The sequence below is a fragment of the Lepidochelys kempii genome, chromosome 17 (assembly GCF_965140265.1).
Source record: "Lepidochelys kempii isolate rLepKem1 chromosome 17, rLepKem1.hap2, whole genome shotgun sequence".
In the NCBI taxonomy this organism is placed as follows: Eukaryota; Metazoa; Chordata; order Testudines; family Cheloniidae; genus Lepidochelys; species Lepidochelys kempii.
Window position 1 is genome coordinate 21761925 of NC_133272.1, and position 69873 is coordinate 21831797.

At 54.3% G+C, this 69873-nt stretch overlaps 2 protein-coding genes and 1 long non-coding RNA gene across 3 annotated transcripts; 2 read left to right on the forward strand and 1 right to left on the reverse strand.

Moving 5' to 3' along the window:
• Positions 1-10825: 10825 nt before the first annotated feature.
• On the forward strand, positions 10826-14712 carry LOC140899712 (uncharacterized). Its single transcript, XM_073315628.1, has 3 exons — positions 10826-11035; positions 11854-12566; positions 13339-14712. The coding sequence occupies exons 2-3, from the start codon at positions 12497-12499 to the stop codon at positions 14217-14219; spliced, it is 951 nt and encodes a 316-aa protein (XP_073171729.1). The 5' UTR covers positions 10826-11035; positions 11854-12496; the 3' UTR covers positions 14220-14712.
• Positions 14713-16826: 2114 nt separating this feature from the next.
• Positions 16827-20278, forward strand: LOC140899682 (uncharacterized). The gene is made up of 3 exons (XR_012155421.1): positions 16827-17762; positions 18127-18238; positions 19180-20278. It is a non-coding gene; the product is annotated as an uncharacterized lncRNA (long non-coding RNA).
• A 24754-nt stretch (positions 20279-45032) lies between these two features.
• LOC140899559 (C-C motif chemokine 3-like) lies at positions 45033-46997 on the reverse strand. The gene is made up of 3 exons (XM_073315274.1): positions 46848-46997; positions 46373-46487; positions 45033-45323 (listed from the first exon to the last, which is right to left on the reverse strand). The coding sequence occupies exons 1-3, from the start codon at positions 46918-46920 to the stop codon at positions 45236-45238; spliced, it is 276 nt and encodes a 91-aa protein (XP_073171375.1). The 5' UTR covers positions 46921-46997; the 3' UTR covers positions 45033-45235.
• Between the last annotated feature and the right edge of the window lie 22876 nt (positions 46998-69873).

Consider the following 69873-nt stretch of genomic DNA (forward strand, 5'->3'; position numbering starts at 1 on the left):
AGAAGGAGCTGGCTGATTCACTCTCTCTACCGCAGGTGACCTTAGGCAAGTCACATAGGACATGACAACTCTGCAAACCAATATGCACAGTTGGCCCCTGCCAGCTGACGTGGGCTCGTGGGGCTTGGGTTTAATTGCGGGGTCCTAGCCCCACATGTCTACACTGCAGTTAAACAGCCCCTTAGCCTGAGCCCCGTGAGCCCAAGTCAGCCAGCAGGGGCCAGTCACAGGTGTCTAACTGCAGAGTAGACATACCCTCAGCTGCTCTGTGCCTCAGTTTCCCATCTGTAAAGTGGAGATAATGGCACAGCCATGCTTCAGGAAGGGGGAAATTCATTAATGACAGAGAATTGCTGTGGTGATGGGGCCCACAGACGGAGATAAGAGGTTGCGCGGATAGTCTATACGGTTACAGGAACGGGGGCTGCTGCTCCATCTGGCGCTCAGCATCCCAGCACATACGGCCAGTCCCTACTGCTGCTCAGAGACCCTGCAGTACACACCACAGCGAGGCCAGCGAAGGATGGGGAGTATTGTTACATATGTGCACACAAGGCTGGAAATGAGCACAGCCCTCTGCCAGACACAGCCCCTGCCCCAGAGCGCTCAGATTATAAAGTCCCCGGCCAGTTCCCAGGGACGTCAGTGGGCGTCTTGCCGCTGACTCGACTGGGGTTAGAGCGGGCTCTCCCAGCGCATCAGGCCTAGCAGCGTCATGTTCCCTCATTCCTAGGAGGGCAGGTTTGCCGGATCAGCACAGATCTGCTCTGCGGCTAGTCTGGCATCCCAGCTCCTGCTATACACAGCACCCCACTGGCTCATGCTGCCTTCTCCGACAGCACCGCAGGCCAGTGGTCTCACCAGCCCACTATTATCCCTCCTCAGACTCCAGAGACAGCTGCAGGCCCCAGGGGAGATCGGGGCCCCGTTGTGCCAGGTGCTGCACATAGAATCATAGACTATCAGGGGTGGAAGGGACCTCAGGAGGTCGTCTCGTCCCACCCCACTCAAAGCAGGACCAATCCCCAACTAAATCATCCCAGCCAGGGCTTTGTCAAGCCTGACACATGGGGAGAGGCAGCCCCTGCTCTGGAGAGCTTCACTCTAAGTGGTCAGACAAGGAGTAAGGGAAAAGGACGTGTTGTTAATGCCATTTCACAGAGGGGACCTGAAGCCCAGAGAGACTAAGGGACTGGCCCAAGGTCATGCAGGGAGTCACTGGCAGAGCAGGGAATTCACCCACATTGCAGGGCTCCCTCTCCAAAACTGCTGTCTCCAGCTCCTGCTGTACCGGAACAGACAAAGTGCCCGGATAGGTCCATATCTCCCTGCTACCAAGCCCACTGATACTAGCCCAGATGCCTGCTAAGTTACAGCAGCCTCCTGGCTTGCCCTATGGGTCACAGCACTGCTCAGAATCTGCCCCATGACATGCCTGTCCCACCCCAATCTTCCCCCAGCAAACCCCCTACAGGCAAAAGAACATAAAAATGGCCACACTGGGTCAGACCAAAGGTCCATCTAGCCAAGTATCCTGTCTTCCGACAGTGGCCAATATCAGGTGCCCCAGAGGGAATGAACAGAACAGGTCATCAGCAAGCAATCCATCCCCTGTCACCCATTCCCAGCTTCTGGCAAACAGAGGCTAGGGACACATCCCTGCCCATCCTGGCTAATAGCCATTCATGGACCTATCCTCCAGGAATTTATCTAGTTCTTTTTTTGAACCCTATTATAGTCTTGTTCTTCACAACACCCTCAGAGACAGCTCCATTGCTGGCTGTCCCTGTGCCTGTGTAGAAGGAATCCTATCCGGTTGGATGTGGGGTTTTAGAGCTCCCTTTACACCACTCCAGCCCTCTTGTGCAGTGTGAAGGGGCTGGGGGTCCTTTGTGAGACATCTCAGGCCCTTGGCCTCAATAATTGCTTGCAGCAATGAGTTCCACAGGTTCGTTTTGTGTTGTGTGCCAAGGTGCTTCCTCTTGTCTGGTTTAAATAAGTTGTCTTTTAATGTCCTTGGGGGCCCTCTTGTTCTCGAACTGGGGGAAAGGGGAAATTAGACAGCACTGCCCCTCTCCTTCAGCAGTTTGTACCCAGCCATCCCCTGACGCTTCTCCTTTCCAGACAAAACAGTCCTAGATCTTAACTCTCTTCTGTCAGGGGAGTTCCCCACCCTTACTGGAGCCATGATTCATTTCCCTCCCTCTTCTCTGACCCACTGACATCCTGGCAGCAGATGCACTTGTGCGGGAGTCTCCCTTCCAACTGCTGCTGTGACTCAGAACTCCTTTGCTTGTGACTGTGGTCAGAGCGGGTGGCGAGATCAGGGCGGCCAGCCCCCAGCGTTCCAAACTCAGGAGCCAGCCCCCCAGCATCATGAGATTACCCTATAAACACTGAGATCTTTTTAATTTATAAATGTTGATGTGAGGGTGTGTAGAGATGCCACCCTGAGCAGTAGGGGGTCAATGAAAGCCTGTCCCCCTATCAGCCCCACCCCATTACGCCTGTGCAAGGTGTCAAGTCTGTAGGGAAGGTTTAAAAGAAGGAAAGCCAAGTTCTGCTTCATATGGGGCCACTGGGCAGAGTCCCCTTACCAGCCCACCTATGATGGAGGCATGAGAACCCCTGAGCCAAGGACTGGAAGGCCCACAAAGCCTGAAGCAGGGCCAGAGCTCCAGCGTGGTCCTGCCAGACTACGGGTGTGTTGGACTCAGTTACCCTGCATGGGGCAGGAGTAAAAGTGACCTGGCCAAAGAGCTGAGACACAGGAAGAGACAGATCACTGCAGGACAAGAGTGGCTGTTGGCCGAGGGCCCCAAGGGAGAAAAGATCGCTATGCCACTCCCAGCCAAGAACGGGTGCACCACTGGTGAGGAGGCTCTTCCACAGTTGGGTTCTTTTTCTTTGCCTGCTGATTTCTGGGCATTTTTGGACACAATCAGCTCATGTTCTCGAGGCTGGAAACTTTGTCAGGGAAAGCCGAGGGTCTCAGGCAGTCACTTCATTCTAGCCGCTGGGGCTTTAATAACTGGACCAAAAATCACAAGACACACAATGAAGTGGTGACAACTGGCAACACTGAGTCATCTCCCAGCACAGCGTCATCTCATCACACAAAACTGCGTCATCGCCCAACACTGCATCATCTCCCAACACTGCGTCATCTCATCACCCAACACTGCATCATTGCCCAACACTGTGTCATCTCCCAACACTGCATCATCTCATCACCCAACACTGTGTCATCTCCCAACACTGCGTTATCTCATCACCCAACATTGCATCATTGCCCAACACTGCATCATTTCATTGCCCAATACTGTGTCATCTCATAACACAACATTGCATCATCGCCCAACACTGCATCAGCATCCAACACTGCATCATTTCATCGCCCAACACTGCGTCATCTCCCAACACTGCATCATCTCATCACCCAACACTGCATCATTGCCCAACACTGCATCAGCATCCAACACTGTGTCATTTCATCGCCCAACACTGCGTCATCTCCCAACACTGCATCATCTCATCACCCAACACTGCATCATTGCCCAACACTGCATCAGCATCCAACACTGTGTCATTTCATCGCCCAACACTGCGTCATCTCCCAACACTGCGTCATCTCATCACCCAACATTGCATCATCGCCCAACACTGCATCATTTCATTGACCAACACTGCGTCATCTCCCAGCGCTGCGTCATCTCATCACCCAGCACTGCATCATCTCATTGCCCAACACTGCGCATCGCCCATCGCCCAACACTGCATCATAGCCCAACTCTGCATCATTTCATCTCACAACTCTGTGTCATCTCATTGCCTGACACTGCATCACTCACTCGCTGTCCCCATGGGATGTGAGCCCAGGTGAGCCACTAGTGCAGGGCAAAGTTCCCGTGTATTTACAACGAACGGCAGCAGCACTGCCAGGTGGCTGGGCGGAGCACTGCAGCGATGGGACAGGGACCCACCGAGATGGGGTTTGGGCCTCACCCCAAAGCAGTGCAATCCAATTAGTTTAGTCTGCAGAAGAGAAGAATGAGGGGGGATTTGATAGCTGCTTTCAACTACCTGAGAGGTAGTTCCAGAGAGGATGGTTCTAGACTATTCTCAGTTGTGGAAGAGGACAGGACAAGGAGTAATGGTCTCAAGTTACAGTGGGGGAGGTTTAGGTTGGATACTAGGAAAAACTTTTTCACTAGGAGGGTGGTGAAACACTGGAATGCGTTGCCTAGGGAGGTGGTGGAATCTCCTTCCTTAGATATTTTTAAGGTCAGGCTTGACAAAGCCCTGGCTGGGATGATTTAATTGGGTATGGGTCCTGCTTTTGAGCAGGGGGTTGGATTAGATGACCTCCTGAGGTCCCTTCCAACTCTGATATTCTATGATTCTATGATAATTAGGGGTGCTGGTTACACCAATCTGCACATGTTGCCCTAGCTACCTCCTTCCCCTGCCCCAGGGCGGGGGGTTGCATGAGGAGCAGCAGCCTGGGCTGCGTGCTGCTCCTGTTGGTATTTACCCGCCATGTACCAGCCACATACTCAGTGCAGTGAGTTGGGGCTGAATTCAGTGCAGAAGCCGAGAGGGGGCGTTTGCACTCCTGAGTTCCTGGGCCCAGCTTGCACCTGGCTGCCCAAGCCCTCCCTGGGCCTCCTGGTCTCTGGGGAATAGCTGGGACACAAGATCATCCTGGACCCTTGGACCTCCCACCCAAGGTTGTCTCCTCCAGCAGGGCCTCCTCGGAGTGGGAGGGGGTTCCGAGCCGGCAGAGTGTGGGGGCCTCCGGTGCTGGGGACTTTCCCGTTACTGGTCCACTCCCCCTGTGAGCTGCCACATCAAGCAAACCACACAACCACCATGAGCCTTGCCCCTGCCCCGTGGAGCTCACACAGCACGTCCAGATCACACTGCTTCCCTCATGACACCCGGGGCGACCCCCAACTGGTGCCATCCCGGAGCAGCGCGGAGATCACCACTGTTACTGCACATGCCCCTTGCTGGGGCGGTTTGGCCATGAGGAGCAGCATTCAGAGCTGCAGACAAAGTGTCACCGTGACCAGCCAGCAGTGGGGAGTCCACAGAGGAGGGACAGGCTGTGGGGCATGGTCCTTCTGAAGTCTGAGCACTTCTTGGGGGAAGGCACATTGCAGGCAGAGGCTGTCTGGGCCTTGCGGGAAGCCTGCATTCAGCGCTGAGCCCTGCACTTTGGGAAGGAAATAGGGTTGGTGAGCGTTAGAGAACAGCCTAAAACCTCTCAGGAAAGGACAAGGCCAGGATGTGGCCGGTCTGCAGCAGAGAGCCCAGGGGAATTGCAGGCCAGGGGAATTGCAGCCATCTGCAGTTCTGCAGGGAGGTATTGTGAAAAGGACAGGGGCTGATCCTGCCTCCTGGCCAACTTTTGTAGCAACCAGGCAAGGTACTAACAAACTTCAACAGGACTTTATTTTTAAAGTGGAAACCGCTTTACCAAGCTGCTGCTGCACCCTCGGTAGCTCTCACTCCCCTCCTCAACTTCCCCCGCCCTTTCCTGTTTCCTGTCCTTTCAGACTCCCGACAGCCAGAGCTCCCAGCTCTAATAATTACAAGCAGCATCTAAACACCACACCAGCGAGCACAGGAACAGAGTCCCGGGACTGAAACAGGGAAAATGGAGGTTAAATATCAGGAAAACCTGCAGGACTCCAGGAGCAGAGCAGGGGGGCAGACGAGCACATGGGGGAGGCTGCAGATTCCTGTACCCATTGCCCTGTGCCGTCGCTGGCATTGAGCTGCTCGGGACGAGTGGGGAAGCCAGTGACTCACTTGACTCAATAATTTGTTGTCAGATATCAGCTCTTGTTAAAGATGATTGATGCAGACAAGATGGGGGAAAGTGGAAGAATAGGCGTACTGTCTCTTTAAATCTATGGCAGGGTGCCAGGTATGCGGGGGGGGGGGTCGCTGGGAAGAAACAGAGCAGCTGTAGGGTTAATCCTTCTCCCCTCACTCTAATAAAGTCCCTTGTTCAGCATTAGAAGAAAGCGACACTTCTCCTCTGTCCCACAGGGCTGTGCCCGACGGGAAGGGCCTGTCACCAAACCAAGAGAGATGAGCGACGTCTCAGATCCCCGTGCTGAGATGAGAGCGTCATGTATGTAAATCACGAAAATACACTCAAATCCCACAGGAAGCTCCCCCGCGGCGACCGTCACTGCCAGAGCTCACTGAGCGCTTTCCACTGCCACCCGGGGCAGCTGCAGCCGGGCTGGCTCTGCTCCGTGGACTGTTTGTACAATGCCTGACGGGGGCCAGGCACCCGAGCCTCCCAGAGTGAAGTGCGGACAAACCCCACCCCAAAGATGACATCACAGAGTGAAACCCTGGGAGCAAGACAGACAAGCATGGGTGGCGTGTGAACCTCCCCTTCAGGGATGCTAGGCCCCCAGTCCCACCCCTTCCGCCTGAGGCCCCACTCCACCCTGCCTCTTCTAGCCCACCTCACCCACCAGAGCACTGAGACCCCACTCCTCACCAGTGCGACCAGAGAAGCCCTGGCCGAAGCACTCCAGCTGCCCCTGTCCACCAGCTGGCCCTGGCCACCCTGCACCAGCTGCCCCAAACCCCAACCTCCAGTCCACTGATCCGAGCTGAGCCCCCACCAGCTTATACCCGCCACCCATGCACAGAAATCTACCAGACAGATACACATGGCATCTGCTTTGTCAGGATGAGGACACTGCTCAGAGGCATCTAGAAATCTGGCAGGACACATCAGCTGATGGGTTTAAAAGACACCTTTGATTTTCACAACAGATGCAGGAATTGGCAAGGAGCAGAACCCTCCACCTGCCACGCGCAAGCTGGAACCTTTCCGCTGCAAATGCGCCTGGTGTACGCCAACACCTGAAGATATTCACTCAGTTCAGAGAGAACTAGGATTTTTATTGATCTGTCAAAATTACTCCCAAGCCTCTGAGATGTATGTGAGCCCCTGAGACGACTGCGGGACAAAGCTGCAGGCTGGACATGGGTGCTTCAGCATGATGCAGCCTGCAACGTATCAAGGAGCCGGTGACCAACTATCCTGCCCTGAAATACTAGGATGTGAATGGAGAGACAGCCTGACAGCGGAATGGGGCCTGGGGTCTCGCTTCTGCAACAGGGAGAGATGGTAGCTTTCACACCAAGGTCGCTGTTGCCAACAAAACAAGGAAATACCCAGTGGAAAAGGAATGTCTTGCAATATGTAAGGGGGTGTCAAGTTTCCTCCCCCACTCTGAACTCTAGGGTACAGATGTGGGGACCTGCATGAAAAACCTCCTAAGCTTATCTTTACCAGCTTAGGTCAAAACTTCCCCAAGGTACAAAATATTCCACCCTTTGTCCTTGGATTGGCCACTACCACCACCAAACTAATACTGGTTACTGGGGAAGAGCTGTTTGGACGCGTCTTTCCCCCCCAAAATACTTCCCAAAACCCTGCACCCCACTTCCTGGACAAGGTTTGGTAAAAAGCCTCACCAATTTGCCTAGGTGACTGCAGACCCAGACCCTTGGATCTTAAAAACAATGAACAATCCTCCCAACACTTGCACCCTCCCTTTCCTGGGAAATGTTGGATAAAAAGCCTCACCAATTTGCATAGGTGACCACAGACCCAAACCCTTGGATCTGAGAACAATGAAAAAGCATTCAGTTTTCTTACAAGAAGACTTTTAATAAAAATAGAAGTAAAGAAATCCCCCCTGTAAAATCAGGATGGTAGATACCTTACAGGGTAATTAGATTCAAAAACATAGAGAACCCCTCTAGGCAAAACCTTAAGTTACAAAAAAGATACACAGACAGAAATAGTTATTCTATTCAGCACAATTCTTTTCTCAGCCATTTAAAGAAATCATAATCTAACACATACCTAGCTAGATTACTTACTAAAAGTTCTAAGACTCCATTCCTGGTCTATCCCGGGCAGAAACCAGCATATAGACAGACAGACCAGACCCTTTGTTTCTCTCCCTCCTCTGAGCTTTTGAAAGTATCTTGTCTCCTCATTGGTCATTTTGGTCAGGCGCCAGCGAGGTTACCTTTAGCTTCTTAACCCTTTACAGGTGAGAGGAGCTTTCCCCTGCCAGGAGAGATTTCAAAGGGGTTTACCCTTCCCTTTATATTTATGACGGGGGGGACTGTTGCCCCCTTACTAACATTCAGAGGGGGTGTTTTAGTTGCTAGCTCCCAGTAGTAAAAGGGGAAGAGTCTATGGGAAACCAGGACCCTGAGACTGACAGCCCCCAGGAACAATGGGGAGAGGCCAATGCTCCAGGTCAGCCTGAATGACAGGGCGGGCAGGCTAATCAGGGAGTCAGGAGGCCAGGGAGGTCCCATCCTCCTCCGTGTAAGCTGGATTTGCCTGGGTCAGACAGAGTGGGGCTGAGCTAAGGAGAAAGCAGGGGCCTGAGCTGAGGAGCAGAGTTGGGCCAGATCCAGAGGGACCAGAAAAGCAGCCCAGAGAGAGCAGACCCTGTCCTGGGAGCAGAGCTGCAGAGGCACAGCCCAGGGAGAGCAGACCCTGTCCTGGGAGCAGAGCTGCAGAGGCACAGCCCAGGGAGAGCAGACCCTGTCCTGGGAGCAGAGCTGCAGCCCCAAAGCCAGAGGCACAGCCCAGGGAGAGCAGACCCTGTCCTGGGAGCAGAGCTGCAGCCCCAGAGCCAGAGGCACAGCCCAGGGAGAGCAGACCCTGTCCTGGGAGCAGAGCTGCAGCCCCAAAGCCAGAGGCACAGCCCAGGGAGAGCAGACCCTGTCCTGGGAGCAGAGCTGCAGCCCCAGAGCCAGAGGCACAGCCCAGGGAGAGCAGACCCTGTCCTGGGAGCAGAGCTGCAGCCCCAAAGCCAGAGGCACAGCCCAGGGAGAGCAGACCCTGTCCTGGGAGCAGAGCTGCAGCCCCAAAGCCAGAGGCACAGCCCAGGGAGAGCAGACCTGTCCTGGGAGCAGAGCTGCAGCCCCAAAGCCAGAGGCACAGCCCAGGGAGAGCAGACTTGCCCTGGGAGCAGAGCTGCAGCCCCAAAGCCAGAGGCACAGCCCAGGGAGAGCAGACCTGCCCTGGGAGCAGAGCTGCAGCCCCAAAGCCAGAGGCACAGCCCAGGGAGAGCAGACCTGCCCTGGGAGCAGAGCTGCAGCCCCAAAGCCAGAGGCACAGCCCAGGGAGAGCAGACCCTGTCCTGGGAGCAGAGCTGCAGCCCCAAAGCCAGAGGCACAGCCCAGGGAGAGCAGACTTGCCCTGGGAGCAGAGCTGCAGCGACCAGAGCCAGAGGGGCCAGAGAAGCTGCCCAGGGAGCTGGAGGCAGAGCAGCAGCAGCCGTGCAGAGACCGAGTGGTGGGGCTGGGACTGGAGCTGTCTGGAGCCGGGTGCGGTGAGCAGCTGGGGAGAGCGAGGGGGACCCTGGGCAGCAGGCCCAGCCCAGGGAGACGTCTCAGCCAAGGGGCTCTGCAGGCCAGGCTTGGATCGTAACCCCGACAGGGCGGGGGCGACACTGGGCAGAAGGGTCCTACCACTTAGAGCCTGAGAGCGTGAGGCCACCACCAGAGCGAGTGTCCGACCCGCAGCATCCCTGCAGCACAGCCAGGGCCGGAGTAGGAGGCCTGGGACTCACAAGGAGCAGACAGTGAACTGCCCTGACGTTCCAGAGACGCTGTTTGTGATGTTCCCTGCCACAGAGCGGGGTGATGTGTTTCCTTTCACCTTTCCCATTTTTCCTTATTCTTTTAAAATTAATTGTTGATTAAATAACTTGCATTTGCTTTAACTTGTATGTAATGATCAGGAGTCAGAGAAGTGCCCAGTGCAGAGAGAGTACCCCCGAGTGGGGACACCCTAGCCCCTGTCCTAGGTGACCACAGCAGGGTTGGGGGTCGAGCCCCCCATGAATCCTGGTCCCAGCCTTGTTGGGGTTAAGAGGACTCTGCCAGACAGGAGGGTGCAAGGGGAGTCCTCAAGGGCAGGGAGGCCACTGGGTAAAGGAAGTGGGAGCGAGGACTCAGATCCTTTCACTAGCCCACTTCACCAGGGTAGTGCAGAAGCCAGGAAAGTTCCCCACAATAGTGGGACTATTCCCCCGTTTACAAATAGAATTCAAGGGTGAAACGTTGGACCAATATGTTCAAGATCAGGAAACTGTTTGAGTATGTCAGGTGGGGGTTGCCAGGCCTGGAGCAAAGGTCCCAGCAACACACCTCTGTGCAAACCCCAACCCTCCCTTGTAGGAGGTCAGAGTTGACCACCACCCATAACAACAGCAACCCGGAGCAGACCCAGGCCAGGACCCCCAGTAGAGGTTACACAGCACAGCTTACAGCAAAGCAGCTGTCGTCCCCCCGCCCCCCCCCGGCAAGCCTGGCTCGACACACACAGACTCTCTGCCCCGGGCCAATGCAACCCTCTCCCCCTTGGGTCAGCCCAGCCGGTCTGTGCTCTGGGTGGTGCTGGCAGGCTGGGTGAGCTCAGCGTGGTGGGTCGGCTACTGGTCTCAGCTCCGGTCTGCTGAAGGCTGAGAGTTTACACAAATTCCTTTTTGCCAGCAGCCGGCTCTCCCGCCCTGCCCCAGCTCAGGACTCCTGTCCTGCTGCTGCTTTTGTTTTCCTGCCAAATTTCCCAGGCTGCCCCACACCATTCGTTCAACTCTCCCCCCAACACACCCCCACCCCCCAAGGGCCAGAGTTAATTCTGTGTGTTTGAGTAGCACTCCCCACAGCCAATCAGAGTAGCCTGGCGGGAGGGAGCTGTCTCCCAGCTTCACACCGGAAAGTGACTACACACCAGAGCATTTCTAAAAGCCGCAGCTGGTGGCCCCCAAGGGCCTGCCTGCCGCACATGGGGCTGAGACTGTGATGCTACAGCACTTAGCCGTAAGAAAAGGCCTGGGATGTGCATCACCAGCTTCTTACTCAGAGCATTTACCCCGGCACTTTCTGCTCAGAACCACGTCCATTCCCTGCAGCCTGGCTTGGGGGGAACAGCTGCACTGCACAGCTGGAATGGCGCCCCCTGGTGAGTGCCTGGGGCAAGGCCCCTCCAGGAAGAAGACCTGCCCTTCACCAGATGCAGCTGGGTTGGGATCCCCCCCACAGCTCTTCCCCACAGGAGTGTTAAGCAGGGGCCTTGGAGGGTCTCTGACTTACAACAGGGCTGGATGGGAACTGTAAGGAGAGAATCTCCCCAGAGGAAAAGATTCACTATTAACGTCTCAGAGACTGGGGAGAACTTGGTGCCTCTGCCGGTGATGGGGCTGTCCGTGGGCCAGAGTGCCCAGGGCTGAGGAGCTCAGGGGTGCAGGGGGGGAGGGGCAGGTGTATCGGGGTGTGAGGACCCACTGGTGGACAACACACTTCTGACATCACACTTCTGACCGTGTAACTGCCAACTTCAGTTGGCAGTTACACGGCATTGGCTGGGGTGTGTCCCTTTTACCAGACGGCACCGAGCCTTGGCATGAGTTAAGCCTTGAGAGGCCTTTGCTGATTTGGTGTCTCTTTGGGGGACAGCTAGATCCTGGTGGGGGTCTCAGAGGCCTCCAGGGGGAGGAAGAAAAGCAACCAGGAGCCACCATTAGACACTCCTGACCAGGTACACTTGCCCCCATCTCTTCCTTCCCACGTGGAGCTTGCAGCTCTATTTGTGGGGGTGGGGTGAATGGTGGCACAGCAAGGAGGCCTGCCTGGGGCACGTGGGCAGAGGGGCATGGTGGTTTGGGGAATTAAAACTGGGGCTTTGGGAGGCATCTCAAAGGAGCTCTGTGCTAGGGCTGGGCTGCCTACAGTGTGCTGGGTTGGGACTCACTGTCTGTCTATTTCTGTTTGTCTGTTTAGACTGGCAGCTCATCGGGTCAGGGACCGTCTCTCACTGTGGTGTGGGCAGCGCCCAGCAATGGCCCTGGTCCTGACTGGGCCAAATCAACAGTAATATGAATGGGCCTGCTCTTCAGTCTGTGCCAGCACAAAGCCAGAGGCTAATATGGCTCCACCCTCCCTGATCGGACCCCGGATGGGCCTGCCCGTGGCTCGTGCAGCATAGACCCAGCTGAGTGGTTTGGCTGGGACGTCATTAACTCGGCCCTCCCTGGACGGGACTCGAGGAGGGTCGGCGGGACCCAAGAGCAGGTCGCACGGAACCAAGCGTTATCATCCCAGCTGGCAACGGCCTCACCCAGCTCAGAACTTCTGATCTATTTGGATCCAAACAGCACTGTTTGGACCAGAACATTCCAGGACTATTTAGATCACAACAGTCTGGTGCCACTTGGATCAAACCCTTGGCTCAGGTCAATCGTGATCCTGTCTCTGCTGCCTGCATGGTGAGATTTGGAGATTTAGTTGGAGAATTGGACCAAAACCGCCATCCTTTCCCCAGCAGAGACCCGGACCTTCCAGCTGGTGCTGGGACAGAGAATCCAGGAGGTTTCGAGGACTGTGACAGGCACCAGGCTTGGCCCGAGTCCCCAGAGCCAGGACCATGATGCGTAGCCAGGGGCTTCCTGCTGATGCCCCAGAGGTGAATCCTGGAGCTGCCCAGGAGGGGTCAGGTGAGCAGGACATTCCCTGGGCCCACAGGACACTCGAGGGAGAGGCTGGCAGGGCACATGGGGTCCTAGGTCAAGGATGAACTTGAATTCTCTCTTTGCCTGCCCCAGGGAGGTAAGGGTCTCAAAGGGGGAAGGGGAGAGAGACAGAGACCCCAGGGCACAGTGGAAGAAACAGATTCCCCAAGTGGGGAGAGAGAGAGGCCTCTAAATGGTTAAATGGAAAAGAGGAAGGGGGAAACACAGAGCCCCCCAGGGGTGAAGGAGACACCAGGAAGAGGAGATTTAAGGAGTAGAGATCATATCTGGGGGCACAAAATGGCTCTTCCATGTAGAAACGCCAGTGCAGAGTCCTGGGCCCTTGAAGTATCAAGCCTACGCCAGGGGCCTTGGAGATGGGCACAGCCAGGTCTCAGGCTGCTCCTGGTAACCATGCCAGGGTCATAGATGTGAGGGCTGGGGCAGACCAATGGGCAGAGTGTCCATCCCCTGGGGCCAGGGCAGCATCTGCACTGACAGGACGTTGTCTAGGGCTCTGTCCAGCCTAGTTTCCAGTGTGGCAAGCGAGGGGGCTCTGGCCCTTCCCTGGGGGCAGCATGTCAGACCCCTGACTGGGTGCTCCCCTGATATCTGTACTCAGTGCGTCCCCTTGCCCACCCCCTCCCACTGCCTGCGGGGTGCCCCTTTGGGCCTGGGACACAGGGCTGGGAGCCGGTGGGGGACTCACGGCAGGGGGGCGATGGCCGCCGGAGTTGGGCTGTCATTCTGCTTTCAGAGTCGCAGAGATCAGGGGAGTCGCCCCCTCGTCAGGGGGTCTCTGCTGGGAGCCCCGTTCCCGGGGAAACAGCGGAGGAGGGGGTCTCTGCCTCTGCCGGCCCCAGGAACCCAAGCGAGCAGACCTCCACGGCCACATCCGTCACCAGCCACTCATCCGCCCGCGGCATGGCACCTGCGGCCTCCAACCGCCTGTGTGCGCAGCCCCCGCGTGAGCCACCCGGCGCAGGCGTGACGAGAAAGCGCGCGGCCCGTGCCAGGGAGGCCGAGGGGGAGGGAGAAGAACAGTCCCTTTTCTACATGAGGGTCAGGGCCGTGAACGGCGTCTCGGTGGCCTGGGAGACCGGGGCCGGCTTTGGGGCCATTAGGAAGCGCCCCCGCATCTTTCAGGCCAATTACACCGGAGGAGAAAGCTTTGCCGGGTCGGACCTGAGCAGCTCCCACACCAAGTCCGAGCTGGGGGACGTGGACCCGGAGCCAGAGGGCGGCGCTGGGGGGCCAGCAGAGGAGGCTCCGCAACCGCCGCAGGGCGCGACCCCGGAGTGGCTCCTCACCACCGAGCAGGGCCTGCGGTGCCTGGCCTGCTGCCGAGTGTTCCCCAGCCTGGAGGCCCTGACCCAGCACGTGAAGCAGGGGCTGCGGGAAGGCTTCAGCTGCCGCGTCTACTACCGGGTGCTGGGGCGGCTCCGGGCGGGAGGGACGCCCCGGAGGAGCCGGTGCTGCGGGGGCCGGGGACTCCAGCCACGCGGCCGCGAGTGCAGCGCGTGCGGGGGCGAGATACGGCGCCCACGCAAGGCTGCCAGACAGGCCTGGCCAGGACGCGCCGGGGAGGAGCCCAGCAGCCGCCTGAGACCAGCGACGACTCTGCCAGCACGGCCATGAATACACAGGCTGGGGACTGCAGCCAGGCCGGGGGGTGGGGGGGGGCACGCCTGTCACGGCCTCCGGCTTGCCAGGCAGGCCCGATCTGCACGTGAGGCTGCCAGCAGAGCCCCAGGACAGCAACGCCGGGCCCCACCCCTCCACAGGGCCGTGGCCGAACCGGACCCAGCCACCGGGGACGAGGAAAGAACTGACGGCGTCGGCCAGCCCTCTCCCTGCATGACCCAGCCGAAGGGCGCTTTGGGGATGGAGGGTTGGTAGCAGAGCCGCATCCTTAGAGACGCACGCAGACGCCGGCCCATCGACGGGAAGAAGGTGATGAGAAGACGTCCAGAGACGGACCCACGGGGCGGCTGAGTGCACGGCTCCTGAAGGCTGAGCCGGGGCCTCTGCCGAGCTGGAGCAAGCCCCACTTGCACAGACATCGGCTAAGTGATTTACTTCGGGGGTTCTCGTCTGTGGGGGGGATGCCCTAGGTTCCCGGAGCATCTACGGGGCTTGTGAGCTGGGGCAGGCAGCTAAATGGTCTGGGCAGGGGGCTGGAGGGCAGGAAGGCGGATGTGGGCAAGTGGGGATGGGGGTGCGGGGAAGGGGCTGGATAGGAGGAAGGGGGGTGGGGATGGGGGGCTGGATGGGAGGAAGGGGATGTGGGCGGGGGGCAAGGGCTGGATGGGAGGAAGCAGGTGTGGGCGGGGGGTAGAGGACTGGATGGGAAGAAGCGGATGGTGATGGGGGGGCTGATGGGAGGAAGGGGGATGTGGGAAGGAGCCTGGATGGGAGGAAAGGGGGGGCAGGGGGCTGAATGGTAGGAAGGAGGTGTGGGAGAGTAAGGGCTGGATAGGAGGAAGGGGGCATCGGTGGGGGCAGGGTGCTGGATGGGAGGAAATGTGGGGGGGGGGGCAGAGTGCTAGATGGGAGGAAGGGGGGTGTGGGCAGGGGAAGGGGGCTGGGGTGGGAGGAAGGGGGTGTGGGTGGGGACCAGGGGGCTCAATGGGAGGAAGCAGGTGTGGGTGGGGAGCAAGAATTGGATAGGAGGAAGAGGGTGTCGGGGAGCAGGGGGCTGGATGGGAGGAAGGGGGTGGCACCCAGGGGAAGAGGCTGGATGGGAGGAAGAGGGGTGTGGTAAGGGGCCTAGATGGGAGGAAAGGGGTGGGGGGGCAGGGGACAAGGTGGGAGGAAGGGGTGGGGGGGCAGGGGCAAGGGCTGGATGGGAGGAAGTAGGTGTGGGCAGGGGACTGGGTGGGAGGAACGGGGTGGGGGCAGGGGGCTGAATGGGAGAAAGGAGGTGTGCGGGGGGCAAGGGCTGGATAGGAGGAAGGGGGCGTTGGTAGGGGCAGAGTGCTAGATGGGAGGAAGGGGGGTGTGGGCAGGGGCAGGGGGCTGGGTGGGAGGAAGGGCGTGTGGGCAGGGGCCAGGGGGATGAATGGGAGGAAGAGGGTGTGCGGGGGCAGGAGGGTGGATGGGAGAAAGGGAGTGTGGGCGGGGGGCAGGGGCCTGGATGGGAGGAAGGGGTGGGAACTGAGGGGAGGAGGCTAGATAGGAGGAAGGAAGTGGGGATGGGGGGCTAGATGGGAGGAAGGGGGGTGTGGTAAGGGGTGGATGGGAGGGAGGGGATGGAAGGAAGGTGAGATGGGAGGAAAAGGGTGGGGGGGCAGGGGACTGGGAAGGAGAAGGGGTGTGTGGGCAGGGGCCAGGGCTGGTTGGGAAGAAGAGGGTGTGGGAGGGGAGCAGGTGGATGGGACCTGGATGGGAGGGAGGAGGGTGTAGGTGGGGGAAGGGGGCTGAATGGGAGGAACGGGGTGGGGGGCAGGGGACTGGGTGGGAGGAAGGAGGGGGTGGGCGGTGGGCAGGAGCCTGGATGGGAGGAAGGAGAGTGTAGGTTAGGGCAGGGGACTGGGTGGGAGGAAAGAGGGTGTGGGTGGGGGGCAAGGGCTGGATGGGAGGAAAGGGGTGGGGACTGAGGGGAGGTGGCTAGATGGGAGGAAGGGGGTGTTGCCGGGGGCAGGGTGCTGGATAAGAGGAAGGGGGGTGTGGGCGGGGGCAGAGGCCTGGATGGAAGGAAGGAGTGTGTAGGTGGGGGTTGGGGCTGGATGGGAGGCAGCGGATGGGGATGGGGGCAGGGGGCTGGATAGGAGGAAGGAGGGTGTAGGTGGGGGCAGGGGGCTGGATGGGAGGAATGGGGGTGTGGGTGGGGGGCAAAGGCTGAATGGGAAGAAGGAGGGTGTGGGTGGGAGCAGGGGGCTGGATGGGAGGAAGGGGGTGTGGGCAGGGGCCTGCATAGGATGAAGGAGGGTGTGGGCAGGGGCAGGATGGGACGAAGGTGGTGTGGGTGGGGGGCAAAGGCTGGATGGGAGGAAAGGGGTGTGGGCGGGAGCAGGGGGCTGGATGGGAGGAAGGGGGGTGTGAGCAGGGGGAAGGGGACAGGGGCCTGGATGGGGGGAAAGGGGTTGCGGTTGGAGGGGAGGGGGATGGGAGAAAGGGGGTGTGAGCGGGGGCAGGGGCCTGGATGGGAGGAAGGGGGGTGTGGGCGTGCAGGGGGCTGGGGATGGAGGGGAGGGAGAGGGGAGGAAGGAGGTGTGGGTGGTGGGCAGGGGCATGGATGGGAAGAAATGGAGTGTGGGTGGGGACTGGATGCACCCAGCCTGTCCTCCCCCCACCCCACAAAATTCACCTCAGCCCATAACGCTCCCTCCCTCCTCCTCCCCACCACAAAATCAAACTCCTCGGCCTCCCTCCATGGCCAAATCCCTCCCTCCTCTAGGACCCCATCCGGCCTCACTACCTCCCCCTCCCCCCAGCCCATCAAGCCTCCTCCCCAGTCCCGAAACCCACCTCTCCCACTTCACTGTCCCACAGAGTCCAGCCCCCGTCCTGCTCTCACCCCAAAATGCTTCTGCCCTTCCCCCCCACCACAACGCCCCTCCCCAGCCCCAAACCCAGCTCCTCCCCCCCATCCGTTCCCACCCCACCCCACCCCACGGGCTGGACTCAGCTGTCCCAGGTCCGGCCTTGGCTCCTGGCCATGCTACAACTGGACCAGCCACAATGGAGCTCAAGCTCTTACCTGCATCTTCCTTCGGAGCAGGTTCAGCTGACCCAGATGAGACCCACTGACCTAAACCCCAGCCCGTGTCTTAGTCCAGGCACGGGGCCGGTGTCCTCCTCAGCGCCGGGCCCAGCTCGCTCAGGGCTGTCTGGCCTCCGTGCTCCACTGAGCGAGAGGGACGTAAAAATCTGGTAAGCAGCTTTGACACCCTTGTCTGGCACTCAGGTCCCAGCTGCGAACGCCGAAGTGCGCCAGACGCCACAGCCAAGACGCCGCCCGCCCGTCAGCTGAGGGGGCAAAAGGCTTCCACCAACACTCATTAATGAAGCTTCACGCCCCTTGGCAGGAGTGGTAGCATCCAGACCGGGAAACTGAGACACAAAGAGGCAAAATGACTCAACTGAGATCACACAGTCACTCTGGGAATTTTACAAGTGCCAGACAAAGGCAGAACCCCTTCCATGCCAAACAGCAACTAACCCGGGGAGGGAAGCGGCGTGAGTGACCATCAGAGCATCCCGTTTAGTTTCGCTACTAACGAACACAGAACCCAAGTCACCATATAACCCCCTTTTCATATGTTAAATTCCATGCAGCTATCCACTGTTACCAAAGGCACTAAGCCCTGTCAGGGGCAGTGTGGATAGGGCCCTGGACTAAGCTGCAGGACAGCTGGGTTCTAATCCCATAACTAGCCGGCAGCGTGCCTTTGGACACGTCACTTCACTGCTGTGTGCCTTAGTTTCCCTGTTTGTAGAGAGGGGATACTGGCCTCCACCGTAAAGCACCTGGCGCACTATGGATGAAAAGCGCTATATCACAGCTAGGTATTCATATTAATTCCCTTTCTCTTCCTCCCAGTTGTGAGCCCCAAGTACTGCCATAAAGACGACTGTGTTCCAGAAATAACTTCACCAAAAATGCTTCCGAAGTGACAGACTCAGGGTCCCACTTGCCCCCATCCGGCCAGCAGGTAAGTATCAGAGTGTGGCAGACGTACAGGGTTGACCAGAACAATCCCTTGCCCTTTATCCACAAACTGATGATTCTCAGACCCGGTTTTTGGTCTCCACCAACCCTCCCTCTTGGTAGCAGAGTTTTACCAGCAGAGGCTGGAGTGAGGACTGGCAGGGCTAAGCTCATGCTACAAACACTGTGGAACATCCATATATCAGCCGAGAGGAGCAGAGTGCATGGCGGGATATGGTGCTCTCGCCTGTCTTTATCATGTGTGAAACTTGCTGGGGGGGGTGGGGAGCGGGGGTTGTTTTCAAATTAGCAAGTAACCAAACAACAATAGTCACTGCCCCGAATTAAGGAGGTTTGGCTAGACTGTTACTAAGGGGCAGCTGGCGCCAGGTGGCGCTGTTGGCGAATGGTGATATCTGGAGCAGTGGGACGTTACTGTACTTCCACAGCCTCGGGCTAGCAGGGACTTGGCCCTGCAGGCAGCAGGCAGGTGCTTTGGCGGGAGCAGAGTTGGTCTGGCAGGGGATACTCCAGCCTAGGACAGCAGTGCATTGGCAGAGCAGGTGGGGGCTGTGCTGGAGTAGCTGGGAGCGCAGCTGGCCACCGTCATGGTGTATTGACCGGTCTGCATGGGGGGGCTCAGATTGCAATAGCACAAGATGTTGCAGGTCCGATTGAGGTGTGTTGTCAAAGGTAGGGGAGGCAAGTGCTCACAGCAGCAGCCTCACAGCACCGTGCCTGGGCCCAGGCTGCTCTGTCAGCCTCCTGCGTCCAAGAGAACCGATTTCACGCCAAAGAGGAGGGCGTTTCCAGGACAAGTGCTTTCTTTCCCAGCACACTCACAGTAACTGCCCTGGCTGCATGGCTGCCTGCCTTGACCAGAGTCTGTGTGTGACTTTGCATTTCTTCAGGGAACCTGGCTCACCGCTCTCTCTCTGTTCACAGTGTGACACTCGCACAGGGGAAGGAAGTCTGCCTCCATACGGTTTGCAATGTGCAGATGGAGGCAGGTGGCGTCCAGATTGCGGGGCAGACACTGGCCTAGCTGACCACATCCCCAGCTTAACACTCCCCGTTCTTGTAGCATCGCTGGGTCCTTCGTTCAGGTCAGACCTCAGCAGCTGAAAGGGAGCTTTACATCTTTTACCACAAGCATCTCATTCAAACAGGAAAACAGTAAAAGGCAAACTTTGAGCTCTCTTTGAATTCTTCCTGGTGGTCTGTAGCAAAGCAGTCACACTGAAGGCAACTATTCTCCATTCTTCACTAGGGGCCCAATCCTGGGAAGTGCTGAGGGCCCTTAACGGCACTCAGGAACCTTGCAGGAACAAGCCCTATAATGCCATAAGCCAGGCTATTATTATCATGTAACATTTACACTGCATTGGTGCCTAGAGGCCAGCCAGGCCTGGGGCCAGTTGTGCTGGGGCCTCCAACAGACAGAGCTAGAGTCTGCCTATATGCAAACCACACCTGCCCATGCGCTGAAGGGAAGAAGGGAGGTTGGGTCTAAGGGACTATGAAGAACAGAGGAGATATGTGGATTTTTTTCATGAATTGGCTATCTGATTACAATCATGCAGTCTGCCACATGGATGCAAATTGTTAACTCAGTCCTAGGTGGCTCTGTTCTGCCGGAACTGAAGTCAGCGGCTATAGACAGCCCCAAACCCCAATGCATAACAAACCGTACAGGGGTCAAGACCTGTGAAGTTTGGTCTCTGTCCAAATTGGACACAACACACTGTTGGCTTGTGGCAAGAAGAAGTCGGGCAGTAGGTGGATGCAGAACAAAGGGCCTGGCTGGTTTTAAAGAGACACTCCCTGAAGTTCACAGAGAAGCAGGGTCTGCAGAGAAAGAGACTGTTAGAGGGTCCCCAGAAGAGCACGTCCCTGGTCTAAGTCGGGCCAATCTAATTCTGGAGGGAAATTCTAAACTTCGATAAGACAGTGTGTGTGTTGGGAGGGGGAGGGTAAGACCTTTTGTTATTTGAGCCCCTTTGCTTTCTGTTTGCTATGTTCCTAGGGCTAAATAAATAATACTTTGCTGTGAAGCAGCTGTTGGGTGTCACTGTGTTTATCAACTGCTTGCAGCTTCCCAAGGGGAATCTACAGTAGGGGCCAAACCCTGCTGGACCTGCTGAGGGAAACAGCGGCGCTGTGGCCAGGAGACCCAGTGTAAAAGTGGGGTGAAAGGCGAGATTCCACTTCGACAGAAGTGCATGCAGCAGCTTATCGCTGGAAAGGGAGCCCCCGGAGAGACTGAAGTTTTGTCTACATGGTAAGTTAATGTGCAGCAAGTTAGCGTAATAAAGCTTCACACCCTGGCTTGCTGTACACTAACGTGCCCTGTGGACAAGCCCTGCGAGAGATGCAGCTCGTCCCTGAACCATGACAGGAACATAGTTTGGCTACACAAACTATCAACTTCCACCATTTCAGTTTACGAACAGCTGGTCCAAAATTTTCCATTGCAAGATTTTTCTGTTGAGAGAAAATGGCCTTTTTGTACAAAAAAATCCATTTGCACCTAAACTTTTTGGGGGGGGTTGCCAAAAACCAAATTTTGGGGTTTTCAGCAGCTGATAACATTTTGGGGGTTCCAGGTTTTCAACAAAAGCCCCTGAAAACTTCAAAGAAAACAAACAAAAAGTTTGTCTACATTGTTCCCATTTGCTGACCAGCTCTACAGATTAATCTTTGCTCTGAATGTCCTGGGCTTCTTAATGGGAGCTTTCCTGTTTAACTTTAACGTTCCTGAAGGTAACATACCCATTCCTGCGTGCCTGCAATCTAACACCACCTGTACGTACCCCGTTGTCATTGGGTAATGGCCTAGTAACCCCCATTGGACACCCCACTGTCACCAGTGGGTTCTCTCAAGTGCGAATTTGGTGAATGATACACAAGACCCCAGCTCCTCTCCTAAGGCACGTGGGCTCTGCAGAGCTAACCAGAGTAAAAAGCAGAACAAAGCTGTTTTAGACAACTCGGCAGCTGTGGTGCGGATCCACACAGGACACTGAGCTGTGCAGCATTGACAGACACGTCTCAGAGCAAAACTATACTCGGATCTAATTTTCCATGGGGGTTTCTCTGCTGCTAGGGACCGCACAGACCTATGACACTCCACAGCCATGAAATCCCTGGGGAACTGGTCTTCCGGCCAAATAGCGATTTGTATCCACTCTCTGGGTTCTGGGGGACAGCACCTTGCTCCAACAGGGCTGGGATGTTATGGAGATGAGCAGCGACAGGGAAACCTCGGGGGTCCACAGCTCTTCCCAGCACTGGTGCCCACTTGCTGTGAAAGAAAAAAGAGGGATTGCAGTGAATCCCACAGGGAGCATTCTCACCGAGCATTACTTCCTTTCACAGGGGATTCCATTTGCAGACAAGATTGGGCGGGTTGGGGGGAGAGTGAGAGCTAAAGGGTTGGAGAACAAAGGAATCAGGTGACCTCCTGGCCCGGGAAAGGGGAAAGCCTAGAGGAGGAGGGGCTGGAGGGAGTTTCAGTTTGGGGCTGGCTGGGACATGGAGTGAAGGGCAGACGTGGTTGTCTGGCTCACTGCCCCCCAAAATGGACCCAGCTGAGGGGTCCTGTTCTCTGCATCTACAAGCTCTGTGTTAGACCATGTTCCTGTCATCTAATAAACCTTCTGTTTTACTGGGTGGCTGAGAGTCACGTCTGACTGTGAAGTTGGGGGGCAGGACCCTCTGGCTTCCCCAGGAGCCCGCCTGGGCGGACTCGCTGTGGGAAGCGCACGGAGGGGCAGAGGATGCTGAATGCTCCGAGGTCAGACCCAGGAAGGGGGAAGTTGTGTGAGCTGTGTGTCCTGAAGACAGGCTGCTCACAGAAAGGAGACTTCCCCAGAGTCCTGCCTGGCTTCATGGGGAGCAGTTCCAGAGCATCGCCCAGGGACTCCGTGATAACTGGTGGCAGCCTGTCGTGGGATCTACTGCACCCCGAGGACGGTGCGTCCTGCAGTAAGTGACTGGGGAGCAGTAACACGAAGGGGGATTGACGGGGACCAGGCATGCTGAAGATTCAGAGAGAGACGGTTTCAGGGGGCGGTTAACCCCTGGGAGTGTGTGACCCAGAGTGAAGGACTTTTGCAGTAACAGGGTCCCCCTGGGGATTGCAGCGAGTGGTCCCAGGGGTGGAGGAGTCTGCAGCTCGACCCTGGCAAAGAGGCGGTGACCTCGAGAAGGGCTGGCACACTAGGGGTTCTCCCTGGAAACCGTGGGGAGCTGAGAGCACACAGGCCTGTGAGTCCACAACAACTTGGGAACAGCAGTGTGATGGCCTATCACCATCTCCTTAAGAAGGACATTGTAACCCTGTGCAAAAAGAGAGGGTTGAGCATTGGAAAGTTCACCAAGGCACAGTTAATCGTGCAGCTGGAGGAGGATGACCGCTCTAAGGAACAGATTCCTGACCCCAAATGGGGCTATAGCAGGATCTGGGAGCAGCTGGAGTGGGAGCCAGGCATCGCCAAGACTCCTGTCCCCGACCAGATGGGGGTCTTCACGATCGGGTTCCCCATCGGGGGATCGGAGACGGACGGACGGGATTGGAGCTGAGTCCGAGAGAGCGAGAGGACTGTGAGAGACAGCAGGAGCCCGAGAAAGAGCTGCAGAAGCAGCAGCAGCATGAACTGGCGGTGTGGGAGCGGAGAGGCCTAGGGGACCCCCCAGGGGTGAGTGGGGATAGATCCCGGGGGGCCAGTTCCGCAGGGAACCTCGAGACTAAATTGCTGCCCCTGGTTAAGGAGGGGGGGATGTGGACGCCACCTCACTGCCTTTGAGCAGGCTGGCGATTTGAACCAGGGGGACTCTGCGGAAAAGCCCCGGTGTCTAGCTCCCTTGCTGGGTCCCAAGGCCATAGACTCCGTCAGCCCGATGGGTGGGGAGGTGGACAAGCTCCCACTCCTGACCCCAACCTATATGTCTGTGTGGAGTTTCCTGGGGCCAGGCCCCTCGGACCCCCAGTGGGAGCGGAAGGTGATGGTCAATGGGGAGACATTCCTGTGGTGGCGAGATCCTGGGACAGAGAGAACTGTTGTCAGGCCCTGGGTGGTGCAGCCTCAGAGGCTGAGGAGCTGGGTGAGGGTCCCAGGGACGAAGCCCCTCGCCCTGCCTATGGCCCAGATCCCTGTGCAGACCCACTAGGGGTCAGGCTGGCTGGTCGTTGGACTTCTCCAGGACACCAGCTGTGAGACCCTGTTATGGGGTGACTGTGTCTCTTTGGGACAGGATCCAGGCCATGCTCCTGTAACTGCTGAGGGTTTGAATTTGAATCCAGGGAACCATTCAGTGGAGAGGGAAATGGTCACTGAAAATGCAGATGACCTGGCTGGCAGCAGGGAGAAGCTGCGCCCTCTTGCACACCGGAGAGGGGGGCTCAGGGGGCTCACGCTGGCTCTGATGCAGTGAGGAAAGCACCAAGTTCGCTGCCTACCCCCACTGGGACAGCAAGGGCAGCGCTGAGCACAGTGGGAGCTGAGACCCCAGCTGAGTGGGGGGAGACACAGGCGGGGCAGGGGATCTGTTGGGAGTGGCAAGGTGCTTGGTAAGGAAAGTTTGGATGAGCCTAGGCAGCCTTGTGAGCTGATGGCTTTGTCTAGTCAGCAGGGTGGGAAGGCGAGGAGAGTGGAAGATGAGTGTCCCTGGACCTTACCTGTTAGCTGGGTGGAGAATTGGGACAGTGAAGGAAACGTGCCTGTGTCTGTCAGGGGTATTGACTTGCCTGTGGAGGGAGCTACCCTGATCTCCAAGCAGTTGTCTGTGACCAGCCCTGTGTGCTGGGACAAGGGGAGAGAGATCCCAAGCTGTGTGTCTGGGAAAGGAGAAAGTGTGTCCGGCTCTTCTTTGTCTGTGGAGCAGACAGAAGGGGCCTTTCAGCCTGTGATGGTTGAGGGTCGTGCAGTTGTCTCAGAGTTGGTTCTGGATTCAGCTAAAGCCCAGGAAGGGAAGGGTCCTAAGTTTGTGTCTGCTCGGGAGAATGGCCCTGTAACTAGGTCACATCCAGTTAGTGTCTATGTAAAATCCCAGAGACCAGACAATTCTGGTGCTTGTATTTTGCCTGTTGCTAGTGTGTGGCTGGGAAAGGGTGAGCAACTCTGTCTAATCAGGGTGAGATCCTAGCCAGGGCACAAGGAGAGCATGAAGGTGATGTGATTGTGTTACCTATTGAGGGTGTGGAAACCTGTAGCAAGAAGGAAAAGATTCCTGAACTTGTGTGTGGCAAAGGGAAGGAGAATGCTTCTGACCTTTTATCTAGGAAGTCTGTAAGTTTGCCTGAAAGGGGAATGTGTAGGAATCTGCCGGATGGGCCAGAGGTGATTCTGGATGTAAGGGAGACCCAGAAAGAGTCTGTTGTTGCTCAGGAAAGTGTTCCTCTAGAGAAAGCCCTAGGTGAAGAGGGTAAGAGCAGAATTTCTGTGAGGGGTGAATTGTTGTATAGAAAAGCCTTAGGGAAAGGAATCCTCATGGAGTCTTTGCAAGCAGTTTACTGCAACTGCAACGGGTGTGAAAGTGATTTAATCAAGAAAGTTTCAGGTCCTAACAGCCAGAATTTTCTCCTGTGAACGGATCCACTGACTTTCCTGTTGAAAGATCCAGTGTGGATAGCTTTGAGAAGGTCTCAGATGAAGTGAAAGCTGTTAAGAAACTTAAACAGTCCTATAACCAAGTGTCTGTGTTTGGCCAGCTCGTTGCGAGAAGACCCAATCCCAGTTTGAACACCTGGGGTTTTGGGGTGGCCAAAGGGCATGGGCCGCATAAACCTTCCCACATGCGACCTGCGAGTGCTATCGACCATCCCCGACCTAAGGGAGGGCGTGAAACTGGAATGGCCTGGTGTAACTCCCACCAAGGAACGGGAGAGATGCTGGGGCATCCATGGGAATGTTGGTGGCTTCGAACTTCCCCAGGTCACTGGCTAAAGTGACCCTGCTCAGTTCGATCTCGAAGGGGGGAGAGATGTGACGAAGTGGGACTGTTCTTAATGTTTCCTCTGAATAGTGTGGGGGTGCCTCAGTTTCCCCTAGGCAGTTCTTAAGTATCTAGGGGGTGGGGTAAGGGTGTATGATCATTGCAGAGCCCTAGAGGGCATGTGTGTGCAGGAGTCTGGACACAGAGAATGGCCGACACCCTGTTTCCTGGCAACTGATGGCCTGGGCCCTTCCCCCCTGCAAGGTGAGAGCTAAAGGGTGGGAGAACAAAGGAATCAGGTGACCTCCTGGGGGGGGGGGGGCAGGAAGGGACAAAGCCCAGGGGAGGAGGGGCTGGAGGGAGTTTCAGTTTGGGGCTGGCTGGGACATGGAGTGAAGGGCAGACGTGGTTGTCTGGCTCACTGCCCCCCAAAATGGACCCAGCTGAGGGGTCCTGTTCTCTGCACCTGCAAGCTCTGTGTTAGACCATGTTCCTGTCGTCTAATAAACCTCTGTGTTACTGGCTGGCTGAGAGTCCCGTCTGACTGCGGAGTTGGGGGGCAGGACCCTCTGGCTTCCCCAGGAGCCCACCTGGGCGGACTCGCTGTGGGAAGCGCAGGGAGGGGCAGAGGAGGCTGAATGCTCCGAGGTCAGACCCAGGAAGGTGGAAGCCGGGTGAGCTGTGTGCCCTGAAGACAGGCTGCTCACAGAAAGGCGACTGCCCCAGAGTCCTGCCTGGCTTCATGGGGAGCAGTTCCCGAGCATCGCCCGGGGACTCCGTGACGCAGCCCGTCTACACTCAAGCTCCCCAGGCCGCTGTGACCCACGGGGCTGGCCCAGTGCTGGTGCTAAGCCCCGGACAGCTCGGGCCCTCGCAGCTAACGGCGGCTGCGCGAGGACCACAAAGGCAGCCGGCCCGGAAAGCATTTGTTCCGCCAGCGTCAGAGCTCATTGCACCTGGAGGCAGCAGTGCCCGCGGACGCGCTGTATTGACCCAGGCAGTCACTAGAGGGCGCTAGCGCCATCGTGCCATTGCCTTGAGCCTGTTGCCCAAAGCAAGTTGCACTTGGCCTGAGATTCATTTTTACCCGTTGCGAGAGGCTGGGTCCTGCACCGGGGCCCTGCGCTGCCTTGGGGCTGTGCAGGGCTGGGGTGACGGTGACTCCGGAGCCAAAGCCCTCCCATACCGCCTGGCACGCAGCAGGCTCCCTGCACCAGGCAGCTGCCCACCCTGCCCCTCTGCAGAGCAGTGGGTACAGCCGGGAGCCTGTCCCTTCCCCACGCGAGCTGGGGGCTGGCCACTTCCTCCGTGTGCCGCTAGGGGGAACAATCTGCTGCCCTAAGCCATTGTTCCTGGCAGCCTCCTCCTCTCCCAACCCCCTGCGGGGGCGGACCCCAATCCAGCCCCTGATTAGCAGCCATAAATCAGTCCCCTTTCTAGGAGACAATTCCACTGGTGCTCCCGGGGCGATCTGCGGCACGCTGAGGGGGATCACCTGAGCGGGCGACACTGTTCTCACTCCTGCTGGCGTCGCTCACGCTGTGAGAGCTCGCGGGGACATTTCTGTAACACACAACAGCAATCCAGGTGAGGCGAATGCGGCTAAGCCACTGGGCCACTCTTCCGCCTCCAAAGGGACGTCCCGAACCCTTGAAAACCGCCACTGGGACTGTGTCGAGTCAACCAACGGCTGGCAAAAGGCCAAGGAGAGGAACCATGTGGAAGCTGTGATTACATATGAATCAGCATGCCTGGCCGGGGCATCCCGGCATGTTTCAAGATTAGCTAATGACTTTATGAACCCGCTGGCATGTGGCTTTGAAAAGCCATAGGGGAACTAAAGTCCTGGAACTTGTCTGCGGGGGAGAGTTACCCGCATTCTCATACCAGTATACGTATTCTGGATCAGGGTGTGAATTGAACTAAACTGAATTAAAGCCAATTTTATTCCAAATTAGAGTGTGAACATAGGGGGTTAATCCAGTTTAACTAATCCAGTTTTAATTCACACCTTTACGGGATCCAGATTAATTTTCCTGTGTAGACAAGGCCCAAGATAAAAGCAAATGAGCTGCCAGTCTTCAAATACAGTAATGAGAGATCCTTAAAGCCCCTCCTGGAAAATCGAGGTTTGATTTCCAGTAAGATAGTGGCAGAAATCATGTATGGAGGCCTGGAGGATGATGGGATCATGAGCAAACGGCGGCACTGAGGGTTAGATGAGACAGGCTGCGCCCACAGCTGAGGAGGAGGAGGTCAAAATTTCCTACAGTGACTAGCGATTTTGAGGGCCCATTTTCAGACACATGCAAGAGGCCTTCTTTTCAGTGCTGAGCCCGCACCCTCTGAAAATCAGGCCTCTTTAAACTGTGTCGAGGGGGGGCCCAGAAATCGAGGGACCCGAATCCCTGGGCACTTTTGAAAGTCTTGGCTGGGCTGTCTGAGCCAATCGTGCCCAGGGATTAAAAAAGGCTCTGCTCCCTGCACTAAGAGGTGCCACGGCAGGCCGAGGGGACCTCTGAAGCGCGGGGAAGTGCCGCACTGTGACTTGCTCTCCCTCTCAGACACCGGGGCAACATTGACCATCCCCAGCGAGCTGATAGTGTTCTGTAAGGGTGTGTATCGTACAGCGTCGGGTCCCATCTCCTTCACCTCCCCGAGTGAGGCAGAGCAGGGGGATAAAAGGCAGGACACCACAGCCGGGAGTGGTGGGTAACCCCAGGGAGGAGAGAGAGCGAGAGGAGAGCTGGAGCCGTGGGCGGAGAACTGAGATCCCGCCTGAGACGGTGAGCTCTGGCCAGCAGGGAAGGCAGGGCGCGTGTCTCTCCAGGGACATCCAGGCCTTGGCAGCCGTAGATGCACCTTCTGTCAAAGCAGGTGAGCCTGTGGGGGCCAGGGAGGGCCCGGACGGCAGCGGTGGGAGAGGAGAACATGTGGGGGGATAAACAGTGGGATGACAGGCTCACTGACCTGTAGGTAGCAGAGCCAGGGACTGGGGCAGTGAAGGGTCTTCACTTGCGGGGACGGGAGAGTCTGGATCTCGAGGTGAGTGCGGTGGGTCCTGGCCTCCTGCCTCCGGCAGACGCACCGGAGCTGCCCCTGGCTTCACACGCAGCCTGGCTGGTTGCTGGGCTCCCTGGGGCGGGGAGCTGGCGGGATGCTGGAATCAGAGGCAGACGGGTGACCATCACCGCCAGGCAGCCCCTTGCAGAGCCCCAGGAAAGCCAGCAGTGCCCGGCCCCAGGGCAGGAGAGGGCAGCTAGTGACCCTGAGCTGGAGGAGCTGAGCCGTGCCGGAGCATGGCACATGCCCGACGGCTGGCTGGTCGCGGCAATGCTGCCGAGACGCAGGGATGGGGCTTTCAAAGTCTGCTGCTCTGCTAGTCAGTCTCTCCAGGGGAGCAGAGCCGTGGCCTGGGGACCTGGGGAACGCTCCCTGGCCAATATTGGGTCAGTCATGCCCCCCACTTCTCCACAGGGGCAAGCACCTCTGTGCATGGGGTTTGTCCCTCTCCCATGCAGCGCTAGCTTCCCACAAACCCCTTTAAAGGGGTGCTGAAGACAGGCTTCTGTGGAAGTGGGGGTGCTGGTGCCCCAGAGCCAGTGCCCGGGTGCAGGGCCCCAATGCAGATGACCCCAGTGTCCCACAGGAACCCAGGAGCTGCTGGGACTGTCCCTTGGAGGGTGCTAACCGCGCCCCGACAGAGCAGGTCAGGAGTTGTCTCTCGTGGGCGTGGTGCTGGGGGGGTGATCTGGCCCGGCGCTGCCCACTCCCCCTGGCAGGTGGACACGCGTTTCCAACTGGACCCCTCAGGCGGGAGGCCAGGCACGTGAGTGACCAGCCATGCGCTGAGCACTGACATGTGCCATCTCCACGCCCCACCCCCAAGGGGCCCGCGTCTCCAATCCTGGGGGCACCCCGTGCCGTTCTCCTCAGCGATGCCCACCTGACGTCAGTCCTGCGTTCCCCCCCGGCGGTGCTGCCGGCTGGGCTGCTGGGCGCGCTCTTCCAGCTCGGCCAGGGCTTCCACATGCCCGCCCGGCTGCCTTCCCTGCCGCCGGTCCCACCCCGCGCGCGCCCAGGAGCCCTGCGGCCTGCCCGCGCGGTTTGATAGGGGGGCCATGGTCGGTGGGTATCAGAGGCAAGGGGAGGATGTGTCTCCCCAAACAGCATGGCCTGGCCATGCCACCCTCCACACCCAGGCCCGTTCCTGCTTCCCAGGCTGTGCTGTGGTGGGCTCTTCCCCCCGTGGCCGGGGTCCCAGGCTGGGGGGCTAATGGGGGCCGGCCTGTACTCCGGGGCAGGGGGGACGCTGCCCGCTCACCGCCCTCCCTCCCGGCGTTCCGGGGCTGGCAGCACTCGGGCGGCCTGGGGGTGTGTAGGCCAGGAGGGGGGCTCCAGCGGGACCTCAGGCAGAGGGGTGGTCGGGGCCGAGGGCTAGCCTCCCCGAGCCTGGGGTTCACCCGCCGCCCATGCCCAGGGCTCCTGGCTGCGGCCCCCCAGACCCTTTTCAATCGTCCGGGCCCTTGGGCAATTGCCCCCGTTGCCACCCCCTGTCGGGGAGCCGGGGCCAGTCACACAGGTGAGAAGCTCTGCCCAGCCCCCAGGGCCGGCCCGGGATTTAGCCCTTAGGATCGAGTGTCCAGCCGGGAATCTTGCTGGCCTCCATGCTCTGGGCCCCGATCCAAAGGCCAGTGACAGCCTCCCATCGACTGCAACGGGCGTTGGGCCAGGTCCTACCAGCCTGGAGCCTTCTCCTCACCGACGCCCGCCGAGGGAAACGGCCACATCCTCAGCCCTGAGTTCCCCTCCAGACAAACTCCCTACCAGTGCCGGGCGCCTTCGTCCCAGAGGCTCCTTACCCGCCCCTGCTGGCCCCGCGCAGTCCTCGCACTCCCACGTGCCCGCGGAGGCCCCCAGCGAGGAGCAGCGGCGGTGGGTCCCCTGGGAGCCACACGAGGTGCACAGCAGCAGCTGCCATGGGCTGGGAAGGCAAAAAGGTCAGTGTCGGCGCCTCCCAGCTGGAGAGCCGGGGACGGCCAGAGGGAAGGTGGGGTGGAGGCCTAGATCCCCGGAGGCCCCCTAGGCTCCTAACTCCCTTGGGTTTCAGCGGATGTTAGGAGCCTAAATACATCTGCGGAGCTGGGCTACAGCCCTGCAGCCCCGGCTCCTCTCTGCAATGAGATCGTGGAGACCAGAACAAAGGCACCCGCCTGCATTCACGCCAACGGGCCGGCACGCCCCATCCCCCAATAGCCAGCCATTGCCATGTGGCACCTGCTGGGCAACAGCTGAGCTGCCAGTGGCCAGCAAGGGGCAGGACCTAGACTGAACCCAACCCCACCCCCTGCCCCAGCGCAGCAGGGAGAATGCACCTGGGGCCAAGCCCCGGGAAGTTAACTGCCTACCCGTCCTCTGCGGATTGCTCTCTGCCGCCCACGTACAGGCAGCAGCCGGCATCACAGCGGCTGTGTCTGTGATACTGGTCACTGAACGCGCCGTCTTCCTCCCAGGCGGCGTCCCTGAGGGAGCAATGAGGGGAATTAGCGTTCCTCGAACCGGAATCCACCCGGTGCTAACACTTCAAATGCTGGGAACCAGGCTGTAAGCTCCCTGGGGCAAGGACCGTTTCTTTGATCTGTGTTTGTACAGCACCAAGCGCAATGGAGTCCCAGTCCAGGACTGGGGCTGTGACGCTGGCAGACCAGGTGCCAGCTCATGCCAGGTCCCCGTGTCCCAGCCGGGAGCTGACGGACACAGAATTGGAATCTATCTGGCTCACTTGTGGGTTAATATTCATAAAATAGGTATAAGAACATAAGAACGGCCACCCTGGGTCAGACCAAAGGTCCATCTAGCCCAGTGTCCTGTCTGCCGACGGTGGCCAAAGCCAGGTGCCCCAGAGGGAATGAACAGAACAGATCATCATCAAGCGACCCATCCCCTGTCACCCATTCCTACCTTCTGGCAAACAGAGGCTAGGGACACCTCCCTGCCCATCCTAGCTAATAGCCATTAATGGACCTACGCACCAGGAACTTATCTAGTTAGAATGATAAGAAAGTGGTTGGTGTTCGGAGTCTATCGATGCTTGTGTGTTGTTGCCTGCTGGGATCTGACCTGTGAGAGCTGCGTTCCACATTGCGATGTAACATTTGAGCGGGTGTTGTGTGAGCGTCTGTGAGTGTCTGAATCGCCAGACAGCCAGAGGGACACTAATTAGTGTGGAGATGTTCTTCTACAGAAATTGTTACATGTCTCCTGAAAGAGGAGACCCGTCGATACCAGATGGGCTCTGGGGAGATCTTACAACACCCCACAGCTGGGTTGAGAAACCTTCAACAAAAGGACTCTAAGGATATCCTTGAAATCTAAGCTGAGAACTCTCAGCCACTTCGGGGTTGGTGTCCTGGGGGGTTGCAGCCTGCCCTGATCTTGTGGCTCATGCTCTTACACCACCAGTGGGAGTGTCATGGGGCCCCTATTTACACCGAATAAACCATCAGCATAATAATAACAACACTAAGATCAGCGAATCCAGGCTCTTGTGGGGCACGTTCCCTTTGGCCAGTGTGAATCCCCCTCTTGCCATGGCAAACCTCATGCTGTGGATTCAGCCAGACAAAATGACTCTGACAACCATCCTGGAGTTTCCAAGGTCATCAGATGTGCTACCAAAATAGACGCAGAAATATAACGCAGCCCGTCAGCTCTTCGAAAGTGCTCCTAGCCATAGACCTCAGCATGCTTTCCAACGGAGGTCAGTGCCGTTAGCCCCATTGTACAGTGACTTGTCTGGGATAGGCTAATGGTAAAGGCAGGGCTACAAGGCAAGTTTTGGAAGTGTCAGGCAGGGCCCCACCCGTGGCAGCCTTAGCCCCTTTCCAAGCCCTGGAGCAGCTGCACTCTTTCCCCGCGTCGCTCTCAGATGAGGCAGGAGGCTGTTGTGTCCCCATCTCTGCAGCCTAGGAGCTCTTGTCCTGTCCCAGTGCGCTGCAATTTACAAAGCTGAAGCTGGTGCAGCCTTTAAAAAGCCTGTTCTGTGCTACTCATAGGAGCCCGGCGCTGGACTGGGGCCTGGAGCCCTCACAACAAGCTCCAGGCTGCTTTTTCACTACTCATGGCACATTTACTAAGCAATTGAGGACTGCTTTGATCATCTAGCCTGACCGCCTGCACCTCAGGCCAGAGCAGATCAGGCGGTGAGTCCCGCATCAAGCCCATATCTTGTGGCTTAGCTAGCGCACGGAGAGCACTAAGCTGGGGGAAGAGGTAGATATGCTGGAGGGTAGAGATAGGGTCCAGAGTGACCGAGACAAATTGGAGGATTGGGCCAAAAGAAATCTGATGAGATTCAACAAGGACAAGTGCAGAGTCCTGCACTTAGGACGGAAGAATCCCATGCACCGCGCTACAGGCTGGGGACCGAATGGCTTAGCAGCCGTTCTGCAGAAAAGGACCTAGGAGTTACAGTGGACGAGAAGCTGGATATGAGTCAGCAGTGTGCCCTTGTTTCCAAGAAGGCTAACGGCATATAGGGCACATGACTTTTGAGGAGAGGCTGAGGGAACTGGGGTTATTTAGTCCGCAGAAGAGAAGAGTGAGGGGGGATTTGATAGCAGCCTCCAACTACCCGAAGGGGGGTTCCAAAGAGGATGGAGCTCGGCTGTTCTCAGTGGTGGCAGATGACAGAACAAGGAGAAATGGTCTCAAGTTGCAGTAGGGGAGGTTTAGGTTGGATATTAGGAAACACTCACTCGGAAGGTGGTGAAGCACTGGAATGGGTTCCCTAGGGAGGTGGTGGAATCTCCTTCCTTAGAGGTTTTTCAGGCCCGTCCTGAAAAAGCTCTGGCTGGGATGATTTAGTTGGGATTGGTCCTGCTTTGAGCACGGGGTTGGACTAGATGACCTCCTGAGTTCTTCCAACCCTAAACTTCTACAATTCTATGAGTTGCTCTTTGTGAAGATAGAAAGGGAACCGACCTGTCAGGGATTTTGATGCCCATTCGAAACATCTCTCTTTGGAATGTCCCCATGTCCCGGCACCTGGGGCATCGGAAATGGTACAAGGCAGCACGGAGAGCATGTCCCTGCGGGATAGACACAAGCAGGGGAGCAGAGATCACATTCCTGCAGGGGAAGAGAGGTAATGCCAGCTTGGGGAGGCAGGACTGTGAATGAGCCATTGACTAGCAAAGAGCAAACGCAACATGCAACGAGCCCATGGCGGCAAGTGCTGCTCGCGGAGGAAGTGAGACCAGGAATGAGAAAGCCCCCCCGGAGGAGGAGGTGGGGGTGCAGGTGCCCAGCCCCAGGAGTCGTGCGCGAGGGCAGGAAATGGGCTGCGAGAAGGGTAGAAAATGGCCCGGGAAGTTACCTTCCAAGTAGGCGACCTGGCTCGGCCCTTCCTATACCAGCGGTATACCCCATAGCCCGCAGAGCAGTGGGGCCTGATTCACACAGCGTGGGCACCACCCAGCGCAGGGGAGAGGAGCTGCCGCTCAGGGTGGATATGGGGGTGACAGTAGGCTGCTGCCGGAAGGAAGGGGTCACTCTGGGTCCTAGGTGGCTTTCACCCCACCCTTGCCAAAGTGTTTCTCCAGATAGGGGTTCTAGACTCCCCTACTGCTGGACTTTGTGGGGGCCCAGGGACCCTGAATGGGGCTTGTGATCCTAGACCCGCTCCATAAATACTCGCTGAGCCCTTCCCTGCTGTGTCTGTCCCTGCAGCAGCCAGGCAGATACCTCCGGCCGCCCCCAGGGACTGTCCTCAAACATTCATATCAGTGCGGGAGCATCTAACAGCTGCAGCCTGCGCGTGGGTTGGCTCGAAGGCTTTCGTGGCCGGGGGGTTCTGGCCCACCCCCAGGAACCAGCGCGGAAAGGGGATTCGCACCTGGATGCAGCCTCGGTGGAACCAGGCGTGCTTGCACGCCGGACACACCAGGGCGCTGTAGGAGGGTTTCCCCGGCATGGACTCCAAGCAGACGACGCAGACGGTTTCCGCCTGCTGCTGCCACCGTCTCACTCGCTGCACCGGCCGGTGGGTCCAGCAGAAGGATCTGGGGGAGGGACAGCAAGAGGGCAGAGCCGATAGGCACGACAGTCACTGGCTCGTGCCTGGGGCTGCAGAGGCCACGGGCCGCGTGGAAGCTCCACTCCTCTGGGAGTAGGGTGCCCAACTTTCTATTGGCAGAAAACCGAACACCCCAGCCCCGCCCCCTGCCCCGCCCCTTTTCTGAGGCCCCCCGCTCACTCCACCCCCCTCCCTCCATCGCTCGCTCTCCCCCACCCTCGCTCACTCGCTCATTTTCACCAGGGCGGGGCAGGAGGTTGGGGTGCGGCAGGGAGTGCCGGTGAGGACTCCGGCTGTGGGTACAGGTAGGGGCTCCAGGGTGGGGCGGGAGATGAGGGGGTTGGGGTGCAGGAGAGGGCTCCATGATGAGGCAGGGGGTCGGGGTGTGGGAGGGGGTACAGCCTCCGGCTGGAGGGGGGAGGCTCTGGGATGGGGCCAGAAATGAGGGGTTCAGGGTGCAGGAGAGGCATCCGGGCTGGGGCAGAGGGTTGAGGTGCAGGAGGGGGTGCAGGGTGCAGGTTCCAGGCAGCGTTTACCTCAGGTGGCTCCCGGGAAGCTGCCGGCATCTCCCTCCGGCTCCCAAGCGGAGGCGCGACCATGTGGCTCTCCGCGCTGCCCGTGCCTGCAGGCACCGCCCCCTCAGCTCCCGTTGGCCACGGTTCCTGGCCAATGGGAGTAGCTGATCTGGCGCTGGGGGCAGGGGCAGCATGCAGAGCCCCAGTGACCATCCCTCTGCCTAGGAGCCGGAGGGAGATGCCAGCAGCTTTCCGGGAGTCACGCAGAGCTGGGTAGGGAGCCTGCCTGCGCCGCCAACCGGACTTTTCGTGACCCAGTCAGCAGTGCTGACCAGAACTGCCAGGGTCCCTTTACGTCCGGGCGTTCTGCTTGAAAACCGGACACCTGGCAACTGGGAGGGGTTGCAGCATGCACTCCCCTCTGAGAGCTCTTATCTCCCCTGTGCCTCTGGGGCAGGGACAGGTGCCAGGAACCCACACACCCAGGGAGTTGGGCTGCAATTGTATTCTTTTGGAAAAGAGAAAAAAAAGAACCAAAGATTTTCTAACCCCTAAACTCAGAATCCGTGCCGGGCCTTTGAAGGCTGCTCCTGATATCAGAGTCTCTCAGCACTGGGGCCATCCCTTGGTTTGCCCCTGTAATGCCAGCTATGGGGCTCTGTCACCAGCATTTTCACAAGACACCCGCTACCCCACGGGTGTTTTTGACAGGTGTATTGTGTACCCTGCAAACGCTGACAGAGCCCTTTGCTCCAAGAGGTGCTAAGTAGGCTTCCCATCAGAGACTTTGCAGCCACGCTTACTTAAACTCCCCGAAGAACTGATAGATGCAGCCTCTCTCGGAGCCACAGGGGAAGTGGAAGTTCTTGGTGCACTTGCTGCCCTGGCAGGCGATGGATGCCCCTTTGCAGCCGCACACACAGCAGGTCTGGAAACAACAGGACGATGAGCAGAACAGGCAGCAGCTCCCAAGGTCCCCACCACAGCCCTTTGGAAGCGAAGGGAATCCTCCGACCAGCTTCATGTCCTACATCCGCACCCGGTGGATCACTGTCCCAGCCGTGCTAGGGCTTCCGTGGAGATCACAAAGAGTCTCGGGGTGGGAATGTCACACAGAGCTGATGGGAAGCCACTTACCCTCCCACCGGGAATGCAGAGATTTCAAAATGGCATTTTGTCCCAGATTGGGAGGGGGGGTAGAAATCTCAGAATTGTTCGCAAAACAAAATCTCCCTTAAAGAGTTCCTTGCCACTCGTAGATTATATTGTAGGCTCTCAGAAATATAGGACTAGAAGGGACCTCCCCAGCCCAGATTAGCCATTAACAAAAGTCAAACCAGGAGACTCTAAAGGAAACGTTTGGATAATTGCCCATCCAACATCTGGGTGACATGGAGACGTTCCCACCAAACACTGTGGTTTTGTCAACTCAGCATTTTTCAACCAACAAACGTGTTGCAGGACAACGTTCGCTTGGCTCACATCGCACTAGCTCCTGTGCTGGCAGGAAGGGTGGGAGCCAGTGGCCCATGTCCTACCTCAGGCTCTCTGCACACCTGCCCCTCACAACTAGGCTTGCCAACTTTCTAATCACACAAAGCCGAACACGCTTGCCCCGCCCCCTGCCCTGCCCCTTCTCCGAGGCCCCGCCCCTGCTCGCTCCATCTCCCCTGCCTCTGGCGTTCGCTCTCCCCCACCCTCACTCACTCGCTCATTTTCACCGGGCTGAGGCAGGGGGTTGGGGCGCGGGAGGGGGTGAGGTCTCTGGAAGGCGCTCACCTCAGGCAGCTCCCAGAAGCAGCGACATGTCCCTTGGCTCCTAGGCGGAGGCGTGGCCAGGCCCCCATCCATAGGCACTGCCCCCACAGCTCCCACTGGCCGCGGTTCCCGGCCAATAGGAGATGTGGACCCAGCACTCGGGGAAGGGGCAGCACATGGAGCCCCCCTGGCTGCCCCTGCACCTAGGGGCCGCAGGGACATGCCATCTGCCTCCAGGAGCCATGTGGAGCCAGGTAGGGAGCCTACCAGCCCCACTAACCGGACTTTGAATGGCGCGGTCAGCAGTGCTGACTGGAGCCACCAGAGTCCCTTTTCAACTGGGTCTTCTGGTCGAAAACCAGACACCTGGCAACCCTACTCACAACCTCCTCGTCTTCCCCTGCTCGGACCCCCCACCTCTCTCCCTTCCCTGTGTAGATAATCCCCTCCCAACTAACTCCAGCCCCCACCACATTTGCCACCATCACATTGTTCTCTCGGCTTGTGTGTGATCCCCCTTCCCCACACCCTGGGCCTGGCCTTTGTCTAGTTCGTCGGTACACTCCTGGGGACTGGCTACTCCCCTGGGTCTGTACAGCACCCAGACAACAGGGCGCTGCTCTTGGATGGTCTCTGGGCACTACTGTAATCAACATATCAGATAATAATAATACAGCACGGCTCGGCCTCACCTTCCGAACTGCCCGCTTTAATTCCTGCCTGATGTCCGGATACAGGAACCCGTAAAATCCCTCCTCGTCCTTCCCCCTCTGGATCAGCCCGCTGGCGTGGTACTGGAACACAGGAGCGTGGGCACACTGTAACCTCTCTCCCCACCAGAAATTCCATCCCGGACCTCAGAAACCTCTGTGACCAAATTTTCACCCCAAAAAGTCGCCCCAAAAAGTTTCCATTTCAACAAATCAGCATTTTCTGATGAATTTTGGTTTTGGTCAGAATAAATCCCCACCAGCTCGAATTAACGATTCTAAATGAGCTGAGCTGCTTATTGGCTAGTAAGCCTGGGATTTGCAAGGGGTCTAAGGGCGTCACTCCAGCAACTTCTGTACACGTCAGAAGCTCAGCACCAACAAGCTGTGCTGGATGGGAGAACAGGGAGGAAAAGGAGCCATGGCGAGGGGGCTTCTCCCAGGTGAGCTAGGACACCGAACAATCTGCTGCTCTTTAACTTCGTTATAATAAGGTCCACGCTCTCTGGATCTCATTCTATATATTTGAATAAAAAGGTGTGTTCAACTGAAAATGCGACGTCCTTCATTTCGAGGGGTGCTGTCCCTCCTTCTGAGAATCTCTGCCCTTCCGTGTCTCTCTGAGAAGGAAGCTCTGGCCTCAGGCTATATCTGGTGCAGGAGCCTGACATGTAGTAGCAGCCCTGCCACCTGCCATGTACAAGGGGAAAGGGGAGCCAGAGCAACCCTGACCGTTTCTCTGTGGTAAACCTCATTTAAATCCCCCGTTGTCCAAGAGGGCAAATGTGAGGAAGTTGGTAAATGTCAAGAGGACAGATGCAACCACGAGCAATAAGCGGCTTTGGGTGCCGGTGAGGAACAAATCAGGAGGTTTCGTGGCTTTCAGTGTAATTCGCGAGGCAGTGAAGAGAAGGGGTTGCTGTCCTAGCTTGCATTCGACAAATCCTTTGATTCGGTGCCTCGCCATTATGGGTCTGTAATGCATGTTTCCAAGGACAGTACCAGCCGCACCTAGAAACTCATGGGATAGACACGTCTGAGCAATGCCGCTAATGAGGACAATGAAGGTCTAGGAGTGACAGTGAGGTGCATGAGCTCAGCAGGAGAAGCCAGCCAGAATTACACAAAGGTCTGGGCTCACGGCACAAAGAGATGGTCGTTCCTTTCCCGACAGCCACAGTGAGATCACAGCTGGAATGCAACAGCCAGGTCTGGGCAGCCCAGCATCAGGCAGAGAGAGGCAAACTGGGGGTGATGCAGAGAAAAGCAACCAATGGGCTGGATGAATTTGTGCGGAAAGGTGAACAGTGCTTGGCTGAATGATACCGACAGGGGACTAAAGATACTGGGCTCTTTAGTCTAGCAGAGAAAGGCCTGAGCCCACACAATGGCTGGTAGTTGAAACTAGAAAACTTCAGACTGGAAAAAAAAGATGCAAAATTTTAAGTGAGGGTGATTAGCCATTGGAGCGACTTCCCAGGCTCTGGGATGGACTCTCCTTCCCCGGAAATTTTAAAACCAAGATTGGACATGTTTCTACAAGATCTGCTCTAGTTCAAAAAGGGATTAACTCCAGGACGTTCTCTGGCACACAGGAGGGCAGCCTGGAGACGATCACAAGGGTCCTGCAGAGAGGAGCAAGCATCTCTCTGTGCTGCGGGATCTAGGAAAGGGCTGAATGCACCCAAGCAGGAGCGTTGAGCGGTGGCCCAAGGAGGTGCACTATAATAATAGCAGGTGAAATCTTGGCTCATGGACTTGAGTGGGGCCAGGACTCCACCCAGGGACCCTGCAAAGGGGGTGGTGGGAGTCTCATTGAGTGGGTCACTGAGATGCAGGCGGATCGGCCCAACCTCTCAGGAGAACCATCAGCCCCCGGGGAAAGAGAGAGTTACTCACCAGGCAGTTCTCGTGCACACACAGCTTACCCCGCTGACATTTCTGCCCGTAGGTGTCGGGGTCAGAGTCAGCCCGGTGGCAGAGCCCGCACTCTGAAGGGGAGGGAGAGGAAACGTCACTGAATCAGACAGGCTGCTCCTGGCACAGCAGCCCTGGCACAGCCATCCTGGGGCAGGGAGCAGTTACCAGGGACCAACAGCGACTCCCGCCGGCCAACGGGGGAATGATGCTGATGGGTGGCCAAGGGGAGGCCTGCCCGCTCCCCAGCTGGCTGTGACGCAGGGTCTCCGAGGGGCTGTCAGAGGGAGTCATACAGCAGCTTGGAAAGAGCAGCAGGCTGTGTTGATAGGAATGTGAACAGGTAAACTCACCAGTGCCCAGGCGTGTGCTGTGTACAGGGTGTGATCCACGTCCCGTGCGGGATTGTTACTTATCAGAGCTAATACGGGCGCTGGGTGCAGTACATCATGGACTCACATCCAACCCAGAGCCCCCCAGATCCCGCCAATGGATCCAGAGCTCCCCCAACACCCATCCACACCAGATCTGAGTCCCCTCCTCACAGCCAACCCAGAGCCCCATGGCCACCCCCAACGGCTCTGGAGTTCCCCCAACACTGCCACATACCAGATCTAGGTCCCCGCCTCTCACAGAGGGAATAATCTGGCCCGTTTGGGGGCTCCCGAAATCGCTGTCTCTGGGCTCTGCAGCCACTGCTCTGCACTGGAATGTGCCTTCCCCTTGCTTCACCCTCTGCTCCCCCTGCCCCGTCCCTTTGTTCACCGTCACCCACGGACTGCACCCTTCCCTTCCCCCTGCATGGTCTCTGTTACAACAGCGGTTCCCTCCCAGAGGGGAAGGCCGGCCCCACCCATGGACCCCTTCCTCTGGCTCCCCTGCATCGCTCGCAGCTAACAGCACTGGGACAGCGAGTGCCACCGGCCAGGGATGCGCTCACGTTGCCCCTGCTACAGCCCACCGCAAGGTAGTTTATTCTCACCTTCCTCCTTCAGCTTCAGGGCCTGGTGGTTCATTTCAGGAGCGCTGCAAACAACAAGAGGGTTTCATAGAACCATGGAAGATCAGGGTTGGAAGAGACCTCAGGAGGTCATCTCGTCCAACCCCCTGCTCAAAGCAGGACCAACCCAACTAAATCATCCCAGCCAGGGCTTTGTCAAGCCGGGCCTTAAAAACCTCTAAGGATGGAGGTTCCACCACCTCCCTAGGTAACCCATTCCAGTGCTTCACCACCCTCCTCATGAAATAGTGTTTCCTAATATCCGACCTCAACCTTCCCCCCTGCAACTTGAGACCATTGCTCCTTGTTCTGCCATCTTCCGCCACAGAAAACAGCCGAGCTCCAGCCTCTTTGCAACCCCCTTCAGGTAATTGAAGGCTGCTTCCAATCAGCTCCTGAGAAGCCATTGTGCTGTGACTACACAGTTGGATTCTAGTTGGGTTCATAGCGGTAGCTTTCATGAGCCAGCTAGTCCTAGCTTAAAGAGCTAGGCTGGGAGGTGGGCTCAATTCCTGCCTCTGCAACAGATGGCGTCTGTGTCTTTGGGCAAATCCGTTAATCCCTTCGTTTCTCCCACCAAAGGGATCTCATACTCCTTCCAACCTTTGCTTCTTCAGACTGTGCACTCTACAGGGCAGCGCCTGTCTCTCGCAGTTTGTTTGTACAGTGCCTAGCGCAATGGGACCCTGAGCTCTCAAGGTGCTGCTGCATGTGAGGAATGAGCCCAGTCTGGACAATTGAAAACTCCCACCTTTCCCGTGGGGGTTCCTGCAACTCCAACTGGGCCCCGTTCTGAAATCACCCTCAAGCTGGTTATTGGAGGAAGAGGCTTCCTTGACCGGGACTGGCCACGTTCCTCCACATTTACCCCAGACGTCGTTAGTCTCCACCCCACACAAAAACAGGAGGGGCCTTATCTGGTGTGATTTTGGTGATGTCTGTGGAAAGGTCTCTCCGCTGGGGCTGGAGGGCTCCTGATGGTCATTTCTGGTCCCTCCCGTACCCGGTGTGCCAGAATCCACGCGTCACTGGCAGGCCCTCCTGCGGGAGGAGTTATTGGGTGGTTTACTTGGACTGTGAGCTCCTCGGGGCAGGGACCATCCTGCAGCGCCTAGCAAAAGGCTCTACGGTAATACAAATAATAGTCATGTTCTGGCTGGTCAATAGAGTCGAATCTTTTTCCTTTTCCTAGCGTAAGCCACGTCCACCTGGCGTGAGCTCTGTCCCCATCTAGCCGTGGCTAGGCCAGCCGGAGATCGATGAGCCTGCTACAGCCGGAGCTACGAGAGCCACATCCTTGAGCTCAGGCGGTAGAGGCTCATTCGGTTCTGATCCAGAGGCCCCAGGTTTGATCCCCGTGGCTCACAACCCACCCAGCTGTGCTGGTGTTACACGAGTGAGAAAAGACCCTTAGGTACAGTCCCCCTTTCCTGCTCCCTACACATTCTCCCCACTCCCTTGCCCATAGGGAGAAGGTTAGTCCTGTGGTTAGGCCCCTCACTTGGCTCTCAGGAGACAGGTTCAAGTCCCTGCTTTCCCACAGACTTCTTATCTGACCTTGGCCAAGTCACTTAATCTTTCTGAGCTTTGGTTCCCCGTCTGCACAGTGGGGATTTTAGCACTGCCCTGCCGTGCGAGGTTGTGAGGCTAAACGAAGGCATGTGAGGTGCTCAGACAGGGTGGTGAGAGGGGCCAGATAAATACCTCAGATAGGTAGATCTGACAGGGGCTGTGGCCTTATTAAGATATCACCTACTCACTTGGTCTGTGGTCTGCTCTCCCCCTGCTCCTGGTAGCTGACCAGCGCAGTCCGGCTGTGGCGTGTCATTTCATTATTCACTGTGACACGGTAGCTGCATAGCTGGGGCTTTGCATTCGTTGGTGGGAAGGGCAGAGGCAGGGGCCCAGACCCCCGTCTTACCGAGGGAAAAAGCAATATTTACTTACGATTTCTCTAAATACATTTTTAAAACATCACACCCCAATCCAGGGACGGCAAAACAAATCTGCCCTTTTTCTTTCTTAACAGAAAGAGCCAACCTTTCCGTCCCTGGGCAGACAAGGAACAAACGTTGTGCGATAGAAACCAATTGGCTTCTCACAGGTAATGAAACAAAGCAAAGAGCTCAAAGACCAGGCAGCTGCCAGAATAATAATTCTAAGACACAGCTGACAGGAGGCCAAACGCTGCAGACCCCAAGAATCTCCAATCAGTGAAAACAGACTCACAAGTAGCCCGTTGTCTCTATGACCCACCAGTGACTACAGGGGACTCCATGAGGCTGTGACGTCCAGGGCTGGAGGGCAAGCACCTGCCAAGACTCATTTGGGATTATACCCAGCAAGAGCACAACTCCCAGAGCCCCCACTACACAATGGGGATGCAACACCCACTGCGTGCATCCCGGGGCTCAGCAAATCCGCCTTCCCCAGCAACGGGGCTACAGCAGGTTCCTAGCAATGGTGTCCCCATGGAGCGCTCCACCCAGCACTCCACTAAACATGCACCCCTGGGTTCTGAACGCTTTGTTCTCTGTCTCCTGGAGGCGCCAGGCAGGCGCTAGCTGGATCCTTACGGGCAAGGGGGGGAGATACGTTGGTGTCTATAAGGGAAGTGTCTATTGCTGAGTCTCACGCTAGGTCTCCTCCGGGGAAAGATTCATATCTGTGCCCAATGGATCTGGATCCAAATTCATGGCGGACACTCAGCAGGACTCCAGCCCTTTGCATGTGTAACCCAATCAGCGGGGGGCTCTGGCCCCGTCTCACAGGGGCGTTGGAACAGGTTTTATAGTGGGGGTGCTGAAAGCCACTGAACAGAACTGTAAACCCTGTGTATGATGGAAACCGCTTTAAGCCAGGGGGTGCGGCCCAGCACCTCTAGTTCCAGCTTCCCTGGTGCCAGCACCCCGGCCGTCTCACCGTGGTTGGGCCCCATATAGAGCTTGATGAGCCTACTACAGCCTGGACTACCAGAGGTGGGTCTTTTAGCTCAGACAATAGAAGGTCACGTGTTTGGACTCACAGGTCTCAAGTTCAATGCCTGGCACAGGGGTGTAGAATTACACATCCCTGAACACTCACCTGCTGCCCTCTGGGAGCCTGGTCTTGCAAGGGTTAAGTGTTGTCATGCACAACTCCTGTGGACTGCAATCGCCACAGCAACCAGGTAAATACACAGCCCATTGACATGTCACCAGTGACCTAGGCAGGAATCCAGGTTCAAACTGCCCCCTACTGGATGGGACCAGAGCAACTCAGCTGCATGTCACAGCGCTGGGCTCATGACAGGCCGTGAAGATTTGCCTTTCACTCCAGCGGCGCGGGCCTATGCTTTTGGAGCAGGGCAATCCGGTTCCTGTCCCCAGGAAGTTACAAGCCGTGCAGCCTGGGGACAGCTGCGTAATTCCTAGGTAGCCAGAGACTATATTTATACCAGGGCAAATTCATCCCCAGGATAATGCCAGTAACTTCAGTGGAATCACTCTGTGACTGATCCGGCCCACTGTGTCTTAGACATGGTGGATTTCTTGATGCTGTGTGCTGGGGCCACACAGAACTTCACAGCAACAGAGGAGCGAAAACTCAGAGCCTCCTGCTGCAAAAGCACCAGCCCCTACCACTGGGGCCAAAGGAAAATATTCCAGAGCTACGAGCAGTGAGGAGTCGAGAACACACAGTCAAGCAGAGAGCCCTGCAGAGAGCAGAGAGCCCTCTCGGCCCTGCAGAGAGCAATGAACTGTTATAAACTAGCCAGGGTCACCCAGGGAGTCAGTGATAGACTGGCAATAAAACCCACCCCACTGCCAGGACTAGACCCAGGAGTCCGGGCTGCCAGCCCATAGGTCTAGCCGACAAGTTACAGAAGAAGGTTAGGTACAAGGTCAGTCCAGAGGGCTAAGGCCAGAAGCAGCAATCCAGGCTAGCGTCACATCACAGGAACCATTCCGAGCTGATGAACTGCACCAGGTCCGAGCCAAGTAGGTCAGCCAAGGCAGGGCAAGGTGTCAGGAGCAGAGAGGGGCCAAGAATCAGGAAGGAGGAGCAAGGCCAGGTACCAGAAGGAGAGCTGGGGCCAGGACCCAGGAGCAGGGCTGGGGCCAGGAACAAGGCAAGGTAGCAGGAGCACACAGAAGGGCCTGTTGCAGAACCAAGCCAGAGATCCCCCTAGTTGCACAGCAGCCTCCAGGTGTTTCCCCTATGTCTTAAATAGCATGCCTGGGCCAATCAGGAAACACCGTGGGCACAGCCCCTCAGGGCCTCTGTGGGCGGGACATCCAGTGGGGCTTGAGCCAATAGGACTCATAGGTTGCAGTTCTCCCGTTTGCCAGAGGTGGCAGTATGAACTCAGCAGCTGCCGAGGAGCCACCAACCTGGCTTGCAGACCTGTGGATCCTCCCACCTGCTGGTTCTCAACTGGGGGGTCCTGAGTCTTGGGGAGGGGTCATGAACAGGAATCAGGGGGTCACAATCGCCCTCTCCTTCCCACGTTGCTAAGTCAGGGAGGGCCCAGTATTGAGAAGGTTGAGCCCCAGTGTTCTAACCCCCAGGGCATACTCCCTCCCCCATCCTTGACTAGAGCGGTTCACTCGTGACTCCAAGCCCTGCCCCACTCTGCTCCATTGCAGGCGCATCTCACCCTTGCTTTACAAATATAACGCGGTTTTTCAACCTTCTCCCTTTTACTTCCAGCTGCAAAGGGCTGGGGGTGGATTATTTTCATTGAGAACTGATATCGCCAGAGGCATGCTGCTGAGACCCTCAGCCCCCAGATCAGGATCACTCCTGCAAAAGCTTCAGAGAGACAGCCCAGAGCATTCAAAGGTGTGTAGGCCTAAATCCTAAATCCTCATTAACAGGCACAGCCGAATATTTCAATTGCATTTTGTATTTTGTTGGATCAAAAGAAATTGACATTGATTTAACTTAAGCACAAATAATTTAAATATAATAAATTGTTGTTCCAGTTCAGAAATAAACATTACAAATAATATATTAAAATAAACTCTTTGTGGGAGGAGCAATTGCCTCCCGCGACCCGCAAGGACTTTCGGGACGGTCGCCAGCAGCTATTGCCGTCAGGGGCTCGTCAGTTTTGTTTCACGTGCTTGACATGCTCCTGGACCCATCGTGCGTTGGGATCGGAGCAGACTTCCCGGCCTTTTTTCGTGGTAAAGCTGCAGAGATAAAAACTCAGTTCAGAATCTTCACAGGGAGAAGAAGGAAAGTGGATCCCCTGAGACACAAGCTACGGCCGAGCAGGTCGTGGAGACCAGCTGAGTTCTGTGTTGGCCAACAAGACTGAGCATTGCTAAGAATAGTCAGCCGGTGAGGACTCCGCTTTTGTAAAGGTGAAACCTTCACGGCACCTTACTGCGGAGAAGCTGAGCTGTGCCTGGCTGCACCACTGTCACTGGATCAGCGTCTCCAGCTTTGACGTTACCACCTGAGCTCACCCCAGCAGGTGACCTTACCCCGGTGCAATGTCCAGGTCTTGACATAAGGGACATCCTCCTCAATTCTGGTCCCACTGAGCCACTAGCCTGGCTCCATGCTGACTCATTTTTTCTTCCATGCCCATGCAATGAGTATCAGTGATCATCTAAAATAGTGCATATCCCGCATCTGAGTGACCCGGGGATCACTGCTGCAACCCTTCTTCTACCGCAGTCTGTCCCCTGCCCACCCTTTGTTACTCTCACTAGTGGTGTGCTTGCAGGTTAGAGCCGCAACAGGTGTGGCAATGCCCATTTACCCCAGGTGTGGCTCTGGCCCCGTCTGCCCCGACTGGAATGCTCAAGATACCCCAGCTTTCTTGCTGCCCTCTGAGGCCCTGCTTTCTGCTCAAAGAGAGCTGCAGGAGAATGCTTTCCCAAACCCCTGCTGATGAGTTACTCAGGGAACTGAAAGCTGTGTCAGTCCCTGACACAAGAACCCAGAGCAAGGGCTCAAGCATGAACCTTCTCCGTGGGTCTGCAAAACATCAATCCCGCCTTGCTCTCTGTAAATACCTATTGTCGGTATTTTGAAGGCCTCTAGAATTGTGGCATCCAAGGGTCACAGGGGAATGTGGAGAACTTCTGCATAATTGTCTTTTACCCCAGGATTAAAAATGCCTTTGACATTTGTTTCCCAAGAACCCTGCAGATTCCCTCCCCCATCCGTTCATCCTATGGGGTTGTTTCTCTGCATGAACGTAGAACGTCTGGCCGGAAATCATACTCACATTACAGCCGGCAAGGAGCACTTGCTGCTGGTGTGCCGGTACTTCACCACAAGGCTCCGTGGGATTGGCTTGGCAACATGGCTGAAGCAGCAGGAAGTTGGGGTGTTGACGCCATCTGGAAGGAAAGAAGAGACTTGCCTGACGATTCGCTCTAACCCCTCGCTGAAGGTGTCTGAGGATCTGAAGGCTTCTCCCGCAGTCCCAATCGGGTTAACTGACCCTCAGCTCCACCCCTCACTGTCACTGTTCCCGGGCATCTCAGAGCAGAAAGACCCCTGAGATCGTTCATCTCGACCAACTGAAGTTTATGGCTGTTTCGTGGGCTCCCTCCCAACCAGGCTGGGTCACTACAAGCCGCAGTGTCAGAATGGGGAGCGCACCTTCCTACACCTGAACCCACCTTGACGTAGTCCGAACCCCAGTGAAAGTGAGAGCTCCGAGCGCTGCAGAAAGGCAGAAAAGAAACAGGACTTACCAAGCTGAGAATGGACCTGGGAGCAGAGGGCAGCGATGAGAAGAACCGTGAAGGCAGCCACACAGACCTTCATGCTTCTGCTGGGAGAGGAGGAGTGGCAGCAGCAGAACCAGAGCGGGGATTCTTTCCAGTTCTCCTCGTGTCTCTGATGCTGAACCACAGGCCCTTGTGCCGGCTTTATACAGCGGCGTTTTAGGGAAACGCACACATCATGCCAAGTCAATGATGACACACAGAGCCAAATTTTGCTGAGTTGAGAAATCAAAGAGGAAGTTGAAATCTAGAGTGACTCTCAAATTCCGTTTCGGAGTTTAGGTCATCAAAAGTCCTGGAAAAAGGACAAAGGAAGCGAGGACATGAGTCCATTGTGGTAATGGTGGCAGGTTTGTCTTTGAACTAACAGACCTGCCGTTGGCGGGGACTAGGTGTGACACAAGACTCAAAATGAAATCTGAAGTCTTGAGTCCCTAATTCAAATCCAGCCCAGGTTATTGATGACTGAAGGTCATTACAATAAGCTTCTGGGGACAGGAACCTACTGTCTGTGTGAAGCTCTTTGGGGTAGGGGCGTCTTTTTCTTCTCCACTGATGGGGATTCCACAACCTGCCTTGGAAACCTGTTCCAGAGCTTAACTACCCTTATAGCTAGAAAATCTTTCCTGATATTGAACGTAAACCTCCCTTCCTGCAGATTAAGCCTGTTGCTTCCTGTCCTACCTCCAGCAGACCTGGAAAACAACTGGTCACTGTCCTCTTTGTAACAACCCTTCACATATTTCACGACTGTTATCGCATCTACCCTCAGATTTCTTTTCTCAAGGCTAAACGTACCCAGTTTTTAAAACCTTTCCTCATACATCACATTTTCTAAGCCACCTTTCTTAAAGTGCAGTGCCCAACAATGGACACAGGACTCCAGCTGAGGTCTCACGAGTCCCGAGCAGAGCGGGACAATTCCCTCCTGCGTCTTACATACAACACTCCTCTTAATACAGCTCGGAATGATATTAGCCTTTTTTGCAACTGCTTCACATTGCTGACTCTTATTCAATTTGTGATCCACTCTCACCCCCAGATCCTTTTCAGCACTGGTACCTAAGAGTTAGTCCCCATTTTGTAGTTGTGCATTTGATTTTTCCTCCTGAGGTGTAGTACTTGGCACTTGTCTTTACTACATTTCATCGTATTGATATCAGACTTTTCCAACTTCTCAAGATCTTTTTGAATTCTACTCCTGTCCTCCAAAGTGCTTGCAATCCTTCCCGACTTGGTGTCATTGCAAATTTTAGAAAGGTTTCAGAGGAGCAGCCGCGTTAGTCTGTATCCGCAAAAAGAACAGGAGGACTTGTGGCACCTTAGAGACTAACCAATTTATTTGAGCATAAGCTTTCGTGGGCTACAGCCCACTTCATCGGATGCATGCAGTGGACTTTTAGAATTTTAGAAAGCGTACTGTCCCTCCATTGTCCGAGTTGTCGATGACAATGTTGAATTGAAAAATACTCTGTTTTCGCTGAAAATTTTCAAGTTTTCATTGAAAAACCAAAACTCTGAATTTGTTTGCAAGGGGGGAGGGAACAAAAGCTGTTTCCCAGCGAGCTCTACCAATCATGCTTCAGTATGGAACAGTGATATTCCGATGGCTGCCTGGTGACCCTTGTGTGAAATGAGTTAGGGGAGGGGCCCAGCCCCATTCCTGGTGGACAAGAGCCTGCATCACAGGAAATACTCTCACAATTCACACTTTCTTGATGGCAGGTTCTGCAGAGAAGCTGAGGACTGAATCGGCCACGTAGACTGGTTCTCCTCCCAGCCCAAGATGCACTTTCTACTGATCAGGGTCAAAGGCTCATTGGTGAGGCAGTTCTGGGACTATTCTAGGCAAAAGCAGAGGATTTAGGGCTATCGGTCCAGCACCTTTATTTGTAATTTAATTAAACATCTCAATGAAATGCAAGGGACATGAATAGACTTTACTTGCCTATGAGTTCTACTGAGGCCATCAGTGATGACAGAGGATAATGGCTGGATGCCGTGGGTGCCGGCTGATTAAATGGACAAGAGCTAGAAGACTGGCACCATCCCTGCTTTTCTGTCCCTTTGTTGCACTGCTGTTGGAATGAGAGGCCGATTGGTGGGCTTCGAACTAACACGTGAACCCGCTAGCTTCCATCACCTGGCTTTTGACCCTTGAGCTGTGGAACTCAATGGCTGTGACCCGCTCTGCTCTGCTGGCTGACAGCATGGAGCTAAGGATTCGGAGTGCTTGGGCTTTGATTACATTTAGGGCTTTCCGGCTTTCATGCCAATTCCTGACCTTTTTATACAGAGACACACCGATGGATCTGACACCTTTGAATTATCCGCTGCATTGTAATGTGTAGCTTGGATCTGAAAAGGGCCTCTGCAAAAATCTGCATTCCCGCCTTCCCAGCTTAGTGTCTCTTGGAGCACAAAGAGTTTTCTGAGTGCTGGCCTTGCAAACTCAGCCTGAGATCCAAGAGAAGTGTGGGGCTGCTGGTGTGCAGAGATCATTGCCTACCATGCTGACAAATATTGTCTCCTTGTTGCCTTGTACTCCCCTGTCTGTCTGTATCCATCCATTGTCTCTTGTCTTGTACTTAGGACAGGGACTGTCTTTTTTTCTGTGTTTGTACAGCACCTTGCACACTGGAGTCCTGTCCAGGACTGGAGCTGCTAGGCTGTTTAGTGACACTGACAATAGGTTCTTTCCATTTTAGCCATCAGCAATGCTTCAACATCCTCGGTAATAAAGGTCCTGTCATCAACTCTGCCCTCTGTGGCACACGATTGCCTTCAGTACAGAGGGCAGAGGGGTAACTCTGTGGAACTGAGTACCCCATTCTGTTACCATGCTGGTCTCTCTCTCTCTCGCAGTTGTACTGCATTGGAAGGGTTAACTAGAGTGAAAAGCAGAAACAACTCATGTTAGTCACTGACCCATCCCTGGTCTGAGTCTGATACACCACCCGATCTGCCAGGCAAGAAAGGGCCCCATGCACTGTAGCTTTAAGTGTGTGGTTGGTCATTTCTATTTCAGCCAGTCTCTTCTTATGGGCTTGGTATCATTAATGATGCAATTTGTATTTGATGGCGGCGGAGTTCTGATTTGGGGTTCAGTTCTGGGGAGTTTGGGGGTGGGGGGAATTTGTCAATAGTAAATGCTCTGTGCTAACAAAATTACACCGGATAAAGAACAGAGGAAGGTAAGGAGCTGAGTTTCTCAGCTGGGCTTTAAATGTGGCTAAATTTGATCCAGAGGCTGGAACTTGAAGCTAGACAAATTCAGACTGGAAATAAGGCGTAAATTTTTACCAGCGAGAGTAATTAACCACTGGGACAACTTATCAATCAAGACTGGATGTTTTTCTAAGAGCTTGGCTCTAGGAGTTATTTTGGGACAGTTCTCTGTGAATTCTTGGAAGGTTACAACAAGCGCAGAGTCACTGAGAGATTTCTCCTGACCTCAGAACTTCCTCTGCGTGCAACCAAACAGGCACGGGAATCGCAGGCAGGATCTGAGCTTTAGGCTAAGGAAACCTCACACACTTTTCAAATAACCTCTCCTGAGCTCCTTACTAACCAGCTCTGAGGACAGGAGGCAGCTCTCCAGGTGCCGAGACGTGCAGAGGTTTGGGCAGGAGAACATCTCGTTGCTGCCTCCGCCTGTCCTTGCCCCATTTCCAGGCCCCCCCAGCTCTCCCCAGAGCCAGCTTCACGCATGTCGATTACAGCAGGGCAAGGGAGTGGCCATGGCAGCACCAACTCCAGGGCCACTCAGCAAGAGCAGAGCTGGTTGAGTCCCACCAAAAACTGGGATGCTCATGGCTGGGAAACCGTGCAGGAAATCTGAGCAGCCTGACTGGGCCTGAGCTCTCACGAGGGGAGAGAAGGACTCTTTCTCTCTGGGGACAGGTCGGCAGGCAGGTGGGGAGTGGGGCGGGACTGTGTGCGACTGAGTAAGTGATGGGCAGGGGACCTGGCCTTGTTCTTCTCCCTTCACATCTGACACGCTTTGGGGTCTCCCTGAGCACGACACAGCCCTGGCTAGGGAGTTCCCAAAGCCAGCCAGGGCCCCAGAGCCAAGCCCCATGCCAGGATCATCAAAGGCTGGGCGACTCTCCGACACGTATGGGCCAAGTGCTGCATCTCTCCTGTTCAAGACCCATCCCTGCCTAGGGAAGCCCCTGGAGCAGAAAAGATGGGCCTGTGGTTCCCAGACCCGTTCCGTGGCTGGGTGGAGGAGGATGGTCTCATGCGAGGGCTCATTCAGCAGTGCGGGGAATGTCAGGTAGCTGGTGCAGAGCCATTGTCCCAAAGGATCTCACAGGAATGCAGGACTGAAAGGGATCTCCTGGGTCACTGCTTTTGCAGACAGCCCTGTCCTATCACCCACTCAGGGCTGGTAGCCAGTGCTCCCACTGGGACGGGGGGCATGCTGGTGCTTTTGTCGTTCCTAGAGCGCAGAAGAACACGTGGAGCAAACGCTCGCACTTGGAGGGCAGGGAGCATCTCTTGGGAAAGGCGTGTCCCCATTTCACGTTGCGGGGGGGCAGCTGTGTTCACAGTGGGGGGGAAGGAGACCCTGCCATGTGTACTGGCTGGAGGCAACTGGTTGTGAAGTTGGTCCAGGGGAAAGCGTAGAGACATGGCCACCAGGGGCCTAACCCCCTAACCACGAGGCAGCACCCCCAGCGAGCACCGTTCATCACAAAGGCCTCTGCCCCTCCGGCATGGCTGCAGGAGAGCAGAGTCTTGGGAGCTGGGGGGGGGGGGGGAGGACAGTGAAAGCCATGGCGATGGCTGATGCCGCCCGTGGCTCTGCAGTCTCAAAGCCCTGCCTTAGCCCCCACGGATGTGACTCAGGCTTCCTCAAACTGCAATGGTTTCCACTCAGAAGGGGCAGGATATCCAGCCTCATCTGGCACTGAGCCTCGCGCTCAGACAGAGTGACCCAGGCAGCATCCACGGTCATGGTCTCCCCACCCCCCTACTCCAGGCTGAGCAGAAGTTCTCCCCAGCCTCCACGGGGAGTGCCCCAAACCGGCTCAAGTCGCCCAATCGCTGCCAGACGGACAGCGCTATGGCTGGCACAGAGTCACTGCTCCCTGTGATGGGTATGGGCCGGCAGGGGCAGCAGGTCTGTATAATTTTTAGAGGTGCCCAGAACGGGTCCAAGTCTCGCCTCGCCCCACACCTGCCTTGTAAGCCGATATATATATTTTAAAATAATGAAAACATGGACTGGAAGCTGTAAGCATTTAACAGTTTCCCTATATTGCACAATGTGGGAGTGGGGGTGGGATGAGGGCTCTGGCTGGGGGTGCGGGCTCGGGGGTGGGGCTGGGGATGAGGGGTTTCGGGTGTGGGGGGGGCTCAGGGCTAGGGCAGAGGGTTGGGGTGCAGGGGTGAGGGCTGCAGGGTGGGGCCGGGATGAGGGGTTCACGGTGCATCACTGCACATGCTCCTCGGGGCCGGGCCCCTCTCAGGACCCGAAAGCCCCCTTGCCTCCCCTGTAGTGGGTGAAGGAGGGGGAGGGGGCTACCATCACATGTGGCCTCCGCCCCTGCTGCAGCTTGCTGCCCCTCACGGTAGCCTCACGGGGGATGGGGCTGCCCCTTGCCCAGTGTGGGGCAGGAGTGGTGGCTGCAGGCGGGGGGAGGGAACGCGCATCACATGGTCAGACAGTCACCCAACCCCCAGCAGCTGCTCAGGTGAGGTCCAGACTCCATCCCCCGGAAGCCCCCCCAGCATCGCCTCCCGGTGGGTGCGGGGCAGGGGATCATGTGTGCGCCCCCCCCCCTCCGCTTTTGTGCTGTAGGCAGCAGTGGCCACCGCGGCCACCGGCAAGGGAGCGCAGAGCCGAGCTGCGGGGCAGCCACCCGCTTGAGGCAGGGATGCTCTGGGGCCCGGGGGAGGCGCACGTGGGAGGCAGGCAGGGCTAGGGGAGAGACCGGGCTTCAAATATTGGTGGAGCCGGGCCCCCAGGCCCTGAATATTCCTGGAGCCCGGGCACCACGGGTCCGTTCAACTCACCGCCCCTGTGGGTCGCAGGTCACCATTAGTCACCTTGCTGACAGCAGCAGTTCCCCATGTGCCCCTCGCAGCTAGGGCAGTCCATGGCGTAACACCAGGTCTGAATCGGACCGCTGGTCTCCCCCGGGTCTGCAAGAGGACCCAGCTTTTCCAGGTGAGTAACTGTGCAAGGGGCCATGAGAGAGGCAGGAGACGGAGTTAGGAAAGTAAAACCACCCTAATTGTTTATTTATTCGTCTTATCACAATGGCTCAGCGGAGCCTAGTCAAGGACCAGAACCCCGGTGTGCTAGAGACAATCCCATTCTCCCCCGATGTCTAATTACAAACTCAGAATTCACGCCAGGAGGCTACGAACTCTGGGGCATGAGTCACGAGTGACTCTGGTTCAGAGAGGATGTGGGGCAGCGATCAAAGATAAGAAATCAGTACACACATGGAAAAACAGGGAGGTTAGTGGCAATGAATATGCGTTAGAAGTTAGGAAGAGCAGGCAGGCAGTAAGGGATTGTAAGTATCAATAAGATATCAATGGCCAAGTGGGCTAAGGACAAGGGGGAGGAAGTTTTTAAAATCTGTCAGGAACAAAAGGAATCCTAACAACTGTAAAGGTCCCTAGCCAGACAGAGATGGTAAAATTGTTTCTAGTGATATTTTTCACTAAAGATTTCTGTTCTGCATCTGGAATAAAGCTGGATAGTGTATGTGTCTCATATAACATGATGAAATATTTTCCAACCGAATAGTAACTGAGTAACTAATGTTAGACAGCTTCTACGAAAGTTAAACATTTTCAAATCAGCAGCCATGGATAATTATTTATTATCGGTCGTGCTGTATGACCTGGGGACCCCCACGTGGACTAGGTCCCAGTGTGCTAGGCGCAGGACAAACACAGAACAAAAGACATTCTCTGCCTCGAGCAACTCACAATCTAAGTATAAAGACACCATATGGATACAGACAGACAGGGGAGTACAAGCCAACAAGTAGACATTATCAGTCAGCACGATAGGCTGTGATCTCTACACGCCATATTTACAAGCAAGAGATTTAAAGGAGTTGGAAGTTTAAAACAGCTCAAAGTATTTGGCTGTCCAAAGAGAAGTCGCAGAGGTGACTTGTTCATGGTCTATAAGTGCATCCACATGGTGATGATTTCTGACAGCCGAGGGCTCTTTAATCTAGCAGACAAAGGCAGAACAAGGTCCAGTGTCTGGAAGCTGAAATTAGAAGAAGTCAAATAAGGAATAAAACTCAGCATGTTAACAATGAAGGGAATTAATCATTGAAACAGCTTCCCAGGGAACGTGGTAGATTCTCCCTCACTTGGTGTCTTTAAATCAAGGATGGATGCCTTTCTAAAACCGGTGCACTGGTGCAACAAACAGTTACTGGATTCAGTGCAGGAATCACTAGGTGAAATTCTTGGGCCTGTGCTACGCAGGAAGTCAGATTCAGTGATTCTCAAGCTTTTGTACTGGCGACCCCTTTCCTAAAGCAAGCCTCTGAGTGCACCCCCCCTTATAAATTAAAATCATATTTTATATTTAACACTATTTTAAATGCTAAATTTATAACTCTGTTGTTTAAAATGAATTTACTTTTCTCATCACTTTTAAATTAAAACTAAACCACATTTTTACTGAATTATTGTTATAAGCAGAACAGGGGTTTTTAAATAGTTACTGTTTAATACTGGGAGTGTGAGGAAACTTGGCCAGTCTCACTTTTCACAGCAGACTTTGCACTCCGTTGCAACCCTTGCTTCTGCCTTCAGAGCTGGGCAGCCCCCCACATAATAACCTCGTGACCCCCTGAGAGGTCATGACCCCCAGTTTGAGAACCCCACACTAGATGATCATCATTGTCCCTGCCACCCTTAAAATGTATTGACATGAAATCAGAAGACACTCAATGATCTGGATCAGTACAGACTCTCCGCAGAGTGAAAGCAGAGACGCGCCTGAGAAGTGAAACTGCTGAGTTAGTTACCACACCGGGCCTTGCACAATGTGACCAGCTGGCAACTGACACTGATCATTCACAAAAAGGAAGCCAGGGCCTCATGATTGCCTTTCCCCAGAGAGCAGAGACCAGCTAAGCAAAGTCAACGCAGGCTCATCCCGCAGAATGTCATTAAAACTTTTGCACTTTGGTGCTGAGTTTCAGCTTCCATGCCAATGGAATGGGTTCTCTAGGGAGGTGGTGGAATCTCCTTCCTTAAAGGTTTTTAAGGTCAGGTTTGACAAAGCCCTGGCTGGGATGATTTAGTTGGGGTTGGTCCTGCTTTGAGCAGGGGGTTGGCCTAGATGACCTCCTGAGATCCCTTCCAACACTGATATTCTATGATTCTATGCTATGATTTCTCATAAACCATCAAGGTGGCTGTCTAGAACAGGAGAACCCTCCACCAAACTTCTTGCTGCCTTTTAATTTAGACATCTAAATGTGTGTGCACCATGAAGAAGGGATCCCTGCCCCATGAGGGGATTCCCACTGGACAAGAGAGACATGTTTCAGGATAGGCTCATTAACTTGACCCTATATCAAGAAGAGCCCCGTACCCTCAGTCTGAGTGAAAGAAACAATTAAACCAGAACAAAAAATAAATGCTCCAGGAGAGAGAGCACAGAGTGTGTGTCTCCTCTGTCTCACCAACTGGCAGCTCTTTAGAATTTAAAGGTACAGCTCACAGAAAACAAGGTCATAGCAGTTATCATCTAGGTATACCACGCTGTGAAAGACTTACTCAACAGGAGCCCTCTCTAAAGCATTTCCTCCTCTGTTGCCAGCTACAGATTTAGTCCGATACCTATCAGTATTTGATGGCATATGTGGTGACCAGGTGAATTAAAAATAAAACAGGGCAGAGATGCATAGCCTGTGCAGAAGTTATGCCAGAATATTGAGAGATCACAATCAAAGATCTTTCATGGGATGGAATGTTGGCACTATTTCAGCAGGAAATTTATTGTGTGGCCTACTGGGTACACAGGCCCAGAGCTAGTTGGTGTCATTTGATGGCATTGTGGCAGAGCCAAAGATTTCGTACTTTCTCCTGACAATGCCCAGAGGACAAATACTACAGTGATGAAAGGGGAACCAGAGTCATTGTGATATCAGTTTCCTATCCCCACTTATCAGTGTGGGGGGAGGTGATATTCTGGAGGTGGCAAAAATTGCAGCATAAAGGGGCAGATCGTGCATTTGCTTCATGCAGGTGCGGAAGAGGGGGATCTTTCACCCACGCCTTGTATCCCTGTGCTGGGGCCGATCACTGCTAAGGGAAGCAGTGCCTGCCTATGGCTAACACCTGTGGTCTGGTAGTGGGGACTGCACAATTAAGGGCTGAGCTTCCCAGACAGAGAGTCTGAGCAGGGCACAGTGAAGCTGCTGTTGTTAGCTCATGCTGAACACAGAATAAAGGAGAGATTTTGCATGCACTTTGAGCACTGAGTGATCCCTGCACCCCACCGATGGTACTGTTAGTACCATGGGGAGTGTTGGGGTTGGGGGATGCTCCTCATGCAGTCAGAGCAGGATCAGTCCCTAGAGAAATTTTTTCTTTCGGACTGTTGCATTTTGTGCAGTGATCTTTGCTGCCTGACCCCACATCCTTTCCGCTTTTTGTGCTGATCAGATACTTTTCTTTAACCACATAAGTAACCAAAGGGGGAACCCTGGGCTGTACTGAGTCAGGGAAGATATGAGCCACTACGATTATATATAGCAGGTTTCAGTGAGGAGAAACAAGAAAAGCTCATTAGGGAAAAGCCTAGTATTCCCTGGGAACTGAAAGTGCTTTGGACAAGAGACTCATCATCAGTTTATGAATGAATTGAACAGTGTCTCTGTTGTCCATGCTGTGCATGCCCTGCCCCTGCTGACTGTAGGTGCCTCCTACTTACTCTGTGCCATGTCCCTTGCCAATGCCCGTTACCCCCATACTTTATCCCTGCTGCTTTCTGACAATACCATCTGCCACTTCCCACCAAGCACCTGCCATGCAAGCCCCACATCCCTGACAGTGCCCACTGAGCCTTTCTCCCTGCAACCACAACCACCATGCCAATGCCAACTACACAGGCACAGCCGGACGGGATCCAGTCAGGGGTCCAGCTAGCCCGGTATCCAGTCTCCTACAGGAGCAGCACCAGAGCCTTCAAAGACAGTTGTAAGCCCACCCTCATTGGCAATTGTGTAAGAACCTGACCCAGGGGAAATTCTTTCCCGACCCTACAGTTAGTGGCTGGTTTCTGTCCAGAAGCAGGAGGGTTTATCCAGTTTAAAAAATAAAATAAGCATTCACCTACTTTATGTAAGTGAGGCTAGTCTCATTATCCATGTAAATGTCTATGTGTTAAGTTCTTGCCTTCAGTTGATATCTTGTGGCAAGGAGTACTGCAGGCTACTTATGCCCCATGTACATACGACTCTGAACGCTAGGGTACAGATGTGGGGACCTGCATGAAAAACCTCCTAAGCTTATCTTTACCAGCTTAGGTCAAAACTTCCCCAAGGTACAAAATATTCCACCCTTTGTCCTTGGATTGGCCACTACCACCACCAAACAAATACTGGTTACTGGGGAAGAGCTGTTTGGAAATGTCTTTCCCCCCAAAATACTTCCCAAAACCTTGCACCCCACTTCCTGGACAAGGTTTGGTAAAAAGCCTCACCAATTTGCCTAGGTGACTACAGACCCAGACCCTTGGATCTTAAGAACAATGAACAATCCTCCCAACACTTGCACCCTCCCTTTCCTGGGAAATGTTGGATAAAAAGCCTCACCAATTTGCATAGGTGACCACAGACCCAAACCCTTGGATCTGAGAACAATGAAAAAGCATTCAGTTTTCTTACAAGCAGACTTTTAATAGAAATAGAAGTAAATAGAAGTAAAGAAATCACCTCAGGATGGTAGATACCTTACAGGGTAATTAGATTCAAAACACAGAGAATCCCTCTAGGCAAAACCTTAAGTTACAAAAAAAGATACACAGACAGAAATAGTTATTCTATTCAGCACAATTCTTTTCTCAGCCATTTAAAGAAATCATAATCTAACACGTACCTAGCTAGATTACTTACTAAAAGTTCTAAGACTCCATTCCTGGTCTATCCCCGGCAAAGACAGCATATAGACACGGAGAGACCCTTTGTTTCTCTCCCTCCTCCCAGCTTTTGAAAGTATCTTGTCTCCTCTTTGGTCATTTTGGTCAGGTGCCAGCGAGGTTACATTAAGCTTCTTAACCCTTTACAGGTGAGAGGAGCTTTCCCCTGGCCAGGAGGGATTTCAAAGGGGTTTACCCTTCCCTTTATATTTATGACACGCCCCCCAAATCTCAGCTAGGGTGGAACACTGGCTGGGATTTCTTCCTGGAGCTCTAGGAAAAACAGAGTTAATAAGACACATGCATCTCTAAATATACTACCAAGTACATAAAGACTAACAATATTTTCTACATCTCAAGGACGATTTTAACCAGTTGATTCTGGGAAACTTTCACGGGAGAGTGCATCAGCCACTTTGTTAGAAGCTCCTGAGATGTGTTGGATGTCGAAATCAAAATCTTGGAGAGCTAAACTCCACCGAAGAAGTTTTTTGTTAGTTTCTTTGACGGTGTGAAGCCACTTCAGTGCAGCATGGTCGGTTTGCAGGTTGAAACGCAGTCCCCAAACATATGGGCGTAGCTTTTCCAGAGCGTAGACAATGGCGTAACATTCTTTTTCAGTGACTGACCAGTTGCTTTCCCTCTCAGACAGTTTTTTGCTGAGAAACACTACAGGGTGGAATTCTTGATCAGGTCCTTTCTGCATTAAAACTGCTCCCACACCACGCTCGGACGCATCTGTGGTTACTAGGAACGGTTTGTCAAAGTCTGGGGGCCTTAGTAGAGGGTCAGACATGAGTGTCGCTTTAAGCTTGTTAAAGGCCTTCTGACACTTTTCGGTCCACTGAACAGCATTTGGCTGTTTCTGTTTGGTTAGGTCTGTCAGTGGGGCGGCGATTTGGCTGTATTGCGGTACAAATTGTCTGCATCCGATGAAGTGAGCTGTAGCTCACGAAAGCTCATGCTCAAATAAATTGGTTAGTCTCTCAGGTGCCACAAGTACTCCTTTTCTTTTTGCGAATACAGACTAACACGGCTGTTACTCTGAAACCTGTTTTTCTATCTGTTTTAAATGTGTTGGTTTTAAATTTCATTGACTGCTCCTTTGCTCTATTATTACATAGAAGGAAAAAAAGAGGGCCTCATTTACCTGCACGAGGCTCTTCATTGTTTGAATTACCACTACCATTTCCCTGTTTGTCTGCTCTGTAAACTAAGCAGGGCCTGTCTTTTCAGTCTTTCTTCTCAGGGAAATCTCTAATCACTTTCACTGCCTGTCCCTAACCCCATCTCTCTCTCGCTGCACCAGCCTTTCCTGAGGCGAGGGGACTGGAGTGAGATACGATGGTCAGAGAACGTCACGCTGATTGACAGAATGGCATTATGATATTGTCAGTATTATTTTCTCTCCCATTCTTTATGACACCTCGTAATCTGTTTCCTCTTCTGCCCACTGCCGCCCACTGAGCGAAGGTTTTCGCTGAGCTGCCCACGGTGATGCCCGGGGGTAACATGCCTCAGTGACTCGGGACTCTAAGCCCCCAGGGCAGGTCACTCGCTGCCATGGTGCCCCCTTGCATCTGGGTGCAGCGGTGCGGTGAGTCATTTGCCTGCTGGTGGGTTCAATCCTTGCATGAGGGAGGCTAGCTCCAGAGGGTCAGATAGTGCCTTACCCCTCTCGACAGAAGCAAAGAGCCCAGCAGTCAATAGACCTAGGATCAGCCAAGGGGGTCTCCTGGCTTCCCGTGAGTCCATGTCTTGAGGTCCCTACTCAGCTTGTGGATCCTGACTCCCCTTAGGAGTTGGTAGGGGAGCCTGGGCCCACCCTCTCCACTGGGTTCCAACCCCATGCCCTGCAGCAGACAGCAAAGGTCTGCACCCAAAGTGCTTTGCCAATACCACCGCTTCCCTGGATTGCTTCCTCCCAGTCCCCTTCTCCAACAGAGCCAGGGAAGGCATTAAAATAAATCAAAGGTAAATCACAAGACCTTCTGAGTGTCCTGAGCCCTTTCTCCACAGCAGGTCTTGTAAAGTCCCCGGAGCCACAGGTCCCAGGCAGCTGGACCTCCCATAGGGCTCCCTCCAAGGAACTAAGGACGTAGGTCTACTCGCCTGCACAGGCTGCCTTCTGAGGAGTTCTGGTCCCCTGTCCACCTCCTTCTTCAGCCCCTGCATGCTTTGCAGGTGCAGCAGGGTGGGGCTGCCTGAGCCCAAAGTCACTACTTAACCGCTTCCTTTCCAGTGCAGGGTTTTTACTCTCCATCACAGATCTGTTTTCTAGGGTGACCAGGGAAAAATTTCAAAAATGCCTGAGTGCTTTAGCATCATATCTCCATTCGCAAAATGTCATTGAACGTCAATGGGACTTAGGCACCTAAGTCACTTGGGCTCAGCTCTTCCCAGGTATTTAGGTGCCTAACACCCATGGGATCTGAGCCTTATGCTCTTTTGAAAATATTACCCCAGCTTTTCTTCCTGAGTGGTTATAGTTCATTTATAACCCAGCTATACAGATGAGTAGTTCAAATATTTCCTTCCAGTGTGAACTTGCCAGCACTGGATTTCATTGATTATTGTGCTGCCCGCTCACCTAGCTCAGAATCACAGAATCTCGGGTTGGAAGGGACCTCAGGAGGTCATCGAGTCCCACCCCCTGCTCAAAGCAGGACCGATCCCCAACTAAATCAGGGAGCAAAGCTTTTGACACGGTCTCCCACAGTATTCTTGCCGGCAAGTTAAAGAGGTATGGGCTGGATGAATGGATGATAAGGTGGATAGAAAGCTGGCTAGATTGTCGGGCTCAACGGGTAGTGATCAATGGCTCCATGTCCAGTTGGTATCAAGTGGAGTACCCCAAGGGTAGGTCCTGGGGCCGGTTTTGTTCAATATCTTCATTAATGATCTGGAGGATGGTGTGGATTGCACTCTCAGCAAGTTTGCAGATGACACTAAACTGGGAGGAGAGGTAGATACGCTGGAGGGGAGGGATAGGATACAGAGGGACCTAGACAAATTGGAGGATTGGGCCAAAAGAAATCTGATGAGGTTCAACAAAGACAAGTACAGAGTTCTGCACTTAGGATGGAAGAACCCAATGCACCGCTACAGACTAGGGACCGAATGGCTAGGCAGCAGCTCTGCAGAAAAGGAACTGGGGATTACAGTGGACGAGAAGCTGGATATGAGTCAACAGTGTGGCCTTGTTGCCAAGAAGGCTAACAGCATTTTTGGCTGTATAAGTAGGAGCATTGCCAGCAGATGGAGGGAAGTGATTATTCCCCTCTATTCGGCATTGGTGAGGCCTCATCTGGAGTACTGTGTCCAGTTTTGGGCCCCACACTGTTAGGGGGCTTATTTCTTCACCCTCTCACTTCCCTGGTCCTTCTCACATGAACAGAGAGCAACAATACCCAAAGTCCGAAGGTGCAAACAATTCTATGTTTATTGGGGTGACCTTCCAGCAAGCTCCAAGATCCAAGTTCCTTTTTCCTTGTTTTCGAATCCCAATTTGCTTCCTGTTTGCCCCTAATTTATATAGTAATATTCTCAGCTATACCTTAACCAACCATTTTACTGAAATTTACCTAACCAATTCTAACATATTGTAACATGATTAGCTAACCAATTCTATTCCACCACCTTAATTAGTTTACACCCAGCAAAATTAATTATACAGCAGACAGAAACAATCAAAGAACCAGACTGTCACAGAGGCCCTGTTCTTAAGCTAAGGCCTTTGGCTAAGCAGTGGGAGCAGCCATAAGCTGGGAAGCGAACGGTCACATCCTCACATTCCAGACTAGTCATATTGAAATAAGGCAATCTGGGGCTGTTAGAAAGGTGATCCGATCTATCACCTCCAGAGAAAGAGAAGAGCCTAGAAGATGTAAAAGGAAATTTAGTTTGATAGTTTTCTGTTTGGTAAAAACTCACTTATCAATAGACACAGCTGACAACCCTTATGTTTTTATAGATGTAGTTGTAAAATCCTCACTTCTGTATTGTTTTGTCATTATAGTTCTCACTTTGTTATTGTTTATTTGCATGGTCTCTGTCTGGTTCTGTGATTGTTTCTGTCTGCTGTATAATTAATTTTGCTGGGTGTAAACTAATTAAGGTGGTGGGATATACTTGAAAGGGGGTTCCAAAGAGGATGGATCTAGACTGTTCTCAGTGGTAGCAGATGCCAGAACAAGGAGTAATGGTCTCAAGTTGCCATGGGGGAGGTTTAGGTTGGACATTAAGAAAAACTTTTTCACTAGGAGGGTGGTGAAGCACTGGAATGGGTTACCTAGGGAGGTGGTGGAATCTCCTTCCTTAGAGGTTTTTAAGGTCAGGCTTGACAAAGCCCTGGCTGGGATGATTTAGTTGGGTTGGTCCTGCTTTGAGCAGGGGGTTGGACGAGATGACCTCCTGAGGTCCCTTCCAACCCTGATATTCTATGATTCTATGATTTGATTCTATGATCTCTCAGTTAGATCTCTCTGAAGTTCTTCAGTCTTCTCCAGTCTTGATTAACCGAAATAATTCTGTGTCATTGGCAGATCTTTGCCCTTCACGGTTCACTCTCTTTTCCAGATCACTGATAAATGTATCAAACCACAGGGGTCCTAGCATGGGTTTTAGTGGCACCTGCTGTTAACCTTGTGTCATGTTAAAAATGATGATTTATTCCTAATCTTTGTTTTCTGTCTCCTAGTCTGTTTCTGATTTACAAATGAACTCCATGGCTACATACATTCTCTCCATGGCTACATTATTCCCTCATAAGCCTCTATTCCAGGGGTCTCAAACTCAAATGACCACGAGGGCCACATGAGGACTAGTACATTGGCCCGAGAGCGGCACCACTGACCACCCCCACACCCGCTGCCCCGGCCCCACTCCACCCCTTCCACGAGGTCCCGCCCTGCCCCGCCTCTTCCCACCCCTTCCCTGCCCCCATTCCAACCCCTTCCCCGAAATCCCCACCCCATCTCTGCCCCCTCCCTGCCCCCAGAGGGTGCAGGGTGCGGCAGGGGGCTCAGAGCAGGGGGTCGGGGTGCAGGGTGGGGCAGGGGGCTCAGGGCAGGGGGTTGGGGTGCAGGAGGGGTGTGGGGTGCGCCACTCTGGGAAGCAGCCGGGACCTGGGGGGGGGCCACAGGGGTCTGTGTGTTGCCCTGTGTGTTGCGCCTCCAGATACCTCCCCCGAAGCTCCCATTGGCCAGGAACGGGGAACTCCGGCCAAAGGGACCTTCAGGGGAGGTACCTTGAGGAGTGGCCAGGGCAACACAGAGACCCCTGTGCCCCCCGCCCCAGGTTCCAGCCGCTTCCCTGAGTGGCACGGGGACAGGGCAGGCCGGCAGGGAGCCTGCCCTGCCCCTGGTGCATGCCTGGCCGGAGCCGCTCTAGGTAAACGCTGGGCGGAGGGGGCCACGGGGAGCTGACAGGCCTTAGAAAATAACCCCGTGGGCCGCATGTTTGAGACCCCTGCTCTAGTCTATCCTGTTCTACATAGGTGCTTATCCCAGAGTATCTGAGTGCCTTTCAGTTGCACATGAAATGACGTGGCTCACGACTGTCACAGGTTTGTTCTCTTGGGAGGCCACTCGTCAAAGTCTTTCAAAAGTCCATTAAATTATGTCTGCTCATTCCCCTTTATTCGCTGTTTTGTTGGCACGCTCAAAGAACCCTAGCAGATTAGAGAGGTGTGAATTGGCGGCTGTGATTACAGAGCCATTGCCTGTTATCTTTGAAAACTCGTGGCGAACGGGGGAAGTCCCGGATGACTGGAAAAAGGCTAATGTAGTGCCAATCTTTAAAAAAGGGAAGAAGGAGGATCCTGGGAACTACAGGCCAGTCAGCCTCACCTCAGTCCCCGGAAAAATCATGGAGCAGGTCCTCAAAGAATAAATCCTGAAGCACTTGCATGAGAGGAAAGTGATCAGGAACAGCCAGCATGGATTCACCAAGGGAAGGTCATGCCTGACTAATCTAATCGCCTTTTATGATGAGATTACTGGTTCTGTGGATGAAGGGAAAGCTGTGGATGTATTGTATCTTGTCTTTAGCAAAGCTTTTGACACGGTCTCCCACAGTATTCTTGTCAGCAAGTTAAGGAAGTATGGACTGGATGAATGCACTATAAGGTGGGTAGAAAGCTGGCTAGATTGTCGGGCTCAACGGGTAGTGATCAATGGCTCCATGTCTAGTTGGCAGCCGGTATCAAGTGGAGTGCCCCAAGGGTCGGTCCTGGGGCCGGTTTTGTTCAATATCTTCATAAATGATCTGGAGGATGGTGTGGATTGCACTCTCAGCAAATTTGCGGATGATACTAAACTGGGAGGAGTGGTAGATACGCTGGAGGGGAGGGATAGGATACAGAAGGACCTAGATAAATTGGAGGATTGGGCCAAAAGAAATCTGATGAGGTTCAATAAGGATAAGTGCAGGGTCCTGCACTTAGGACGGAAGAACCCAATGCACAGCTACAGACTAGGGACCGAATGGCTAGGCAGCAGTTCTGCGGAAAAGGACCTAGGGGTGACAGTGGACGAGAAGCTGGATATGAGTCAGCAGTGTGCCCTTGTTGCCAAGAAGGCCAATGGCATTTTGGGATGTATAAGTAGGGGCATAGCGAGCAGATTGAGGGACGTGATCGTTCCCCTCTATTCGACATTGGTGAGGCCTCATCTGGAGTACTGTGTCCAGTTTTGGGCCCCACACTACAAGAAGGATGTGGATAAATTGGAGAGAGTCCAGCAAAGGGCAACAAAAATGATTAGGGGTCTGGAACACATGACTTATGAGGAGAGGCTGAGGGAGCTGGGATTGTTTAGCCTGCAGAAGAGAAGAATGAGGGGGGATTTGATAGCTGCTTTCAACTACCTGAAAGGGGGTTCCAAAGAGGATGGCTCTAGACTGTTCTCAATGGTAGCAGATGACAGAACGAGGAGTAATGGTCTCAAGTTGCAGTGGAGGAGGTTTAGATTGGATATTAGGAAAAACTTTTTCACTAAGAGGGTGGTGAAACACTGGAATGCGTTACCTAGGGAGGTGGTAGAATCTCCTTCCTTAGAGGTTTTTAAGGTCAGGCTTGACAAAGCCCTGGCTGGGATGATTTAACTGGGAATTGGTCCTGCTTCGAGCAGGGGGTTGGACTAGATGACCTTCTGGGGTCCCTTCCAACCCTGATATTCTATGATTCTATGATTCTATGATTTTCCTTTTCAGAAGCCCAGCTAGTTAGTCCTTACAGTAGCATGTTCACACAGGTCCTTTAGAGTGCTACTTTCTAATGTTTCACCCAGTTCTCCTGGTAATGTACGAAGACTCACTGTTCTGTAATTCCTGAGATCACCCAAGCCCCTTTTTACAAACTAGATTTTAACAGAAAGCTGGTTTTAACCTTAACTATACCAAACCCGACACTCTGCTGTAATATAACATTTGCTGCCCTCCACTTGGAAGAGGTGTGGTGATGGTATGGTTAAGGCGCTTACCTACCTTCCTGAAGATTGTGGGGTTCAATCTCACACTGACATAGGTCATGGCCAGTTCACCCAGCTGCAAAATGGACTCCTGGTCCCCCAGGTTAGGGCAGTCGAAAGCAGGCAGATGTGATGCTGGCCACAATACTCCCTTGTGCATGTTGGCTATGGAACTGGTGAACCATTGGCTAGGGGAACTTTGAATATAATAGCTGGGTTTAATGACTGGGTGTTTTTGATACCTGCTCAGCCACTTAGTTCTGAAAGTCCTTCAAAACACTTGGGTGACCTGTTGCTCTGTAGTTTTATCGGTTTCCTTCACAACCTCACTCTCTGATAGCTCCTCTTCTTTATGTCCAGAAAAGAGCAAGTCTGAGGAAGGTATCTCCCAAAGTGGGGAGAGATAGCTCAGCGGTTTGAGCACTAGCCTCCTAAACCCAGGGTTGTGAGTTCAATTCTTGAGGGGGCCATTTGGGATCTGAGGCAAAAATTGGGGATTGGTCCTGCTTTGAACAGGGGGTTGGACTAGATGACCTTCTGAGGTTCCTTCCAACCCTGATATTCTATGATTCTAAGGTCCTCCATGGTGAAGACAGATGGGAATAAATCACTCCTCTCTTTCTCAATGTGCGGACAATACTGCCTCATAGCTCAGGGCACCCACTGATTCTCTTGTGAAACTTTCTGCTTCTGATATATATAAAGAATTTCTGATTTGTTTTTAGAGTAACAGCCGTGTTAGTCTGTATTCGCAAAAAGAAAAGGAGTACTTGTGGCACCTTAGAGACTAACCAATTTATTTGAGCATGAGCTTTCGTGAGCTACAGCGATGAAGTGAGCTGTAGCTCACGAAAGCTCATGCTCAAATAAATTGGTTAGTCTCTAAGGTGCCACAAGTACTCCTTTTCTTTTTGATTTGTTTTTGTGTCCTTGGTTCTTTGCTCTTCAAATTCCCTCAGCCCTCCATATTTCCATTTAACATCTTACCAGCCACACTTTATTTTCCTTTTATTGACTCCACTAGGGTAGGATCTCCACTTTTGAAGAGATACCTGGTTGGCTCGAATAATTTCTTGAATCATACTGGGGTTTTTTCCCCTTTACCTTCCTATTTCCTCTGTGTCTAGGTTCGCCTTGTGCGAGGCTGTCATGGTTGCTGTGGAGAACTTTGGGGATGTCTATATTATTTTTATGAAGCATATTCATGACTCAGTTTACCCACTCACCTTTGCATTGTGACCTACTAGGACTGGAAGGGTTAATTCCATCTCTAAGTGCAGGAATGAGAGGTAGGTGCAGAAATGACTGTGTTGATATGAGTGAACTAGCAAGAACTGGCAACATATGGATGGAGCTACCTTAGAATACAATGAAGGACCAATGATTGGACAGTAACTTTAGCATCTGGCAGCCAAGGGAGGCAGAACGGGTGAACACAGTGGGAACAGAGGACTGAGGTGTCAGAACAGGTAGTAAGAATTTGGCTGCCCAAGGCAGGGGGAGATGGAATCCTGGACACTTTGGGTGACAGAGGCAGGTACTGCTACCAGCATGGACATGTGGATAAGCTTTGCTTTTCCAGTGTAAGCTGAGGAACCTGTCAGGGTTCCCTCCCCATTCTGAACTCTGAGATACAGAGGTGGGGGCCTGCATGAAAGACTCCCTAAGCTCATATTTTACAGTTTAGGTTTAAAAGTTCCCCAAGGTACAAATTCCTTTCCTTGTCCTTGAACGGTACTGCTGCCACCACCAAGTGATTCACACAAAAATTCAGAAAAGAGTCACTTGGAGTCCCCATTCCCCCAAAATATCCCCCCAAGCCCCTTCACCCCCTTTCCAGGGAGGCTTGAGAAGAATATACAAACCTTTCATTGACACTGAGAATCAATCAGGTTCTTAAAAGAAGAATTTTATTTATGAAAAAAAAGTAAGAGAGTCACACCTGCAAAATCTGGATCGAAAGTAACTTTACAGGGTAAATAAAAAGATTTAAAACACAGAGGATTCCCCTTTGACTCTGCTTCCCAGTTACAAAACAGGAATGAAACTACCTCTCAGCATAGGGAAAATGCACAAGCTAAAAACAAAAGATAATCTAACACATTTCCTTGCCTTACTTACAATTTTTGTAATCTTAGCTGTATCATTTCAGGTATGTTTTCAGGAGATGCTTTACCTGCCTGGTCTCTCTCTCCGTCCAGAGAGGGAACAACCAAAGAGAGCACAAACAAAACCTCCCCCGCACCCAGATTTGAAAGTATCTTCTTTCCTTATTGGTCCTTTTGGTCAGGTTATCTGAGCTTCTTAACCCCTTACAGGTAAAGTGATTCAATACATCCGGCCAGGAGGGATTTGATGTTACCACATACATAAAGGTTGTTACCCTTCCCTTTATATTTATGACGTCACTGCATCCCAGTTGGCTAACAAATGCTGGCTTGGTTTGGAAAGGCTGCCCTGGGGTCACTGAAAATGTCTGCTGGCTGCATTGCTCCCAGGAAAGGTAAGTCTCTAACAGAGGTTCATCCTCTTTTGGACCCAGCTGAAGAAGCCAAGGTGAGAAGCAGGGGTGCTAACGCCAGGGACCCAGTCACAGGGTAGGGGAGTTGCAGAGCTCACCCTTATAAAGAGTGGAGTCCAGGGCCTAGGACTGAAGGGGTACCCTCCCAAGGAGACTGTGTAAAGATTGGAGGTGCAGCATGCCCTGTGGATCCTTGCCAGCTGCCTAAGAAACTTTCATGCCAATTCTAATGTCATAATTGCACTTTCAGGTCTTTTGAATTAACTTCCTCCTTTTCCTGGAATCTCCCCTTCTGAATTTACTGACACAGTTCTGTGGTTTGGTATCCTTCCTCCACCCAGGATGCTGAGCTGAATTATATTTTGGGTTCAGCATGACATACTGGTTCAGCTGTAGTTTTCCCTGTGTTGCATCGGTCACTTTCGGTAACAGCCCTTCTCTTGTGAGCTAAAGTTCCAAGAAGCGATCATTAAGCTGTTGCATAATTGTGTCCCTAAACCTTCCCCTTTTGTGACACTATCCGTCTGTACACAGGCCATTGATGTCCCCGCAGGATTTCTGTGTTATTAGACTAAATTTCCCCTTTGAACTCTGTCAGTATTGTTGTCTCTTTGGCACAAGTATGTTAGCCAATATTTGGGGCCTTGCCGCGTTCTTTCCATTAGGAGGAGAAATTGATTCGAGACTAGTCAGGTCTTGACTTGGTGGAATCTTGCCCATTTACAAGGAATGTACCCACAGCCCTGTTTCCACGGAGACAGTAGAAACAAATAGCAGTAGGCAGTTTCTGTGCTCAGAACGCCTCAAGTCTGCCCCTACAGCCAGCTCTGTGCCCAAGAAGCCCCATCTCTCTGCATCTTCTCAGGGTTCTACTCACAACTCCTTCTCCAGGCTTTCTTCAGGCTTTCTGCTTCCAACACTCAGAGCCTGCAATCCCAAACTCCTAGCCCCTGCCCACATGGCTTAGCTCTGAACTGCCATGCAGCCCTATTGTCTTGGGTAATTGCACCCCATTGTTTCCAACTATCTTTACAAGATAAAGAAGCTTAATTGCTCCTTCCACTCAGCCTGAAAGAGAGCACCCTGCACAGCTTTGGCTTTAACGAGTTCTGTGTTTGGTTTGGATCAAAGATGGCAGCCACTAGCATCTTCTGGCATAACCCAATTCTACTCAGTAGCCAGTTCCTGATGTGGAGGCCAGCAGCATAACCCCACTCGTACACTGGTAGAATCATAGAATCATGGAATATTAGGGTTGGAAGAGACCTCAGGAGGTCATTGAATGCAATCTCCTGCTCAAAGCAGGACCAACACCAACTAAATCATCCCAGCCTGGGCTTTCTCAAGCCAGGCCTTAAAAACCTCTAAGGATGGAGACTCCACCACCTCCTTAGAGAACCCATTCCAGTGTTTCACCACCCTCCTAGTGAAATAGTGTTTCCAAATATCCATCCTAGACCTCCCCCGCTGCAACTTGAGACCATTGCTCCTTGTTCTGTCATCTGCCACCACTGAGAACACCGAGCTCCATCCTCTTTGGAACCCTGCTTCAGGTAGTTGAAGGCTGCTATCAAATCCCCCGTCACGCTTCTCTTCTGCAGACTAAACAACCTCAGTTCCCTCAGCCTCTCCTCATAAGTCATGTGCCCCAGTCCCCTAATCATTTTTGTTTCCCTCCACTGTAGCGGTGCATGGGATTCTTCCATCCTAAGTGCAGGACTCTGCATTTGTCCTTGTTGAACCTCATCAGATTTCTTTTGGCCCAATCCTCTAATTTGTCTAGGTCATTCTGGACCCTTTCCCTACCCTCCAGCGTATCTACCTCTCCCCCCAGCTCAGTGTCATCTGTGAACTTGCTGAGGG

Coding starts and splice junctions, on each gene's coding strand:
- LOC140899712 (XM_073315628.1), top strand. CDS start 12,497: ATGATGCGTAGCCAGGGGCTTCCTGCTGATGCCCCAGAGGTGAATCCT. Junction 12,567..13,338: donor AGCTGCCCAGGAGGGGTCAG/GTGAGCAGGACA, acceptor TTCTGCTTTCAG/AGTCGCAGAGATCAGGGGAG.
- LOC140899559 (XM_073315274.1), bottom strand. CDS start 46,920: ATGAAGGTCTGTGTGGCTGCCTTCACGGTTCTTCTCATCGCTGCCCTC. Junction 46,488..46,847: donor CCAGGTCCATTCTCAGCTTG/GTAAGTCCTGTT, acceptor CTTTCCTTCCAG/ATGGCGTCAACACCCCAACT. Junction 45,324..46,372: donor TGCTCCTTGCCGGCTGTAAT/GTGAGTATGATT, acceptor TTATCTCTGCAG/CTTTACCACGAAAAAAGGCC.